Below are 72,089 nucleotides of genomic sequence, written 5' to 3'. Positions count from 1 at the left end.
GCTTACAATGCTATAATTGTCCTTCATTACGTTTGCATTAATTTGGACTATCTGGGATCTGAGATTAAGGTGTGAAATACTTCAGCTTTAATACTATTAGATGAGATATTTGTAACTACATGGTCCAAGAGTGTTTCTGATGTTTCCGTAATTCTTGTGGGCTCATTTATTAGTTCTTATAGATTATGTGATCTTAGAATATTTCGATATCGTTTACTTATTGCATCGGATTTTAAAAGGTTTATATTTATGTCTCCTATTAAAAGTAATCTACTTTGAGTGTGAGTTACCTGATCCAGCATATCTAAATGATCGAGAAATAAGTTTGGTTCAATGCTGGGTGATCTATACGAGACTACTATTTTGATTAACTGTTCTTCTGTTGCCATTTCTATCCCAGCAATTTCTAGACTATTTTGAACACATAGTTTGTCCAAAGAAGTGAGGGTTTCTACACCCTTAATATAATCTTTTACCACCAGTCGCCCCACGTGTTTGCCCTGTTCTATGATAAACAGCATGAAGTTTGTATCCCATAAAATTGCCTAAACTTAAGTTTTCAGCTTTAAGACCATGTTCCGAGACAAGAAATATATCAGGCTTGCATTCATCTAGAAGAATTTCAATCTGGTCAAACTTGTTTCAGATTGTCTGTACGTTATTATGTAATATATTAATACATTTGTTATTTTTTGAGACTTCCATTTCTTTTTTCTTACATCTACTCACAATTTTAGGTACAGAACGATGGTTTAATATAGGCCTACATATTACTGGTCGGTTACGATCAGTCACCAAATTCAGTCTTTTGGAGGGATAGTCTCGACTTTTGATTTTTGACTGGTTAGTTCTAGTTCTACATTATTAAGTATTTCTAAAATATTTTTGCATATGAAGTTCTTCCCTAACCCATTAAGATGAAGACCATGGGAGGTGTGGCACTTTCTTTCCAACTTACTAAGATCTATGAATGTAACATTTCTGTATTGGTTACATATCTTTCGCATTTCTTGATTCGTATGTTCTACCTCTACATTCACACTTGACCTTGAAACCAAATCATGTCGTTTGGGGACACTGAAAACCACTACATGATTCACATGATACAGAAAACACACAAACATTAAAAACACATGCCGTACTTGTTATTTAAAAAAGGTAACGTGTTTTATATTCTGATGGTGCCTATTTATGGATTTACTATTCCTCTTGCGATTGCTGTTTCTTGTAAATGAAATTACAGAGCAGCACAACGTGTTTCGTTTCATCTTCACGAGATGGCAGCTCCGGAACAACTGCACACTGCTGCTACCTATCGGAAATTATCTCAATTTCGTGATGTGTGCCACAACAACAATAACAACAACAACAACAACAACAACAACAAAAAGAATATATATATATATACAACGGAAAGTAGCAAATAAACGTCAAATCTAGCTCAATGGTTCTCATCAAAGATCATGTAAATAAACACTACATCACAACGGACAGCGCTGATAGTCCTTCAGTCATTGTATTCTGGATGAACAAAAAACTTAGCATCCGATTGTGAAACTTATACAGATAGGAACGATAGTAATCTGTAGGGATGTGCGGGACAGAATTTTTTTGGTCTGGGAACAAATGCTACGCGGTTTTTTTATGCTACTTTCTTGAAGATTTTCGTGACGTACATCTGAACAAATTCCGGGGATGTAAGGTCCTTTCGGAACATACCAAAATGTTAACCTTTCTTCCACCTTGAAATGCTTGTTCAGACTAACGAAATTTTAGCGTCTGGACTCACAGCCCAAGATAGAAATTTTATCCGCAATTTCTTTGTCATATTATACAGCTTTGCTGTTGGGTTTATTTTGGTCGGTAAAACAAAGTATATCGGTCATGATATATTTTTTCGTACACTTTTTAAGCTCTTCTTTGATATTATCAAGGAAAATTTGAATGACCTAGACCTATAAGTATTAGTATGACCTTTCTACAAATCTCAAAAAGGCTTCTCAAAGTTTACACAGTTTCGCTACGACCTGAATTCACAATCCCTCTCTCAGCACCCTTGGTTACAACACGAACTCCACTTCTCACCATATTCCCAAGCGATAAATTAAAAAGGATTCAGTTACGTCGTTCAAGCTACGATGAGAAGAGTTTTTCTCCTCCCCTTCTTAAACATCTTACTGAAGCAATGTTCACGCTGTGCCGTTGTTCCTTACGTAACAGTAGGCTATAACTGATTTAAAGGCTTGGAATGATGATGTTTCTCTGTGTGCACGGCAGGTAATCATTTGCGACAATCAGTGGGGTACCAATGAATTCTGCAAGGAGGGAGAATCTGGCCGTAAAGAGGGCAGAAATCATGTTTGACGTGAGTGACATCTGTTTGTGAAGGCACACTGAAATAACAAAAGGTGTTCACATATTCGGTCGTCATTTACCTAGCGCTTGTAGAGTGGAACCATATAAAAAACATTAATCTCTAAACAAACATTTCCTTAGTGAACAAAATCTACAGGTTAGGTGATAACAATTTATAAAATACTAGAATTGATATCATAGCATTCGAGAAGTACTTATATAGTCTAATCAGTGGCGTATGCTGATTCCAAGACCTGAACTAGCTCCTTATGACACGTGCTTCTAGGCTATGGAGGAAGTGAGAAGACTGTGTTCGCCTAAACCCCACGTTAGACATATCCATTTCCAAGTCTTCATGGAAGCCGTTGCCATTCCAACGTCAGCCAGGCTGCAAACTTCTAAGAATTCAGGTTGCCAACTCATAAGAATTCAGGTTGCCAACTTATAAGAATTCAGGTTGCCAACTTATAAGAATTCAGGTTGCCTACTCATAAGAATTCAGGTTGCCAGCTCATAAGAATTCAGGTTGGCAATCCCTAATAATTCAGGTTGCCAACTTCAGAATAGCCATTATTTTTTCAATTAAAATTAATAATTTTTTTCACAGTTTCTAATGTTTGTAATATTTTATCTTCTGTATTTTACTCTCTAGGCTTAAGGCTTAAAATATAGCCTACCTAGCCTATAATAGGCTATACGCTCCTGAGTCTAATTATACCTAGTAGTAGCTTACATGTACAACAGCTCATTATGAGGAGACGTAATAATATTTGTGTCGACATCACAGGAATATGATTGTTCTCCAATCAGTAAAGAAACAAGAACAATATGTAGGGAAACAAATGAGGGAAGGGATCTTCTTCAGGCGAGTCTCATTTAATAAACCCCGGGTTCGAATCCCGGCGTGGTCACGGGTGTTCTTTGTAAGTGTCCCTTCATCAATTTCATCATATCATCAATCACCCTCATCTTCGCGATTAGCCAAAAAGTGGCACAAATGCGAAGTAAAATAAACCAAATCAAATCAATCCATCAATAATTTAATACACTACAAAATACCATTAAAAGGCATATATTCTTGTTTAAGCCCTGCCCCCTTAACACAGTCACCATTTCCTATCTTCCCTTTCGAGTAGAACCCTCAACTCGGGTTGGTAGACAGACTACCTAGGTTTGTCACAAACACCAACAACAAACAATTCAGATAAATCTCTCAGAGATAAAACAAGTGTAACAGGTAAGGGTGACATTTGCACTACGTCATTTCCCGCAATATTCTATCCAATATAATGATTATAAAAGTTTCACATTTTCAGAAAAAACAACTATAAAAAAATAATCATTTTGATGTTTTACATTAGGCAATACGTGGTCCACAAAAAATATTAAAAGCAAGGATTTCTAATTTGTATACATGTTCACAAATGCTTTGATTCGTAACTAATCTCGCCAGATGTCAGGGAAGTATATTGCTAGTTACATTTAAACTAACGAGCAAGTTTCTTATTCACAATCAAAAGCTGTACCGAAGAAATATAAAACATTTAACAATAAATAAACAACGTTAAACACCTAAGTTCTTTATTGAATAAACTTCTGAAATACTTCCTTATAAACTACAATACGTGCAATACAATGGTTAACCAAAATCTACTACACAAAAGTACGATAATAAATTTCAATAAAAACTCCTACGGTGTGGTTCGATTCTAATTATCATTTTATTATACTTGGATATTTAAAATATACACAAAATGCAAATATAATACAATATCTAGATCAAATTATGTAAAACAAAAGTAATTTTTGTGATAGTGCACAACGAAGGCTTTTCGTGATAATCCTTTGGTTTGTTGATAAGTTAGATAATTTCAATACAGTTGATTTTACTGTTTCCTCCTCACTCACATTGAAACCATGTTGTTCTCCCGTGAATTGATCCCAACCCAAAATGGAAAATCTTCTTCTCAAACTCGTTTCCTGCTGTACTCATCTAAGTTGGAAGTGTTTCTTCATGCTGCGTTTACGGTTTGTTCCATTTCTAACTTGAAAGTCTTTCCTCTTCCAGCGTCTACGGTTTGTTCCAATTCTAACTTGAAAGTCCTTCCTCTTCCAGTGTTTACGGTTTGTTCCGATTCTAACTTGGAAGTCCTTCCTCTTCCAGTGTTTACGGTGTGTTCCGATTCTAACTTGAAAGTCCTTTCTCCTCCAGCGTTTACGGTTTGTTCCGATTCTAACTTGGAAGTTCTTCCTCTTCCAGTGTCTAGGGTATGTTCCAATTCTAACTTGGAAGTGCTTCCTCTTCCAGTGTTTACGGTTTGTTCCGATTCTAACTTGGAAGTCCTTTCTCCTCCAGCGTTTACGGTTTGTTCCGATTCTAACTTGGAAGTTCTTCCTCTTCCAACGTTTACGGTGTGTTCCGAATCTAACTTGGAAGTCCTTTCTCCTCCAGCGTTTACGGTGTGTTCCGATTCTAACTTGGAAGTGCTTCCTCTTCCAGCGTTTACGGTTTGTTCCGATTCTAACTTGGAAGTCCTTCCTCTTCCAGCGTTTACGGTTTGTTCCGATTCTAACTTGGAAGTGCTTCCTCTTCCAGTGTTTACGGTGTGTTCCGATTCTAACTTGGAAGTGCTTCCTCTTCCAACGTTTACGGTGTGTTCCGATTCTAACTTGGAAGTCCTTCCTCTTCCAGCGTTTACGGTTTGTTCCGATTCTAACTTGGAAGTGCTTCCTCTTCCAGCGTTTACGGTTTGTTCCGATTCTAACTTGGAAGTCCTTCCTCTTCCAGCGTTTACGGTTTGTTCCGATTCTAACTTGGAAGTTCTTCCTCTTCCAACGTTTACGGTGTGTTCCGATTGTAACTTGGAAGTTCTTCCTCTTCCAACGTTTACGGTGTGTTCCGATTCTAACTTGGAAGTGCTTCCTCTTCCAGCGTTTACGGTTTGTTCCGATTCTAACTTGGAAGTCCTTCCTCCTCCAGCGTTTACGGTTTGTTCCGATTCTAACTTGGAAGTTCTTCCTCTTCCAGCGTTTACGGTTTGTTCCGATTCTAACTTGGAAGTCCTTCCCCTTCCAGCGTTTACGGTGTGTTCCGATTCTAACTTGGAAGTCCTTCCTCTTCCAGCGTTTACGGTTTGTTCCGATTCTAACTTGGAAGTCCTTCCTCTTCCAGCGTTTACGGTTTGTTCCGATTCTAACTTGGAAGTCCTTCCTCTTCCAGCGTTTACGGTGTGTTCCGATTCTAACTTGGAAGTTCTTCCTCTTCCAGCGTTTACGGTGTGTTCCGATTCTAACTTGGAAGTTCTTCCTCTTCCAGCGTTTACGGTGTGTTCCGATTCTAACTTGGAAGTCCTTCCTCTTCCACCGTTTACGGCTTGTTCCGATTCTAACTTGGAAGTTCTTCCTCTTCCAGCGTTTACGGTGTGTTCCGATTCTAACTTGGAAGTTCTTCCTCTTCCAGCGTTTACGGTTTGTTCCGATTCTAACTTGGAAGTCCTTCCTCTTCCAGCGTTTACGGTTTGTTCCGATTCTAACTTGGAAGTTCTTCCTCTTCCAACGTTTACGGTGTGTTCCGATTCTAACTTGGAAGTTCTTCCTCTTCCAGCGTTTACGGTTTGTTCCGATTCTAACTTGGAAGTCCTTCCTCTTCCAGCGTTTACGGTTTGTTCCGATTCTAACTTGGAAGTTCTTCCTCTTCCAACGTTTACGGTGTGTTCCGATTCTAACTTGGAAGTGCTTCCTCTTCCAGTGTTTACGGTTTGTTCCGATTCTAACTTGGAAGTCCTTTCTCCTCCAGCGTTTACGGTTTGATCCGATTCTAACTTGGAAGTTCTTCCTCTTCCAGCGTTTACGGTGTGTTCCGATTCTAACTTGGAAGTTCTTCCTCTTCCAGCGTTTACGGCTTGTTCCGATTCTAACTTGGAAGTTCTTCCTCTTCCAGCGTTTACGGCTTGTTCCGATTCTAACTTGGAAGTTCTTCCTCTTCCAGCGTTTACGGTGTGTTCCGATTCTAACTTGGAAGTCCTTCCTCTTCCAGCGTTTACGGTTTGTTCCGATTCTAACTTGGAAGTTCTTCCTCTTCCAGCGTTTACGGTGTGTTCCGATTCTAACTTGGAAGTTCTTGCTCTTCCAGCGTTTACGGTTTGTTCCGATTCTAACTTGGAAGTCCTTCCTCTTCCAGCGTTTACGGTTTGTTCCGATTCTAACTTGGAAGTCCTTCCTCTTCCAGCGTTTACGGTTTGTTCCGATTCTAACTTGGAAGTTCTTCCTCTTCCAGCGTTTACGGTTTGTTCCGATTCTAACTTGGAAGTCCTTCCTCTTCCAGCGTTTACGGTTTGTTCCGATTCTAACTTGGAAGTTCTTCCTCTTCCAGCGTTTACGGTGTGTTCCGATTCTAACTTGGAAGTTCTTGCTCTTCCAGCGTTTACGGTTTGTTCCGATTCTAACTTGGAAGTCCTTCCTCTTCCAGCGTTTACGGTTTGTTCCGATTCTAACTTGGAAGTCCTTCCTCTTCCAGCGTTTACGGTTTGTTCCGATTCTAACTTGGAAGTTCTTCCTCTTCCAGCGTTTACGGTGTGTTCCGATTCTAACTTGGAAGTCCTTCCTCTTGCAGCGTTTACGGTTTGTTCCGATTCTAACTTGGAAGTTCTTCCTCTTCCAGCGTTTACGGTGTGTTCCGATTCTAACTTGGAAGTTCTTCCTCTTCCAGCGTTTACGGCTTGTTCCGATTCTAACTCGGAAGTTCTTCCTCTTCCAGCGTTTACGGCTTGTTCCGATTCTAACTTGGAAGTTCTTCCTCTTCCAGCGTTTACGGTGTGTTCCGATTCTAACTTGGAAGTCCTTCCTCTTCCAGCGTTTACGGTTTGTTCCGATTCTAACTTGGAAGTTCTTCCTCTTCCAGCGTTTACGGTGTGTTCCGATTCTAACTTGGAAGTTCTTGCTCTTCCAGCGTTTACGGTTTGTTCCGATTCTAACTTGGAAGTCCTTCCTCTTCCAGCGTTTACGGTTTGTTCCGATTCTAACTTGGAAGTCCTTCCTCTTCCAGCGTTTACGGTTTGTTCCGATTCTAACTTGGAAGTTCTTCCTCTTCCAGCGTTTACGGTTTGTTCCGATTCTAACTTGGAAGTCCTTCCTCTTCCAGCGTTTACGGTGTGTTCCGATTCTAACTTGGAAGTCCTTCCTCTTCCAGCGTTTACGGTGTGTTCCGATTCTAACTTGGAAGTTCTTCCTCTTCCAGCGTTTACGGTGTGTTCCGATTCTAACTTGGAAGTTCTTCCTCTTCCAGCGTTTACGGTGTGTTCCGATTCTAACTTGGAAGTCCTTCCTCTTCCAGCGTTTACGGCTTGTTCCGATTCTAACTTGGAAGTTCTTCCTCTTCCAGCGTTTACTGTTTGTTCCGATTCTAACTTGGAAGTTCTTCCTCTTCCAGCGTTTACGGTTTGTTCCGATTCTAACTTGGAAGTTCTTCCTCGTCCAGCGTTTACGGTTTGTTCCGATTCTAACTTGGAAGTTCTTCCTCTTCCAGCGTTTACGGTGTGTTCCGATTCTAACTTGGAAGTTCTTCCTCTTCCAGCGTTTACGGTGTGTTCCGATTCTAACTTGGAAGTTCTTCCTCTTCCAGCGTTTACGGTTTGTTCCGATTCTAACTTGGAAGTTCTTCCTCTTCCAGCGTTTACGGCTTGTTCCGATTCTAACTTGGAAGTTCTTCCTCTTCCAGCGTTTACGGTTTGTTCCGATTCTAACTTGGAAGTTCTTCCTCTTCCAGCGTTTACGGTGTGTTCCGATTCTAACTTGGAAGTTCTTCCTCTTCCAGCGTTTACGGTGTGTTCCGATTCTAACTTGGAAGTTCTTCCTCTTCCAGCGTTTACGGTGTGTTCCGATTCTAACTTGGAAGTTCTTCCTCTTCCAGCGTTTACGGTTTGTTCCGATTCTAACTTGGAAGTTCTTCCTCTTCCAGCGTTTACGGTGTGTTCCGATTCTAACTTGGAAGTTCTTCCTCTTCCAGCGTTTACGGTTTGTTCCGATTCTAACTTGGAAGTTCTTCCTCTTCAAGCGTTTACGGTGTGTTCCGATTCTAACTTGGAAGTTCTTCCTCTTCCAGCGTTTACGGTGTGTTCCGATTCTAACTTGGAAGTTCTTCCTCTTCCAGCGTTTACGGTGTGTTCCGATTCTAACTTGGAAGTTCTTCCTCTTCCAGCGTTTACGGTTTGTTCCGATTCTAACTTGGAAGTTCTTCCTCTTCCAGCGTTTACGGTGTGTTCCGATTCTAACTTGGAAGTTCTTCCTCTTCCAGCGTTTACGGTTTGTTCCGATTCTAACTTGGAAGTTCTTCCTCTTCCAGCGTTTACGGTGTGTTCCGATTCTAACTTGGAAGTTCTTCCTCTTCCAGCGTTTACGGTGTGTTCCGATTCTAACTTGGAAGTTCTTCCTCTTCCAGCGTTTACGGTGTGTTCCGATTCTAACTTGGAAGTTCTTCCTCTTCCAGCGTTTACGGTGTGTTCCGATTCTAACTTGGAAGTTCTTCCTCTTCCAGCGTTTACGGTTTGTTCCGATTCTAACTTGGAAGTTCTTCCTCTTCCAGCGTTTACGGTGTGTTCCGATTCTAACTTGGAAGTTCTTCCTCTTCCAGCGTTTACGGTTTGTTCCGATTCTAACTTGGAAGTTCTTCCTCTTCCAGCGTTTACGGTGTGTTCCGATTCTAACTTGGAAGTTCTTCCTCTTCCAGCGTTTACGGTGTGTTCCGATTCTAACTTGGAAGTTCTTCCTCTTCCAGCGTTTACGGTGTGTTCCGATTCTAACTTGGAAGTTCTTCCTCTTCCAGCGTTTACGGTTTGTTCCGATTCTAACTTGGAAGTTCTTCCTCTTCCAGCGTTTACGGTGTGTTCCGATTCTAACTTGGAAGTTCTTCCTCTTCCAGCGTTTACGGTTTGTTCCGATTCTAACTTGGAAGTTCTTCCTCTTCCAGCGTTTACGGTGTGTTCCGATTCTAACTTGGAAGTTCTTCCTCTTCCAGCGTTTACGGTGTGTTCCGATTCTAACTTGGAAGTTCTTCCTCTTCCAGCGTTTACGGTGTGTTCCGATTCTAACTTGGAAGTTCTTCCTCTTCCAGCGTTTACGGTTTGTTCCGATTCTAACTTGGAAGTTCTTCCTCTTCCAGCGTTTACGGTGTGTTCCGATTCTAACTTGGAAGTTCTTCCTCTTCCAGCGTTTACGGTTTGTTCCGATTCTAACTTGGAAGTTCTTCCTCTTCCAGCGTTTACGGCTTGTTCCGATTCTAACTTGGAAGTTCTTCCTCTTCCAGCGTTTACGGTGTGTTCCGATTCTAACTTGGAAGTTCTTCCTCTTCCAGCGTTTACTGTTTGTTCCGATTCTAACTTGGAAGTTCTTCCTCTTCCAGCGTTTACGGTTTGTTCCGATTCTAACTTGGAAGTTCTTCCTCTTCCAGCGTTTACGGTTTGTTCCGATTCTAACTTGGAAGTTCTTCCTCTTCCAGCGTTTACGGCTTGTTCCGATTCTAACTTGGAAGTTCTTCCTCTTCCAGCGTTTACGGTGTGTTCCGATTCTAACTTGGAAGTTCTTCCTCTTCCAGCGTTTACGGTGTGTTCCGATTCTAACTTGGAAGTTCTTCCTCTTCCAGCGTTTACGGTTTGTTCCGATTCTAACTTGGAAGTTCTTCCTCTTCCAGCGTTTACGGTGTGTTCCGATTCTAACTTGGAAGTTCTTCCTCTTCCAGCGTTTACGGTGTGTTCCGATTCTAACTTGGAAGTTCTTCCTCTTCCAGCGTTTACGGTTTGTTCCGATTCTAACTTGGAAGTTCTTCCTCTTCCAGCGTTTACGGTGTGTTCCGATTCTAACTTGGAAGTTCTTCCTCTTCCAGCGTTTACGGTGTGTTCCGATTCTAACTTGGAAGTTCTTCCTCTTCCAGCGTTTACGGTGTGTTCCGATTCTAACTTGGAAGTTCTTCCTCTTCCAGCGTTTACGGTTTGTTCCGATTCTAACTTGGAAGTTCTTCCTCTTCCAGCGTTTACGGTGTGTTCCGATTCTAACTTGGAAGTTCTTCCTCTTCCAGCGTTTACGGTTTGTTCCGATTCTAACTTGGAAGTTCTTCCTCTTCCAGCGTTTACGGTGTGTTCCGATTCTAACTTGGAAGTTCTTCCTCTTCCAGCGTTTACGGTGTGTTCCGATTCTAACTTGGAAGTTCTTCCTCTTCCAGCGTTTACGGTGTGTTCCGATTCTAACTTGGAAGTTCTTCCTCTTCCAGCGTTTACGGTGTGTTCCGATTCTAACTTGGAAGTTCTTCCTCTTCCAGCGTTTACGGTTTGTTCCGATTCTAACTTGGAAGTTCTTCCTCTTCCAGCGTTTACGGTGTGTTCCGATTCTAACTTGGAAGTTCTTCCTCTTCCAGCGTTTACGGTTTGTTCCGATTCTAACTTGGAAGTTCTTCCTCTTCCAGCGTTTACGGTGTGTTCCGATTCTAACTTGGAAGTTCTTCCTCTTCCAGCGTTTACGGTGTGTTCCGATTCTAACTTGGAAGTTCTTCCTCTTCCAGCGTTTACGGTGTGTTCCGATTCTAACTTGGAAGTTCTTCCTCTTCCAGCGTTTACGGTTTGTTCCGATTCTAACTTGGAAGTTCTTCCTCTTCCAGCGTTTACGGTGTGTTCCGATTCTAACTTGGAAGTTCTTCCTCTTCCAGCGTTTACGGTTTGTTCCGATTCTAACTTGGAAGTTCTTCCTCTTCCAGCGTTTACGGTGTGTTCCGATTCTAACTTGGAAGTTCTTCCTCTTCCAGCGTTTACGGTGTGTTCCGATTCTAACTTGGAAGTTCTTCCTCTTCCAGCGTTTACGGTGTGTTCCGATTCTAACTTGGAAGTTCTTCCTCTTCCAGCGTTTACGGTTTGTTCCGATTCTAACTTGGAAGTTCTTCCTCTTCCAGCGTTTACGGTGTGTTCCGATTCTAACTTGGAAGTTCTTCCTCTTCCAGCGTTTACGGTTTGTTCCGATTCTAACTTGGAAGTTCTTCCTCTTCCAGCGTTTACGGCTTGTTCCGATTCTAACTTGGAAGTTCTTCCTCTTCCAGCGTTTACGGTGTGTTCCGATTCTAACTTGGAAGTTCTTCCTCTTCCAGCGTTTACTGTTTGTTCCGATTCTAACTTGGAAGTTCTTCCTCTTCCAGCGTTTACGGTTTGTTCCGATTCTAACTTGGAAGTTCTTCCTCTTCCAGCGTTTACGGTTTGTTCCGATTCTAACTTGGAAGTTCTTCCTCTTCCAGCGTTTACGGCTTGTTCCGATTCTAACTTGGAAGTTCTTCCTCTTCCAGCGTTTACGGTGTGTTCCGATTCTAACTTGGAAGTTCTTCCTCTTCCAGCGTTTACGGTGTGTTCCGATTCTAACTTGGAAGTTCTTCCTCTTCCAGCGTTTACGGTTTGTTCCGATTCTAACTTGGAAGTTCTTCCTCTTCCAGCGTTTACGGTGTGTTCCGATTCTAACTTGGAAGTTCTTCCTCTTCCAGCGTTTACGGTGTGTTCCGATTCTAACTTGGAAGTTCTTCCTCTTCCAGCGTTTACGGTTTGTTCCGATTCTAACTTGGAAGTTCTTCCTCTTCCAGCGTTTACGGTGTGTTCCGATTCTAACTTGGAAGTTCTTCCTCTTCCAGCGTTTACGGTGTGTTCCGATTCTAACTTGGAAGTTCTTCCTCTTCCAGCGTTTACGGTGTGTTCCGATTCTAACTTGGAAGTTCTTCCTCTTCCAGCGTTTACGGTTTGTTCCGATTCTAACTTGGAAGTTCTTCCTCTTCCAGCGTTTACGGTGTGTTCCGATTCTAACTTGGAAGTTCTTCCTCTTCCAGCGTTTACGGTGTGTTCCGATTCTAACTTGGAAGTTCTTCCTCTTCCAGCGTTTACGGTGTGTTCCGATTCTAACTTGGAAGTTCTTCCTCTTCCAGCGTTTACGGCTTGTTCCGATTCTAACTTGGAAGTTCTTCCTCTTCCAGCGTTTACGGTTTGTTCCGATTCTAACTTGGAAGTTCTTCCTCTTCCAGCGTTTACGGTTTGTTCCGATTCTAACTTGGAAGTCCTTCCTCTTCCAGCGTTTACGGTTTGTTCCGATTCTAACTTGGAAGTTCTTCCTCTTCCAGCGTTTACGGTGTGTTCCGATTCTAACTTGGAAGTTCTTCCTCTTCCAGCGTTTACGGCTTGTTCCGATTCTAACTTGGAAGTTCTTCCTCTTCCAGCGTTTACGGTTTGTTCCGATTCTAACTTGGAAGTCCTTCCTCTTCCAGCGTTTACGGTTTGTTCCGATTCTAACTTGGAAGTCCCTCCTCTTCCAGCGTTTACGGTTTGTTCCGATTCTAACTTGGAAGTTCTTCCTCTTCCAACGTTTACGGCTTGTTCCGATTCTAACTTGGAAGTTCTTCCTCTTCCAGCGTTTACGGTGTGTTCCGATTCTAACTTGGAAGTTCTTCCTCTTCCAGCGTTTACGGTGTGTTCCGATTCTAACTTGGAAGTTCTTCCTCTTCCAGCGTTTACGGCTTGTTCCGATTCTAACTTGGAAGTTCTTCCTCTTCCAGCGTTTACGGTTTGTTCCGATTCTAACTTGGAAGTTCTTCCTCTTCCAGCGTTTACGGTTTGTTCCGATTCTAACTTGGAAGTTCTTCCTCTTCCAGCGTTTACGGTTTGTTCCGATTCTAACTTGGAAGTCCTTCCTCTTCCAGCGTTTACGGTGTGTTCCGATTCTAACTTGGAAGTCCCTCCTCTTCCAGCGTTTACGGTTTGTTCCGATTCTAACTTGGAAGTTCTTCCTCTTCCAGCGTTTACGGTGTGTTCCGATTCTAACTTGGAAGTTCTTCCTCTTCCAGCGTTTACGGTTTGTTCCGATTCTAACTTGGAAGTCCTTCCTCTTCCAGCGTTTACGGTTTGTTCCGATTCTAACTTGGAAGTTCTTCCTCTTCCAGCGTTTACGGTGTGTTCCGATTCTAACTTGGAAGTTCTTCCTCTTCCAGCGTTTACGGCTTGTTCCGATTCTAACTTGGAAGTTCTTCCTCTTCCAGCGTTTACGGTTTGTTCCGATTCTAACTTGGAAGTCCTTCCTCTTCCAGCGTTTACGGTGTGTTCCGATTCTAACTTGGAAGTCCCTCCTCTTCCAGCGTTTACGGTGTGTTCCGATTCTAACTTGGAAGTTCTTCCTCTTCCAGCGTTTACGGCTTGTTCCGATTCTAACTTGGAAGTCCCTCCTCTTCCAGCGTTTACGGTGTGTTCCGATTCTAACTTGGAAGTCCCTCCTCTTCCAGCGTTTACGGTGTGTTCCGATTCTAACTTGGAAGTTCTTCCTCTTCCAGCGTTTACGGTGTGTTCCGATTCTAACTTGGAAGTCCCTCCTCTTCCAGCGTTTACGGTGTGTTCCGATTCTAACTTGGAAGTTCTTCCTCTTCCAGCGTTTACGGTGTGTTCCGATTCTAACTTGGAAGTTCTTCCTCTTCCAGCGTTTACGGCTTGTTCCGATTCTAACTTGGAAGTTCTTCCTCTTCCAGCGTTTACGGTTTGTTCCGATTCTAACTTGGAAGTTCTTCCTCTTCCAGCGTTTACGGTTTGTTCCGATTCTAACTTGGAAGTTCTTCCTCTTCCAGCGTTTACGGTTTGTTCCGATTCTAACTTGGAAGTCCTTCCTCTTCCAGCGTTTACGGTGTGTTCCGATTCTAACTTGGAAGTCCCTCCTCTTCCAGCGTTTACGGTTTGTTCCGATTCTAACTTGGAAGTTCTTCCTCTTCCAGCGTTTACGGTGTGTTCCGATTCTAACTTGGAAGTTCTTCCTCTTCCAGCGTTTACGGTTTGTTCCGATTCTAACTTGGAAGTCCTTCCTCTTCCAGCGTTTACGGTTTGTTCCGATTCTAACTTGGAAGTTCTTCCTCTTCCAGCGTTTACGGTGTGTTCCGATTCTAACTTGGAAGTTCTTCCTCTTCCAGCGTTTACGGCTTGTTCCGATTCTAACTTGGAAGTTCTTCCTCTTCCAGCGTTTACGGTTTGTTCCGATTCTAACTTGGAAGTCCTTCCTCTTCCAGCGTTTACGGTGTGTTCCGATTCTAACTTGGAAGTCCCTCCTCTTCCAGCGTTTACGGTGTGTTCCGATTCTAACTTGGAAGTTCTTCCTCTTCCAGCGTTTACGGCTTGTTCCGATTCTAACTTGGAAGTCCCTCCTCTTCCAGCGTTTACGGTGTGTTCCGATTCTAACTTGGAAGTCCCTCCTCTTCCAGCGTTTACGGTGTGTTCCGATTCTAACTTGGAAGTTCTTCCTCTTCCAGCGTTTACGGTGTGTTCCGATTCTAACTTGGAAGTCCCTCCTCTTCCAGCGTTTACGGTGTGTTCCGATTCTAACTTGGAAGTCCCTCCCCTTCCAGCGTTTACGGTGTGTTCCGATTCTAACTTGGAAGTTCTTCCTCTTCCAGCGTTTACGGTGTGTTCCGATTCTAACTTGGAAGTCCTTCCTCTTCCAGCGTTTACGGTTTGTTCCGATTCTAACTTGGAAGTCCCTCCTCTTCCAGCGTTTACGGTGTGTTCCGATTCTAACTTGGAAGTGCTTCCTCTTCCAGCGTTTACGGTGTGTTCCGATTCTAACTTGGAAGTGCTTCCTCTTCCAGCGTTTACGGTGTGTTCCGATTCTAACTTGGAAGTTCTTCCTCTTCCAGCGTTTACGGTTTGTTCCGATTCTAACTTGGAAGTGCTTCCTCTTCCAGCGTTTACGGTGTGTTCCGATTCTAACTTGGAAGTGCTTCCTCTTCCAGCGTTTACGGTGTGTTCCGATTCTAACTTGGAAGTTCTTCCTCTTCCAGCGTTTACGGTTTGTTCCGATTCTAACTTGGAAGTCCTTCCTCTTCCAGCGTTTACGGTTTGTTCCGATTCTAACTTGGAAGTCCTTCCTTAACAAAATATTAATAAAATATTGATAACCATACTTCTGCATTTTCTCTCACGAATTTTAGTAAATAGTTCACTGTTCTTTATTCATGTGTTTGTAATTTTTTTGGAATGATTATGTTGTTGGGCTACACATTTTTAGTTCTTCTTACAATTAACATTTGTAATAATCTTTTTCTTTCAATTACCGAAATCAGCTTTCTTATGCAAGAATTTGAGATGAATATAACTAAAATAGAACCTTCGAATGCTTTAAATTATCTAGTCCGGACCCAAATACATTGTAAATTTCACTTATAGTGAACACTGAGACTGAAATGTCCATGAAAAATTATCATTGTTAGCTTCATGAGTAGAGTTAAGAACAAACCTTGTATCAACTTCAATAGTCGGTGTTGCCGTTTGTTTTGGTTTTGGTAGCAGGCAGAGTATGTGAAATGGAAAGGCGCTGGGGCGGGAGTTGTGACTCGTGTGTTTGAGGCGAGAGACGTCGTGCTCGTCAGTTTTCCCTCGATAGAGAATAAGCAGGGACTCAGTAAGTGTACAAAATATTAAAAATGGGATGCCAATGTAATCCGAAGTTAAGGTAGATTTAGGTAAGTTAGGTTAGAGCAGGTGTTCCCAAACCTTTTCGTTTCACGGCGCCCTTAGTGTTTCAAAATTTTTCCGCGGCGCCCAAGTCAGAATGTAGGCCTATCTAACACTTGCAACGCTCAGTTAGTGTGGTTAGGTTGCTTGGCTTAATTTAAAAAATAAACACATACTTCAAATTCAGAAACATTTTATATGTACTAAATAAGCACATATTTGGAACAATCATATTCATAACAATCACTGTCATTTCAGCGAAAATATTGGAACATACCGCGGCGCCTCTGTAAGCCATCCACGCAGGGCCGGATTAACCTATGGACAACTGGGGCAATTTGCCCCGGGGACCCCACCAAAAGGAAGTTGTGAAGGGCCTCCACCAAAAAAATCTTTTAAGCAGCTGGCTATGCTTGTTAAAATTACATAAGAAGTTCTATTTAAAAATAAAATAAAAACTTCAATATTGTCATATGTCTACACTCTTCTGGATCCAATTGTTGCACAGCTCTCAGTCGATCTGTTTGTAGATATCTGATGCTCAGTATACTTTACACCATGGATTGATTTGGCTGTGGTGTGGAAATAAGGCACATTTATTCAAACAATCAATTCTCAGATACGATTAAGATAATAAATAATCATAATAAGTACATAACGTTCTTTCGTTAATAACATCGTATTACTAGAACTGCGAGTTCTAAGCAGTAGCAATGTAAAACATCAGGAAGACATCCCAATGGAACTGTCTATGTATTGTCACGTGCCAGTTTCGATGACACAATGAAAGTTGTAAGGAGGAATGGTTTCTCGGAATCGACGAGAGATGGCAGCACGCTATATAAAGAGGAGCAAACGAAATTATAAAAAAACTTAGAGCGGAGAAGAGGGATTATATATATTATAGTAAATTGATAAATATATAAAACAATTTATTACTCCATATAAACCATATACATTGGTATTTGGAGGGTTCAGTACAGTTCATATAAAATAAAAATATATAATTACAAATTTTCTATAATTTACAATCTAGATATTCACTAACACTATAATATTGCTTATTAACTAATAGTTTCTTTAATTTATTTTTGAAACTTGTCATACTTTCTGCTTTTATGTCATTTGGTAAATGGTTGAATATTTTAATTGCCATCTGTTGGGGTCCTTCTTGAACTAATGTTAGCCTGGTGAAGTAAGGCTTTAAGAGCTGCTTATTTCGGGTGTTATATGTGTGTTCTATTGAACTTCGCAGCGCAATATTTTTTCTTGCATATAATGACATTTCATAAATGTACAGAGAAGGGAGGGTTAATATTTTAAATTTCTTAAACAACGTTTTGCACGATTCCCTAGGCTTTATACCTGCTATAATCCTAATGGCTTGCTTTTGTTTTCTAAATGCTTCTAAACTTGCCGGTGAGTTCCCCCAAAATTCTATTGCATAATTTATTAGTGAATGAAACATTGCATAATATACCTGAATTAGTGAATTTGTTTGAAGTGTTTGTTTTAATAACCTCAGTGCAAATATTTTGGAATTTAGTTTCTTAACAAGTATTTTTACGTGGTTTGACCAATTTAGATTTTCATTTATAGTAACTCCTAAAAATTTTGTTTCTCTAACTAATATTACTGGAAGATGGCTATTCTTTACTACATCTTTAATTTTATTGTTTTGTTTTGTGTGAAATAGCACGTAATTTGTTTTCTGTTCATTCATTAGTAATTTATTACTGTCAAACCAAGATTTCATTTCTTCCATTGTTTTTTCAATGTTGGCTTCTAACTCGTTCACATCATTTCCCTTTATTATTGCGCTAGTATCGTCTGCGTACAACAAAATCTTTGTATTATGTATATTAAATGGTAAATCATTTATGTACAAAAGAAAAAGTAGTGGGCCTAATATTGATCCTTGGGGAACTCCATATTTTAATGTCTTTAGAGTGGATTTGTATTTTCTTACGTTTCCTTCTCTTTCGTGGCTAATTTCAACACATTGCATTCTGTTTGATAAGTATGATTTCATAATTTCAAGCGCGTTACCCCTTATCCCATAGTGTTCCATTTTAGAAATTAATATTTTGTGGTTTACTAAATCAAAGGCTTTTGTCAAGTCGTAAAATATTCCGAGAACTAATTTTTTATCGTTTATACCTTGCAAGATGTTTTCGATTAATGTATGTGTTGCACTTGCTGTGCTTTTATTTTCAATAAATCCATGTTGTTCTTTTGATAGTATGTTGTGTTTATTAAGGAACTGTAGAAGGCGACGTTTTAGTAAGTTTTCTAGAATTTTGCTTAGCACAGGTAGTAATGAAATTGGTCTGTAATTTTGAACCATGTTTTTACTTCCATTTTTAAATACTGGGTTGACTTTTGCTATTTTTAGCTTAGTGGGAAAGATACCATTCGCGATACATTCATTAAAGAGATATTCCAAAATGGGTGCTAACAACTCCTTGATTTCTTTTATTACTCTGATTGGAAATTCGTCTCCTACAGCCTTTGAGTCTTTTAAATTACATATCTCCTTCGATATTTCATTTGTTGTGGTTGGTGTTAAAAACATGCTTTCTAGAGTGCGCGGTTTAGAGTTACACAAAAGTTGCAATGGGTTTTTTGCATTATTTATATTTGTTACTAAGTTATCTCCTAATTCAGTGAAGTATTTATTAAATGTTTCACACACTACAAATGGATCGTCTATTTCAATATCATTTGTGCATAATTTTATATTGTTATTTGTTTTTCTCTCTTTCATTACAGTATTTTCATTTACAACGTCCCACATTGCTTTGCTTTTGTTGTTTGAAGACACAATTTTGTTCGCATAATATTTTTGTTTGGCATCTCTTATTTGTTTTTATAGTAATTTATGTAAAATTTATTTACTGATTTATTTATGGGAGTGCGTTGACTTTGACTTATTAGGGATCTTTTTATTTTGCTATATTGTTTTACCTCTCGTGTTATCCATTGTTTTCTCCTTCCAGTTTTGGCTTGTATTTTTCTTTTGGGGAAAGAATTGTCAAAAATATTGTAGAGTGTATTTGTAAAAATTGTGAACTTTTCACCACTGTCTATTTGACTTACATATATTTGGCTCCAAGATTCTACTTCTATCAAAGATTTAAATTTGTACATATTTCTTTGACTATATATTCTATTTTCATGCATAACAGGTTGTTTGGTAACACGTGTAGTTTTTACGTGCATTATTTGGCACGTGTGATCAGAGAGACCGTTCTTAATGTCATATGAGATGTCACCGTGATCGAGATTTGTAAGAACATTGTCAATTGCAGTTTCGGAATTAGATGTTATTCTGGTAGGTTTTTTAATTAAATAGTTAATATTATACGATAAAGTTAGTGTCAACAAACGGTTTCGCTCAGGGCAGTCTTTTAGAAAATCAACATTGAAATCTCCACAAACTAATACTTTTTTCTTATGAATATTTGGTATGTTATTTAGTACATTTTCAAGACGTTCAAGAAATATTTCTAAAGACCCTAGTTGGCTTCGGTAGACCGAAAGTATGACAAGGTTCAAATTATCTATTGTAACAGCAGCACATTCAAAATTTAATTCCGAGGACTCGTTACACAGTTTGTTAGTTAGTCTAGCATGTGGCAGAAAAAATTTTTTTACTAAAATTAGAGAACCACCTCGTTGGTATGTCACTCTACAAAAACCGCTAATTATTTTATAATTACTAATTTTCAAAAGTTTTATATTTTCACTGTTGAGCCAATGTTCTGTTAAGCATATTACATCTGGTTCCGGGTCGATCGTGTTGATCAATACTTCGAGTTCTGCTATTTTGGGAGTTAAGCTTTGTATGTTGTGCATTAGAATGGTAAAAATATCACTCTGGGTGCTTACCTCCTGTCCCCTTGGGGTCACCGATCTCCCGCTCCCCCTCTCTCACTTGGAGTTCAAATACTATAATAGAAGTAAATATAATGATGTATATAGTAATTTGAAAGAATTAAGAATATAGCCGCATATGAAACGTTTAGGAAAGTCATTAAGTGAGCTAATGAATTCAGAAATGTATCTCAATTTCTTTTTGATTCTCTGACGAGGAGAACATCGTCAGCTTTTGCATTTGTCCGTTCCCCGGTGGCGCTGTGGTCAATTAGACGCCCCGAAGCACTTTACGGTTGCGCTTCTTTTTAGTCGAACTGGGCCATTGGCAGCGCTTGTTATTAGCGATCCTGGTTATTCCCCTTTGGTCGTTACATAGGAGGTGGCGCTATTGTCAGTTTAGTCGACCCTACTCTCTCTATAAGTATAGCTTGTATAGTTTGCTAAAGAAACGGGGAAAGGAAAGAAAACATATATAAGGCGTAAAGAAAAAGGAAGCGACACGACGCAACTAGATTTCTTGTATATAGAAGAAATAATAAAAGAAGAAGAAGCCTATTCTATAATCAAATAATAAAAGAAGAAGAAGCCTTTTCTATAATCAAAGAAGAAAAGAAGAAGAAGTCTTTTCAATAATAAAAGAAGAAAAGAAGAAGAAGCCTTTTCAATAATAAAAGAAGAAAGGAAAAAGAAGCCTTTTCCATAATTAAAGAAGAAAAGAAGAAGAAGCCTTTTCCATAATTACGAAAAGAAAGAAGAAGAAGATTTCCTTTCAAGAAGAATGTAACCGACGTAGATTTTCGATTATATACATATATATGTATATTTCAATGTCGCCATATATTTTCTCTGTATTTTGTATAGTTCTCAGAATATAGATCCGCATTTAACTATATCCTCTTGGCTATAAAATGCTTTCTTATTTGGAATTCTCAAACAAAGAACCTATCCCCCTGAGATTAAGATATATCTGTAGCCGTGGTAAATAACATTTAAGTACGTACCCACAAGGGGCGTAGCAGTATGGACCCGTTCCGCAGTACATTTCCCAATGTCGAAATTCTCTTTAGAATGTATGGTAACAGTTTCATACATCGGAGACACATTTCTTCGATTTTACACAAGAAACTACTTACGGAAATGAGTTTCTCCAAGGTTTACAACGTTCGTCGAGGTATTTTCTTTCATCGTGGAATATATTTGACCGGGAAATCATGTATTTTTCAAGAGAAATATCTCACCGACGCACAATTGCCATTGCTTTCATTTGCTTGCCCTACGTCAACCGGATGCTGCATACGTTTGATGACGTAAGCCCCTGTCAGTGTTTCAAACCCCCTTTTTTTACTATGCTTGCCTAACGTAACCAAACCTAACCTAACCTTATCGGAAATGGTTCGTGGGGCTATCCGTGAATGGTTCGTGGGGCTATCCGTGAATGGTTCGTGGGGCTATCGGTCAGCTACCATGCATTATGGTTCGTGGGGCTATCCGTGAATGGTTCGTGGGGCTATCCGTGAATGGTTCGTGGGGCTATCCGTGTATGGTTCGTGGGGCTATCCGTCAGCTACCCGTGCATAATGTACAATTTCCACCGGTGACGAACACGATAGTAGGTAGCTATTTTTCGGTGAAGAAGGTTGAAACAATGCATACCCACAACGTGAGTCAAGATGTGCCGGAAGCGAAGAAAGGAATAATAAAAAAAAAGCACTCAGAATGTGAAAAATTGCGTTTGTTTTCGTGTAAAAAGCATAATGCCACCTTGAACTATGTTCCGCAATACACAATTGTTAAGTACAAACCATGCGAAACACAAAATATGCGATTTTAATGTGTCTCCGATCTATGAAACTGGTACCGAATGTATTTGGTCTTAATGATAACAAACTGCAGCGGAAAAAGATCTTTCTCAAAAATGAAATTAGTGAAAAACAGGCTTCGTGCTGCAATGGGACAGGATCGATTATCCAATATTTGTTTATTAAGCACTGAACATGAACTTCTTCGTGAATTGGACTTCGATGATATAGTAGATGAATTTTCGGCGAAAAAGGCAAGAAAAGTGTGTCTACTATAAGTGTTAAGCTTTTGAGAATTTTCTTGAAGAAAGTGTAGTTACTACAATTTCCACAATGAACCTGTCGGTAATTGTCCAGTAGATGGACCGTACATATGTAGTGACATATTTACTCTTAATTGTAAATAATATCATTTATAATAAATTATGTACGTAAATACAGTCTACTGCTAAGTTCTCTGTTTCCGTCTGAACCCCCTTAGTATTTACTATATATTGTAGTTACGGTGTTCACTCTTCATAATATACTGAGACATTTAGACGCAGAATTTTACTGCTGCTATAGCGCTACAATTTTCGTCCTATAACTTCATTTTACTGCACTATTCTCCTTGCAAACCTATCTGCGATATGTTCGATTTTGAATGACTACCGATCCTAAAATCAGGTCTACCATTTCAACTGCTGAAAATTGATGGTTAACATATTGAGCTAATAAAGCTCCTTGTAAAAAATAATAAAAAAAATGGGGGCCCCCACAAAACATTTTGCCCAGGGGCCTCCACAAACTTTGATACGGCCCTGCAGCCACGGCGCCCACTTTGGAAACCACGGTATTAGGGTGTAGTCTATTTGTATATGGGGATGTACTGTACGTACACCGTATACCCTCTGGTTGGCCGTACTCATTCTACTTTTGTTTCGTTTGCATTAAAGTAATTGGGGCACAATCCCAGTGAGCTTAGAGATTTGAGAATTCTAATTATCGAGCAAGTCTGATGCTAAAGTCTCAACAATGTTTTGTTTCCCTTTTCTACAACAATTGGCGGCAAACTATAATGGCTCTAAATCGTTCAACGCGACAATTGAGGTATGTTGTATGTATCACAGTTTTAAACACCTAGAGAACTAAAAGAAGTAAGAAATGTTGCTTTTTCTATTCGTTTCCTCGGTTTCTTACGTAGTATTTTTTAACTTTTAGAACAATTAGCAATATTATTAAAGTTATTAAAAGTATATAGATCACAAAAGCAATATTAACAAGGAAATAAAATAAAATAACATGCTATAGTCGAATGCGCTAGCTTCGTTAACGACCGGCTGGCTTTGGAGTCCACGGAGCACACCCACCAGCTGCAACAATCACATTCAACGCACAGTGTTGCCACACATCTACTCTACGCTACCTTGTCCCTCCGTGCACAAGCACCTTCCCACGGTCTCCACATTGAAGTTGCAAAGTACGGCAACAGCGTATCCGCAGTCATGTGACTGAGACTCCACGTGGAGTAGACGAGCAGAATGACAGCTGCGCCCATTGGCTGAAGGTTGAGTGTGATTGGACGAAAACAACTTGCCCGCTGTTTAATCCCACCCACGTTCGTGGTGGCGGCTTCCTTCAGTTCTTGGACGTTAACGAAATAAACGCGTGGACTATAAGCGTTTCACATTCTTTATTTTAAAAATGCCTTCTCTATTGTAATATGACTATTTTATGGCTGTGTGTGATTCCAATGTATTCAAAAAATCTACTTCAATTCAATTAAACGGTGTGTGTGTGTGTGTGTGTGTATAATATTTAATATTTAATTTAAGATGCGAAATTTACATTTGCCATTTCACATACTCAGACTCGAAATACATGTGCAAACACGTCACAAATGTTACGGGATATACTAATCTACGAAAAATTCTTAATTGTATAAAAATTTCAAACCCAAATTTACCTAAACAACTTTAATCTTTCGTCTGTCGGATAGATTGTTCTGGAAAGGACACTATTAAAGTAAATGGATTGAGAAAATTATGTTTTGTTTTCCATGCAGCTGTGTTTTCCTTCCTCGATACAAATAAAAGCTAAACTGTGAAAAACGTGCCTCAGGGCATTTATAAATATGTATAAATTCAATGGGATTTGGATTAATAATTTTTCACGTCTACGGATAAAAATTCACGTAGAATTCACGCATAATTCCCGGAGCCAATAGTTCACGCAGAATTCACGGAATTCAAGGAATTCCCGGTGAGTAGCCACCCTGAAAGGGTTCATTATAAGCGTAGTTGGTCGTATTTTATTATAAAAAGTTGTAATATTGTACAATAAGAACATTTGATTTTGTTTTCTGTCACTCTACCACCCTCACTGAAGACCAGGCAAATAAATGAAATACGAGTACTTTACTTAACCAGCAAGATTTGACGTGCTGATAAAACAACTAACATATAAAATATGCAAGACAAAACAACTTATTGGTTAAAAATAAAAGCATGTATATATTTTCTATGAGCCTAAAATAATTTAGAACAACATTGTCAGTACATTGAAAAATACACCACAACTAATCAGTGAAATCTAAATTGTATTGCTACATGTATAAACTCAAATCACATATGCATAATTACAAGCGAAGAGCGTTTAGTTTAATATGTTAATGATAATGCATTTGTTGAATTTAATTGTGTTCTACTCTTCATTATTTTGATTTGTTTAAAGTTTAATAATATATTTACTAATTACTAATTTTCAGAAACTAGTTCTTGTACACGGTTTGAAACAAAGTTTTAAATCATCCATTAATAAGCATGGGCGTCCGGAAGGGGGGGTCAAGGGGGGTCATGGCTCCCCCTGGAAAAAGAAAGTAAACCAAAAATTATATATTTCACACATATAATTTCATTTCAGCCACAATCATATGTGTTAATTATTGCATGAATATGACAAATTCAAATTTAAGCTATGTTTCTTGAGGGAATAACACTATTATTGGGGAAAATGTGCCGTGTTTGCACCTGGAAAAAAATACCATCTTTGCCCCTCCCTGGAAAAAATCCTGCGGACGTCCATGTTAATAAGGTGACTTTTAGAACGCTGTTATTGGGCAGTTGTCTGTTATATTCCTAATAATTAATAAATTACACTAGCCAACAAATTTTAACTTTTGTTCTGTACAAATCACGCCGATGGGTATCCTGAAACAATTCCAACCCACTTAGTCCAAAAACAAGGTCAAAAAATGTTCCACGTCACATTTTTGTCTGCGTGGTGTTCCAAATATAACACTGACACATAGATGTGATGCTTATTGTGACATTTTCTGCACATGGAATTTTTTCTTCAAACAAAATGCTGTGCTGAACACAAAATTCAGTACATAAAAGTTAATTGCATCAAGATTGTCAGTTTACCTTGTACAGGGTGATTAAAAAGTCTAAATAACAATATAAATGAAATTGTAAAAGTACATATATTTTTCACTCCTCACAATATTTGGAGAAGAACATATTAAGGAATAATGTAGTTTATAGCCGAAAAATAAGCAGATGTTGCCTCATTTTAGTTTTTCCTCGAACAGGGTGCTCTAAAACTCACAGTAGCAAATTGAATGAAAATTTCAATTACACTTCAAGTTGAAAATTGCACAATAGCTTTCAGGCTATTGTTCTTGCTACTACAAATGCAGTTAGTCTCAGTAATTTTGAGGAAGCTTGAATAGCATTATGTAAATGACTAATAGATATGTAGCTACAAATAATAAAAAAGTCATCATCGGAAGACTCTGAAGTACACTTGACTGGTGATGCTGTCATCTCTTCATCAAGCACATCCTTCATTGATGCACTTGGAACAGCTATAGTGTCGTCATGTGTCACAGGCCTCATGGCAGGTGAACAAATCAGGTACACAATTTTCCTTATTCTGAAATTCCCAGACATACCAGCCGTATAAAAAACAGTCAGTATAGTGGTTGGTTTGTTCTTGCCGAATTGGGGTCTCCCCGATGTTGCAGTTGTAGCATGGTCGCCTTGTAATCAAGGGGTCCCGGGTTCGATACCCGGTGGAGGCACATAGTGGTTCGGATTCCACTTTAAACTGTAGGTCCAGTCCCAATTAGCCTTGCTGTGCATAAAGTGGTCTTGAAACGCGAAATCAATCAATCTTGCCAAATTGTAGGTACGGCAAATGTCACACGTTTCTTTACCATGCAACCACTTTGATAAATTGACTTTACATGACTTACAGAATATGTGGGATCGCCAGTCTTACTCCTGAGTGCTAACCCCACAATCAAAGTATAGGTTCTATAATGTTCTCACTGTTTATCCAATAACTCATTTTTGTGACTGAAAAAATTATTCACACACATGACAACAACTGCCACGCCAATTTTTACAACTTCGAATCCTCGACTTTATCATGCTTGTCGCAGAGGAAATAACTCAATCAGAGGAAGAAAACTAGCAGCCTATATATATATATATATTGTAATCAATAAAATATAAACATAATTAATTATTAATACTTACTGTTAGTATGAAATTTTTAAAAAAGGAAAGGTATTTACGAATCAGTTTGTTCGGACCGGACCACGCTCTTTCAAATGTTGAGAACCACTAACCTAGAGTTTAAAGTGGAATTCGAACCACTTGTGCTTTCAGTGGGTATCGAACCTGGGATCCCTTGATTACAATGCGACGCTGTTACCACTACGCCATCGGAGTAGCCCTTCTTTTCTGGAATGACAGTGCCGTCATCCGTGACGGGGTGTTTATCACAGCGTGCTACGACGGCATGGGTTCAGGTTCGCATCCCGGCATGGCATGGCATGGATGTTTGTGAGTGTCCATTCATCAATTTCACCATATCATCATTCATCCCCATCTTCTCAATTAGCCAAAACTGGCATAATGGCGACGTAGTATGACCAAATTAGTCACTTAATGTAGTGTCGGTAGAGGCATAGACTTATAGAGGATAGTGAAGGCGGCTGTACCATTGCCCCAAGTTGGTGTCGACACTGCATCGACGTTACAAATCAAATATTCTGACTTTGAATCACTCTATACAACAATTAAATATTCATGTTATCATTCGACTCTACTCAACACATTGATACTAACCTTGGAGTAGCAAATCCTTAATTTTCTTTGTCCATATCCTTTTGTTTCTTGTTGCTATACATTATATGCAGCATGAATTATGTTGTATTGTTACTTGTATCTTTTTCTATGTCCATTAAAGGCAGTAATGGAAACTAGGGCAACAAAAGTTAAAGCATTGTTGAGAGAAAGGAATTAAATTATTGAGCAATTCCAGAGGTGACACTTTAAAAGTAGTTTTATTTACATTTTTTTTCCTTGTATGTAACTCATGAAACACAAGTAGCAGTCTTTCTTCTTGCATAGCAAAATGCCTTCAAATGTATTCTGCCAGCACTATATTGAAAAAAAAAATTACAAAGTAACAGATTGGTACAATTGGCAACCTATGAATCTGAATTTTCTGAAACAAAATTAGTGGAATAGCAGTACTTCACGAGTAATTGTTTACAGACAAATTTTACAGTTTAGAAACATGTATTGTACGATTCATTCGCAACCGAAAGATGTTCTTTAAAATAATGTACAGCCCGTTGCTCTTCACTGATATATAATCTTGACCATCAAGGTTGACATTTTTCTGGAGTTGCTTACAGCGTTCAGTCCTATATGCTTTATGATTATCCTGTTGCTTCATATCTTGTTATTCTCGGGTCTCCACATAAATAAATCCAGGCATTCTTTTCCAGTTCACAATATGGTCAATATGCATGTATGAAGATTAAGCAACATGGCCTCCCTGAAAGCATAGTGTATAGATCGTCGACTTGTAATAAAAGGGGTCCCTGGTTCGAATCACATTGTGGCTTGGATCGCGCATTAAACATGTAGGTCCAGTCCCGATTAGCTTACCTGCGCATAAAGAGGACCAAAAACTAAAAATTAAACAATACTCGTACAAGTCTTGTTGTTTTAAGTCCAGTTCATAGGCTGATCTGGACGAAACCTACGGTTCAAATGTATGGTTCGCCTCCTCCGGGAATCAAACCAAGGAGTATTTGATTACACCGTTATCCACTACGCTATCGGAGTGGGAAAACTAGCACAAGTATAAAATTACAAACAGGAGTAAACATTGATTGATTTCATGTTTTAAGTCCTCTTTATGCACAGTAAGGCTAATTGGGATTGGACCTACAGTTTAAAGTGGGATCCGAAGCACTATGCGCCTCCACCGGGAATCGAACTCGGAACCACTTGATTACAAGGCGTCGACGCTACCACTACGCCATCGTGGAGGCTGAAGGAGTAAAGACAATGTCAAAATACATTGTAATTTCATCATTAAATCTTTTCTTAGGCGACGGTGACGTCATCTGTCAATAGGGATCTAAGTAAGTATTAGAGTTAGGAAGTAAAGGGTGGGGGGTATCCCCTAAAGCAGTTGCCACCATGTTAAACCGAAGGAGCATATCCCCAGCTAACTCCAAGGCTCGACCAAACATCTCCATCTAACGTTTTCAACTTCAGGCACTGACTGTAGCTTAAATGATCAAGAATTTTCTTCAGGAATAAGTCAAAGTAATTAGTTTTGCACTGTTCGATTTTCTCTGTGATTACGAGCTTCCTGCAAATTGTACACTCTTTGCCAAGTAATAATATCGCTTTATGATAGTCTACTTTAAAATTTAGGCGGACGATAGAATTTCGAAGTATTTTACAAAGGCTGCAACAATTGTCTGCATTATTTCAATAATATATAGAATAAAGTACTTTCCTCAACAATGACACAGATATATACACGGGAAACAGCAAATGAATTACTTTGAAAATATTTGAGGGTCTTACTGTTGTATTTCCCAATTAATTTAAAATAACGAAGATAAAATCAATCTTCAAGAAAGAAAATAAGAATCATGTACAAAACTATAGTCCAATCTCAAGTCTCCCAGTGTTCAAAGATACTTGAACATGTTATGTACAACCGTATAATAGGGTTTATGGGGGGAAGGGGTACTAGCAGAAGCACAATTTGGGTTTAGGAAAAGAAAAACAATAAATAGTGCATTGTACTCATTTTTATGAAGAAAAAATACAAAGTCAGGGAAGAAAAATAATATGTTTACGGTACATTCCTAGATGTAACAAATGCGTTTGAAATGGTTAATCATAATATTCTAAAAACAAAACTAAACGATATGGGAATAAGAGGTTCCAGTTCCAGTCATATTTAGAAAGAAGAAATCAATATGTAGAAGTAAGTTCAGAAAAGTCCAAATTAGAACTCATAACGTAGGGAGTACCCTATGGATCAATATTGGGACCGATTCTCTTCTTCATTTACATAAATACTGTACTAGACTATCTAAAACCAACATATATAGTTCTATATGCAGATGACACAAATATTTTATTACATGTCTGTAATACGCAGAACCGATGAAGCAATGAAAAGGTTGACCGACTGGATGAATCACGATCAGTTTTATATTAATGAAACAAAAGACTTTCCAAGTAAATTTTAATCCTAACAGAACTTCAGAAGAGAATCTAGTTGTTCCATGCAATGTGAAACAAATAGAAGAAAATCAATCATTTGCCCTAGAAATGTATTCTCTGGAAGAAATTCCAGAGAATACATTTCTAGGACTACTGATTGATGCGAATCTCTCATGGGACAAATATATTTATACGCACATTATCCGAAAAGTTGGGCTCATATTGTTACATGTTCTAATTCTAAGGAATATCCTTACAAATGATATCATGAAAACTTTGTATACCATGCAATTATTAAATCAAGAATAACATACGGGATACCATTCTTAGGCCTATCATTAAACTATTTTCAACAGTGGCGTAGCAACATATCGCGAGGCCCCCATCCGTTCTTTAAATTTGAAATCTCGCTGTGAATCGATACAAAACCTTCAGGGATACATCAGCAATTTATCATATTTAAATAATATTATTAAATTATTGACGATTATTACATTAAATAATTTCACTCACTCTAAAAATGTCTTTCTCTGTTTTCCGGGAGTTGAAATCTGAAGCTCTACGACAGTTCCGTACACAGGGGAGGGGCCATGGGGGCCACGCTCACTCAAACTACACAACATTATAATGTGAAGATATAAAAACCTACGAAAATAACATTGACGATTTCTCAGATTTGTGCAATAATTTCGATTTCGTCCTTGCATATATGAATGGGTTGTTTGGGGAGAGAGGCAGGCTTCATCTGCTTCGTGGCGTTTTCATTTCAACCCATTATCATCACACTGTGGAAAACAGGCTGAATGAAGCTAGTAATGGACATTACTTTTGCTGTTGGTTTTACGTACACTTAACACTAGCTGCAATAGTACCAAAACACTGGCTAACTTAGCTAATACTCCAACATCATTTCGCCTACCACCGTGACGGAGTGGTTAGCACAGCGCGCTACGACGTCATGGGTCCCGGGTTTGAATCCCAGGCTGGGGTGGGAGTTATTTCTGTGTTCGTTTATCAATTTAATCATATCATCACTCATCCTCATAGTCGTGTTTAGCCAAAAGTGTCAGAAATTCGACCTAGAACAATCAATCGAACGGCAGCATTTTGGATCTTCCCTTTGTTCCACATTTTTGGATCTCCCCCCGCAAAAAAAAAAAAATTAAATGCCTCACACTTGCTTCGTGACAGTTCGAGATGCTTTATTAGTAACTTACTAAAATCGGTAGTGCAAGGTCAAGAGAAAGAAGAAAATACAAGACAAAGTGTATGTTATTCATGAAGATATTAAATAGGTAAAATCGTCCAAGGATATTATCGGGAATTTTTACGTAATTGTTTCACACGAGAAACACGACTCTTCCATATAATTTTCTTACTTCTATTCATTACATTTCTCGCATTAAACCCTATAGTACGCAAGGCCTCTTGCTACGCCAGTGATTTTCAAACTCCCTAAAAAAATTGCCAGGAAAATAATGCAAGAAGCACCTATTAAACAAATCTTTAAATATCTTCATACATTACCAGTGCTCATAAATTTTAGTCTCATTCATACACGAGCATGCTCACTTATTTAACCAAATTGCAATATTTTTTAACTGTTATTTCCATTCCTTAACGTTCTTGCAAAAGTTTTATATTCTTCCATTTTTGTATCAAATATTACGGATGTTATAAACGAATACACCCGCAGATGAAGTAATAAAACCATAAACTTTTGTTGAGCATTCGACCTGCCCTCTATATTTCAATGAGACATCGCCATTTCCTAACACTTTCCTTATGCCTTGCCACATAAGCCCACACACTCTTCGCTAAGACTTTTATTGCCTCCCAAAAGAGTAAACAGAATAGAACTATGCTCCTTTTTTATTATTTTACTGCAAGAAGTGCACACAGACAGTGGGAAGGGGGGAGGAGAAAGAAACTGCTCTTATAACATCACACACGCCTATTTCGTCGCAATATACATGTTCAGTGTTGCCAGTTGCGCAATTAAAAAAATCATTTTATTTATTTTGCATGGGCGTTCTGTTCTAGATTAACACCGTTTTGCAAAAGAGGTCAAAGGATCATTTAACTCCATTTAAAATTTTAACGCAACAAATGAAAAGCGATTAACAAACAAGAAAAATGGAATCGAAATTAGACATATTGTCTCAGCCATTTCTAAACAAATAGTTTTACCAGCTTGCATAATGACATACATTTTAAAAATGCAACTAAACTTCGAAATCAGACGATGAAATTCAGTGACACGTCCACAAATAAAGAATAGACAGGCAAAGAGGGGGGTGGGTATATTTTCATATTTGGTATATACCTAAATGTCATACAAAAATACGTATACGTATGTATGGTTTAAAAGAGCATATTTTTATCTGTAGTCCGGTCGCGCCATCTCCCGGTTCTCATTCACAGAGCAGAATGGTTAATTTGACAAAATCCTGTTTCCCTGATGGCTGCTTCGGGAAGGAGTGTTGGAAAGGTTGCCGCTTCTTGCCCAAACAGGGGGGCAGCGGTCGGCCTGATTGGCTGTTCGAGCGCAACTTTCTTCGTAGGTAAAGGCGGCAACAGCGGGTGACTGCCATAAAGGTGGTCCAAGGGGCCGGTTGTTATCCTGGCCGAGGTATAGTTTTAATAATTCACCTCTGATTTTGTCTTAAATATACAAATATCTACTTTGTACTTGTTTTAAAGATTTTTTTTAAAAAAATGGGTGTTAATCAAATTTAACTTGCTTCATACGTGTTACTATACATTTCTACCTTTTATATATAAAATTTCTAGATCTAGTTGGTAACCTCAGTACTTGCAGTTTAAATTAGCATAATCTCAGTAAAAGCAGATCACCGCTGACGCGAGAGTTACTTTTTGTCGTAAATTAGGAGTTCACCCACTGATCTTGTCATAAATTAGAGTTCGCCCACTGATCTTGTCATAAATCAGGAGCTCACCTACTGATCTTGCCATAAATTAGAGTTCGTCCACTGATCTTGTCATAAATCAGGAGCTCACCTACTGATCTTGCCATAAATTAGAGTTCGCCCACTGATCTTGTCATAAATCAGGAGCTCACCTACTGATCTTGCCATAAATTAGGAGTTCACCCACTGATCTTGCCATAAATCAGGAGCTCACCTACTGATCTTGCCATAAATTAGAGTTCGGCCACTGATCTTGTCATAAATCAGGAGTTCACCAACTGATTTAGTCATAAATTAGGAGTCCACAAACAGATCTTTTCTTAGCTGATGACGACAAACATCAACTTTGTATTCTCAGCAGTGATTATGCCTCCGACACTTTTTAACTAAAAATTAAGTCGGATATAATGTCAAAAGCTTGGAGAATGATGTGAAGTTGTAAAAAAGTCTACATGATGCCCATGTTGGGGATGCATGGATAAATCACTGTAAAAACCCGATATCTTTCACTTCGAGAATAGAATCTAGGTATTCCGTGTGGCACTCAGAACTATTGGACTCCTCCTAAGTTAATTTGATCATGTTTCATCTTCGTCGCCGCGATTAGCTCAAAAAACGACGCAAAACAAATAAAATACAGGTACGAACTAGGGATGGCCGCAAAATCCGGATAACGGATATTCGGATAATTATCCGATATCCGCTTCGAATGCAACGGATGGTACAGATTTGACGAAGGATTTATAGAAAATTCGTACAGTAAAATACGAACATGTGGAATAAAAGAGTATGTGAATAGCCCGTAAAACAGATAAACGATAAAACTGTCCGGATAATGCACACGTTCAGATATCCGGATATAGCAGTGGCGTACACTGAGACCAAGATCTGGGCTATCTCACAATGTCACGTGGTCCCAGGCTATGAATAGAAATAAATTTACCAACTCCTAAGAAATCAGGTTACCAACTCATAAGAAATCAAGTTGCCAATTCGTAAGAAATCAGGTTGCCAACTCATAAGAAATCAGGTTGCCAACTCATAAGAAATCAGGTTGCCAACTCATAAGAAATCAAGTTGCTAATTCATAAGAAATCAGGTTGCCAACTCATAAGAAATCAAGTTGCCAATTCATAAGAAATCAGGTTGCCAACTCATGAAATCAAGTTGCCAATTCGTAAGAAATCAGGTTGCCAACTCATAAGAAATCAGGTTGCGAACTCACAAGAAATCAAGTTACTAATTCATAAGAAATCAGGTTGCCAACTCATAAGAAATCAAGTTGCCAATTCGTAAGAAATCAGGTTGCCAACTCATAAGAAATCAGGTTGCCAACTCATAAGAAATCAAGTTGCCAATTCATAAGAAATCAGGTTGCCAACTCATAAGCAATCAAGTTGCCAATTCATAAGAAATCAGGTTGCCAACTCATAGGAAATCAGGTTGCCAACTCATAAGAAATCAAGCTGCCAATTCATAAGAAATCAGGTTGCCAACTCATAGGAAATCAGGTTGCCAACTCATAAGAAATCAAGTTGCCAATTCATAAGAAATCAGGTTGCCAACTCATAAGCAATCAAGTTGCCAATTCATAAGAAATCAGGTTGCCAACTCATAGGAAATCAGGTTGCCAACTCATAAGAAATCAAGTTGCCAATTCGTAAGAAATCAGGTTGCCAACTCATAAGAAATCAAGTTGCCAATTCGTAAGAAATCAGGTTGCCAACTCATAGGAAATCAGGTTGCCAACTCATAAGAAATCAAGTAGCCAATTCGTAAGAAATCAGGTTGCCAACTCATAGGAAATCAGGTTGCCAACTCATAAGAAATCAAGTTGCCAATTCATAAGAAATCAGGTTGCCAACTCATAAGCAATCAAGTTGCCAATTCGTAAGAAATCAGGTTGCCAACTCATAGGAAATCAGGTTGCCAACTCATAAGAAATCAAGTTGCCAATTCATAAGAAATCAGGTTGCCAACTCATAAGAAATCAAGTTGCCAATTCGTAAGAAATCAGGTTGCCAACTCATAGGAAATCAGGTTGCCAACTCATAAGAAATCAGGTTGCCAACTCACAAGAAATCAAGTTGCCAATTCATAAGAAATCAGGTTGCCAACTCATGAAATCAAGTTGCCAATTCGTAAGAAATCAGGTTGCCAACTCATAAGAAATCAGGTTGCGAACTCACAAGAAATCAAGTTACTAATTCATAAGAAATCAGGTTGCCAACTCATAAGAAATCAAGTTGCCAATTCGTAAGAAATCAGGTTGCCAACTCATAAGAAATCAGGTTGCCAACTCATAAGAAATCAAGTTGCCAATTCATAAGAAATCAGGTTGCCAACTCATAAGCAATCAAGTTGCCAATTCATAAGAAATCAGGTTGCCAACTCATAGGAAATCAGGTTGCCAACTCATAAGAAATCAAGCTGCCAATTCATAAGAAATCAGGTTGCCAACTCATAGGAAATCAGGTTACCAACTCATAAGAAATCAAGTTGCCAATTCATAAGAAATCAGGTTGCCAACTCATAAGCAATCAAGTTGCCAATTCATAAGAAATCAGGTTGCCAACTCATAGGAAATCAGGTTGCCAACTCATAAGAAATCAAGTTGCCAATTCGTAAGAAATCAGGTTGCCAACTCATAAGAAATCAAGTTGCCAATTCGTAAGAAATCAGGTTGCCAACTCATAGGAAATCAGGTTGCCAACTCATAAGAAATCAAGTAGCCAATTCGTAAGAAATCAGGTTGCCAACTCATAGGAAATCAGGTTGCCAACTCATAAGAAATCAAGTTGCCAATTCATAAGAAATCAGGTTGCCAACTCATAAGCAATCAAGTTGCCAATTCGTAAGAAATCAGGTTGCCAACTCATAGGAAATCAGGTTGCCAACTCATAAGAAATCAAGTTGCCAATTCATAAGAAATCAGGTTGCCAACTCATAAGAAATCAAGTTGCCAATTCGTAAGAAATCAGGTTGCCAACTCATAGGAAATCAGGTTGCCAACTCATAAGAAATCAGGTTGCCAACTCACAAGAAATCAAGTTGCCAATTCATAAGAAATCAGGTTGCCAACTCCAGAATCAGCATCATCATCTCACTGATATGAATAATGTTATTTACATTTTCTGATTGATTTTTCTCCTGTATTTTATTCTCTAGACTTCAGGCTTCGCAGATAGCCTAGAAAATCTAGAATATACGCTCCTGGGGTATAGGATATCTTGATAATTCGAATTTATAAAATATGGATAATCCGAAGAAATAGGATATCCAGATAATTCCGATATCAGAATATCCGATATCCTGATAAAATTTTATCCCGATTTGGCCATCCCTAGTACAAACTGGCATAGTAAGTCATTTTTGCCATTTGCAAATAAATACTATGCACCTGGCAACCATGCGAGCAGGCTATAGTTGGTTCGCATACTTCGGCGATGTTCGGCTCAATTCGTGTGATATTGCACAGTGGTTGGGTGGAGAAGCTAGGAGCAGCAAGGCCGTGGGTGGGAGACTTCTGCTAAAATTTCAGCGTTTTTGTGGCCCAGCAAATGTCAAGAGCAACGACCAAACAAGACACGAGTGTGTGAAAAGCAGAAAGGAACGATCATGAGTCTTCAAGACTGTACCGAAAGGATCCGTTGTTAGTGTTTCGTCTAAAGCGTGCAAGTGTCATTTTTTTTCATCGGGGCATCGTAAGGAACGGGCTGAAGTTTCGGTAAGTGGTTCCAGAGCATGCGTGCGACTGCAATGATTATAATCTGAAGGTGTATGAGAGAATTTGCGTTACTTCAACATGGATGAAAAGTTAATAATATCTTCTACGGCAATTTAAGGGAACAATTCTTGAGTTTCCTATTATTGTTAGAGTTCGCTTATAGGCAGGGGCGGCCCCAGGGGGGGGGGGGGTGCGAAGTGATGCTTGCGTACCCCTTAGTTTTGTTCCGCACCCCATCTTCAAAAACTATATTCAACCGAAAACAATCACTCTTACAGTGTCATATTGTCATGTCGTCTATTGAGTGCCGAATGTTAGGTACTGAAGTGAGACCGCTGTTATTGTATACAACAGGCAAGCATTCATCCTATTCTGAAAGAGAAGGCGAATTTAATTCCCTCTACTGGCGCGCAGTCTATGTAAAGATCAGCGGCCGTTTTCTTTATTTCCTCAGCATTGTTGTTGAGAATTGTTTCTTAAGGTGGTTTATGATAATTACCTAGACCTCGATGTGAGTTGTTTATGATTTTTTCATTGTTGAAAAACAGTTTTAATTTCCGTCTACTAGTTCCTTTTTTCTCCAAAACGTACTGGGACAAAAATTTCAGTTGCTTTCAAGATTTCATCAGGTCGTGCTGGAAAAATCATTTAACGCCGTCACGGGAAGTTTTCTTGTTAATACATCCTATTTGTTCTACATAACGTGTCTAGTAAATGTATTATTTCATACTTTTTCAACGACTGTTGCGAAGAGGCCCGAAGTTCGCGAATAAATGTTACAGTTCGTTGTTGGGTATAGAATAATGCGTCAGAAGTAATACCTATTAACGAATACGAAGTTGTGCTTTTCGCGTTTTGTCCTTACATCGCAACATCTGGGGCAGACGGAAGGTAGTATGTAGGTACGTTGCATGGGTGTTTCATTTTCCTTTTTTTTTTAATATCGCACGCCCTAAATTTCATTCCACACCCGCTCAACACCCCTAGATAATTAATACTGGCGCCGCCGCTGCTTATAGGCCTATATACTGCATTGTTATGTATTTGTTGAGTTGCCATGATCCGATCGTAGGACCCATACCAAGATCTAATTCACAAAGTGGGTGTTCTCTGAATTTCTCCCAGAACGTTGTTGCATGAAGTGGCTCTGTAATCAATGTGCACCTGGGAGCAACCCTGATGCTGGTGACATCACTTCTACTATTGCCGAGGTCGAGAATACGTGCAGTCCGGCCTCCACCACCTCCCTATGCAGTGACGGCGATTGGGGGGGGGGGACACCAGAGCCTCCGAAATTTGTCGAGACGAAACCGAAAACGAAACACACCTCTGTGAAATCGAGACGAGAACGAGACTCTCGATGTCGTTTGAGACACGACTTCTTCGAAGTAATCTTTTTGCTTTGGGGGGGGTGGGGGATGCCCACTCAGTGGCGTATTTGTGATTTCATTTCGCAAGGTGGTTTTTTGGGGGGCTTGCAAATTTGTATATGTTACCCAGACCTGTACCAAGATTTTTTTTAAGAAGGGGCCAGGACAATTTACTTTCTGTTGGTAGAAACGTTTCAGTTTGGGTTTTTGTTTTGGGTCCACTTTATGCACAGTAAGGCTAATCGGGACTGTACCTACAGTTTAAAGTGGGATCCGAACGACTACGTGCCTCCACCGGGTCTTGGTAGACAAGGCTTAGCATTAAGAGGACATAGTGCAGTGGAAAAAAGTGGTAGGGTAACTGCTCCCTCATGTCCCTCCTACTGCTGGTAGCCTTGCATCAATTGTTATTATATAAAACTAAAAGTACCCCATATCGCAGACTGCAGACTTCTGGAGCCTGCCTCGCTACACAACAAACACATTCATTTATGGAAGGACAAAATTGGAATTTTTACAAGTTTGAAACATTGTCGATATTATTTTCGTAGCTTTTTGTAGGTTCACATTTAAATATTCTATGGTTCAAAGAGGGGGACATGGCCCCAGTTACATGTAACTTAGAAACACTATATTTGCATTTTAAGAAAACCCAAAATCATACACCAAGTTCAAAACCTACTTACAAGTTTCTTGTGAACACTTTAATATGTGTATGTAAAATATCAACACTATGGCTGATGCCATGAAAATCTAAGTGGACAATAGTCTGAAAATAGTCTCGGCTCGTTGAGGTTGTTCAGTTGCAGAATGCTGTCCTTCTTAATCCACAAGGCAGGGAAATCTTTGATGACTGGACCATTAATGGACATGAATGATTCTTGAATTGTGTTTGTTAGGTACTTAAGAAATGGTATAATATATGATCTGAATCTAATTTTTTTTAGGGAGATAAAACATACTTTTTTCTGGGGAAAACATTTTTATGGGGGAAAATCCCCGGCATCCCCCCCCCCCCACGTTAATTCGCATACTGGAATATTTCATATATTTTACTTATGGTAATTATAAAGCCAATCCATTAGTGACAATTGCTGTGTGGTTGCATATATTCAGGATAAAATATGAACGTCAGTATTGAAAAGATCTGTCTAACAGAGAAACCAAAAAAAGGTGTTTCCTTGAGGACGCACCTATATATACTGGGAACGTTTATGCGGTGATAGACATATATGCTTTGTATTTAGAGACACCAGACAAGACTAAGACTTGCCTTATGAGAATGAGGCAGACATTTGAACTCGAGACCTAACCGAGAGTCGACAAAGTTTCCTTCCGATGCCATTCCTAGCTATTCCGCTGAATCATCCAATTCGCAGCTATTTTCAATTTATCCTGTCCCACCCGCCTGCTCTTATCAGTCAGCAAAGATAAGGTCCATTGCGTCTCTCCAACAATGGATTGGGTGTTCATGTAGTGAGTTATCTAAATGACGTCATTGCTGATGGCACCGATGCAAGTAATTGGAAAATGCATGGCCGATGGGGATCGTGGTAGTCACGGATGTAGAATAAACGAAAATGAGGGAAACCCGTATCTCTGTAATTTTGTTCTGCCTGTTCATTGTATACCGCTTACCGCTATATTCATTGAAGAGTTAGGAAGGCGATCTCTTATATACAGATGTGAAAGAGAGGGATGATATACACTTGTCTGTAACTTGTTTTTCACTTCATTAATAAAGTTTGTAAACATTTGTTTTAAGTCTACTTTGCACTCACAAGGAGACTTGGGAAATTGAGTTTGAGACAGGACTTCGTGTAGTGGTAGGGTACCCTATAGTTACTGATATGCCAAGGTACTAGCGCGAACTAGACAGCCATTTCCGAGAAAATGCGCTGTAAAGTCTCGAAGTACTATTACATACGCGCCTCATTAGGCAAAGCTATTATTATCCGACTGCCAAGTGGCAAGGTGGTCAAGTGGTAGCATGTCAGTTTCACGTGCCGAAGGTTATGGGTTCGATTGCCCCTACTTTTTTATTATTAACTCGACCAAATATTTATTGCGAAAAAATCATTTGTATTAGCTGTGCGAAGTATTTTATTTTCTATTCTTTTACGATAATTACCACTCTGGATCGTGTACAAAAATGTAAATAAAAGCATTGCTTGTGAATAGTATTCTTGTGTTTTGTTTTTAAACATTTTCTCAAAATAAGAAAGAAAAAAACGTATACTTTTCGCTATACATAATATTTTGTCAAAAATAACCTGTGGATAATTTCCCAAACCGTGCCTTCTCCTTGTCGCACAGACTGATCAGGACTACACCTACAGTTTAAAATGGGATCTGACTGAACCATCGATCAGCGTGCCTCCAGCGGGTATCAAAGAACAAAAAATAAAACATTGATTTGTACACTATGACATTTATGACACTTAAAGAGCTAATTAGGAATACATTACCAAACAACATTTACTGAAGAAACTTGCATAAATCATATAGTACTCTATTCTTTGGTTGTGTTAATTTTAATATGAACTCTCGAAATATGTACGTACAGTGCAATTCAGTTTGACAAATATTAATAGTTAAATGCGAACAAAGTCTAATCTGGATTGGCTCTACTGTTTAAAGTTGCATCCGAACCGCTGAGAATACGAATTGAATCCACGATGGTTGTATACAGGTGAATCCACCAGTCAGTGGACAATTGGTTGATGAGATGCCACCTTGAAACGTTAGAAAGGAAATTAAGCACTACATGTAATCTTCGGTACAGAGGATCTTAATAACAAGAGTAAGTGTTATATCGATAATGAAAGGTCTAAATATATGCAATGTTTAGCATACCTTGAAAGGAAGACGTCGGAGTTGTATTCGAACATTCCGTTTAGCGGCGCTAGTGATTTGGTATCTGTGATTTCATCTGCTAACATGTGTATAAATAATGTCCCTCTGATTTATCTTTGTTCAACTGAAACACGTATTTTCTTAATTCAAATTATATGACGCTCAAAATGTAGGACATTTATGATCTTTTCAAATTCCTTCCCCCGGCATCCATGTGGGAGTTGTTAGCACAGCGCGCTACGATGCCAGGGGTCTCAGGTTCGAATCCAGAGGCGCAACCACGAATTTTTGTCTGGGGGGCAAATACCAGGATAAACGTACCAATAATAATAATAATATTTTGATAATAATATTTTTATAATAATAATAGAATGTTAATAACATTATTTTTTGTTATTATTGATTTGCTTTATTTTACTTCGCTTATTGAGCCACTTTTGGCTAGTTTGCAAAGATGGGAATGAGTAATCAGATGAAATTGATGAATGCACACTCACAAACATGCATGCCCAAGCCGGAATTCGAACCCGGGGCCAACATTATTATTATTAGTAGTAGTAGTAGTAGTAGTACCTATCAAAGACGTTATTACCCTCGTAAATTATGCAAAAGGAGGTAGAAGTTGGTGCTAAAGCATTTGTGTTCGAACAAACGATTTGAATTATATTTTCAACACGTTCAATTTCACATTAGTAATGGAAAATAAGCACACAAACTATTTTTGAAAGACAAAAAATGCTTGATAAATGAATTCCAAATATAATTCTTTTTTAAATTAACATGTATAACTTTCACATATATGTAACGTGGAGCGTATTGAAAATTTATTTAATACATATTATATACAACATATATTATTTAAATACATTACACAACCAATTCATCCATCTCACAATAAACCAACAGCAAAAATTACAAAAATTGTCTCTAAAATGTGCACGCTCCCTTTCCTCAAAACAATTGTTCATGCATTTAAAACAAAATCATTTTAGACAAGTCTTATTTGTCTGTCTGGTAATTTACAATGCATTACAGAGAACAATTGTGAGCGAAGCGAGCAAGAAAATTTGTGAATCAAAATTTTTTGCAGGTTGAAATCAATATTGATTTAATAGGGTGCAAATAATTTCACGGGACGCCAATGCATTCTCTCTTTTACAACTTTTGTGCCTCCTTGATGGGGTAGTGGTAACATTGTATCCTTGTGATCAAGGGGTCCCGGGTTCGATATCCAGTGGGGGCACATGGCACAGTGGTCGGATCCCACTTTAAACTGTAGGTCCAGTTCCGATTAGCCTTTCTGTGCGTAAATTGGACTTAAAACCACAAACCAATCAATCAATTTCGCAACTTTTCATTTAGATCGTTCGGCGCCCAGGGCAGACTGCCGCCGTCCCCTAACTACAGTCCTAAACTTGATAAGACTAAGAAAAGCAGGCACTGCGATCGAAGCGAGCAAGAAAATTTTACGAAAAGTATTTTCATTTGCATAAAATTTGAAGTTGTGGGCGGTAATTGCCCCCTGCAGGCACACTTGGCCGTCAATGTTTGCCCCCCCTGAACTCATTTCCATCCAAGGTTGGGCCTGCCCCCCCTGTGGTTGCTCCACTGTTCGAATCCCGGCCCTGGACATGGGTTTTCTTTGTGAATGTCCTTCATCAGCTTCATTATATTATCACTCATTCTCATTTTCGCGATTAATCAAAAGTGAGAGGAATGCGAAGTAAAATTAACCAAATCAATCAAATTTCTCTCGAACACCATACATATAGGACATGTCTAGAAACCCTAGCTCTGAGCCTCTGACCAAGAACAAACTAGACCCCAGCTTGATAGCTAGTATATGTAAACTTCGAATATGAGATGTCAACTACAGCCATCCACCAAATCTTTCCTAACAAGCCAATCATGTTTAATCTCATAATTCATCAAGTAAACAAACATATTCTCTTTAACCACGCTATTTGCAATGCATTAGCCACAACAAATTTCTAATTCGATGCAGAAACTAATCATCGATTTAATTTCATGTCCATTACTGCATATTTGTATCGACTAAGTATGATGATTCGTTTAATCGACCGACCTGCCACCTCACGGAGGGTTCTAAATGGGGACTTTCACGGCTAGCTACAGCCACGAGTTCAGTTCTGACTCAGTGTTAGAAGAAGACAGAAACAACAAATTCCAGTTTAATGCGAGGCGTTACATTGCTGATTATGTCAGCAGCAGCTTACAAAAATTCGAGACAAGTCATGTTCAAAACGTAGATTTTGGAATATTCATTGTGACGGTATAAATCTGAGCATTACCATTCGAGATGATGGATGAGGTCAATGCGATTACTGAAGCAGTGTTCTCAACCGTGAAGGGCAGCTCGAAAGCAACATAAGTGTGTATATTTATCTCAATTTTCTAATAATGTCGGTCTATCAAAAGCTATTTATCTTAACAGCGGCTGCGTGCAGAGCTATCCGTTTGAAAGAATACACACGGCCTCCCGTGGGAGTCACCGAGAGACAATCTAGGCTCGCTTCCAACCAACCAAGCTTCCTGAATCGACGTCACAGGCAATGTGCCGTCTGCGCTCGATGGTTTTAGAATCCGGGTAGGAGCAACAAGGGGAAATTTATGCTGAAAGGGGAATCAAGAGGATCCACTCACGTACCAAGCAGCTTCTTTTTTTTTCAAAGCGATTTACTGCTGGATGTTTCCTCGTCGTGAATATAAAAGCGAGCTCTCTTTTAGTTACGCCGCTGTGGCTTGGGGCAGAGCGTTCTGACGCTGGAACTCAAAAGATCACGACAGGTGGCTTTGTTTAATGCTCAAGTTTGTCGAAACTTTACGCAGTAACAACACAGAAAAATAAATGGAAGAGGGCGGACAGAGTGGAAGCTGGGAACACACAAATACAACATGCAAAAAATTATTCAATGATGTTTATATTCAGGATTTTTCTCGGGGGGGTTGGGGGTAAGACTTCATATCTTGTTTTTCGGGCATTGTTGTTATTTTTATTATTACTATTATTGTAAAGTAAAAAAGTTCCTCGTGCATATAGCACCGTGCCATGAAGACACATATAGAGGAGTGTGGGGATAGGGGCCCACACATTCTCGATGACGGCCATTTTGGAGGTGATGTGATCAGCACTACGTTCCGGCCGCCTACAAAGTGATACGTAGAGCCATCTATGGAGAAATTCCAGTACTTCTTTAGCTTGTTCGCGTATAGTAAAATATTTTCATTCCACGCATACACTGATCATGGAATGACTACAGAAAATACACTTAAATGTGTTTCGCTTTGAATAATTTTGAGTACATACATTCAAGGAAGAGAGTTCTTTAATTAATCTCCCGCTGGGACTTTAATGAACACGTCACTGCTTCTTAAACGGTGGAATCGTTCCTCTTCTGTTTCGTCCTTCGAAGCGACGGGGCGTTTCGTCTTATTCTATTGTATTGCCTTAATTAATAAACCCTGGAATGATTTTCTACATAATGAGCGATCGTGTTTGCTTTTGTTCGCAGATAAAGTTCCTCGAAAGGGAACCTTTAAGGTGTTTAATTACCTGCTAATTAGATATCAAGCTGGTTCTCTTGGGCCGGAAATCCAAAGTTAAGGCTTGGCTGGGAGTTTTCTAGTCAATGATAATGAGGGTGTGCCTCGAGAAAGTCACTATCACGTTTTCGCCTCATCACTGTTTGAGACCGTTGCTTCTAAAGACACGCCACGGTGTGCTACTTTCCTGCGGCCAATTAAAAGTGGCCTATAATTGGTAATTAGGATGTATAAAATTGAAAACTTAATTTGCGATTATTCATCTAAAGCTGTACTCGATGTTAGGGGCGGGGGTCGCTGGGATGAAGGAAATTTGAGTGAAACATCTCCCCAGTAGATTAATTTGCATAAGCATCCCCCTTACAGTGGCGTCGCTAGGCCCTTTTGTAGGGGGCTTCAGCCCCACCAATCCCTCGATAAGCCCCCCCCCCCAATTTTTAGCTATTATTACATACAGTATTTCGAGAGAACATATTTGAACAATTGTTAATGCAGGAACATACCTCTAGATACATATTCTTGGAAAGACTCGTTTCGTTGTGACATAGTTTTTTTTTTAAACCACGATCTCACATCTGACAAGTCATGTCTTTAGCTGGCAACAGTGCAAACGATCGCCGTCATTTGTTCTATTTTCACAACGGTTGCTACGCGAGGAAACGGGTTAGTGGTGCGTTTTGTGTTAGAAGGAGTTTGTGATATTGTGTGTTTGTTATCAAAGCTTTTTGTGACATTTACTGTTGTTCGTACAACAATGAACAAATTTATTATTCGAAGTAAGCGCCTGAAATCGGAAATCGGAAAAGGAAGAGTGTCATGAATTGTGTGTGGATTGTGTTATTGATAATTTTGCAAGAAATTCGAACCGCAGAGTACAGCTGATACATAAAGACATAGTTCATCAGCATTAGAAAAACAGGACAAGAATATCGATCGGTTTTCGTAAAAATTAATGCAGTAAGTCTATGTTAGTTTTAATTCCTTATGCTTGTTATATATTATTGTCTTATTAATCACTCTGCTATTTTCAAACATTAAAAATATTTACAATAGTAGTAAGTCACGTATCTTGTTGCAGCCCCCCCCCCAAAGCAAATGGCCTAGCGACGCCACTGCCCCCTTACCTGCTTCATTGCCTCCGTGTTGAACAGTACAGTAGCATGCATAAGTAGTCCTCGGCAAATTGTCCATGACTAATTTCATTCGTTTTTCTCATGCATCCTATTTGCTATTCTAAGGATTGTAATTTTTGTACGTACTATGGTACAGAAGCTATGAGAAGCTTCTTTCGCATTTTGTTTTAATTGTTGAAGTTATAATTGCGTAAGACAAGAGGAATAAACATGGTGATGGACCGTTTGCTTGGTAATACTTATGCATCCCACTGTACCTAGGAATTTTGACTTCGAACACTAATCTGAAGTATTTTACACATTTTTACCCTGATATGGGTTCGAACCAGGCAGAGTGGACTTGAGGGCTTATTGAAAGGAGGGTCCAGACCTCCAGGAAGACTTACCAAGCCCACAACTAAATAAGCAAGATACTTGTTTACTATCTTATAATATGAATTGATTTGTTTCGGCAGAACTTAAGTAAAGGTAAGAAATAGATTCTGATTATAATAAACAGTGTGACAAACATTTAATTCATATCTTACTTTAAAATCCGAAATTATGCGATGACGAAAGCAATGTTATATTTGTTCTATTTTACTTTGCTTTTCTGTCACTCTTGGCTAATCGCAAAAATGAGGACGTCACAACATAAGCTCCACAGAGGATTATACTGACCAGGCGCCAGAGCCTCGTTGCAGTTACCGTGGTGTCCTACATGGAAGTGACGTTATCTTTTGGCTGTCTTCAGAAAAGATCATCCTTTATACCCACACGAAAGCCACGTTAAATATCAAAATTACCGTATTTGCCAACGTCCCTTTTTTTGGACACATTTCTTAGGAAAAAGGTTATATCACTTAATATTATAATTAACGTATAGTATTTCAAATACAAAGTATTTGATAAGTTACCTAATCTAAGTAGGAAAGAATACATATTAATCTTCTTTGCCACGCACCGCAAATAAATTGTTTAGCTAAGAACAGAGAAAATTTCCAGAAATGGAGGTAATCAAAAACTGAGTATCGGCGTATAAGACTCACCCTGTTTTTCAGACCTGTTTTTAAAGGAAAAAGTGCGTCTTATACGCCGGCAAATACGGTATTTGATTTACTTACATTTACATTCCCTGCCCCCTTAGTTCCAACACTTGTATGTAATAAAAGTAAGATGATGTTCTTTCAGCACTCATTAAGAGAAACTATTGGGATAGAAGAAAACACTTACAAATGTTTGGTTTGCATAGACCGAAGGAATGTACAGATAGACCTAGGCCTACTAAATAAGTGGACGTATGTCTCAGTATAAACCAGAAACTCGACTTTTATTATAGAGTGCAGCACAGGAAAGAAATCTTGGTGAGAACGTTAAGTCTCATAAAAGTTAGATGAAACTCAAGGTGAGGGAATTGTAAACATAAAGTTCTACACGCAAAAGGCAAGACAAGGAAGTTTGTCGAAGCAAAACGTAAAATGATAAAAACTTCCCGCCAGGCGCCGCCGGTAGATGCTTCTATATATCATACGGAGTGACGTAATCAAGTTGTTTCGCATCGTTTTCCTCGCGTCGTTGGAATGTTATCTGGTTAGAATCAAGCCTCTTTGTAAAGTGCAGCTTACTTGCTGTGGAATGTAGGGTACTGTTGGGAAAGAAATTTAACGACATTTTTTTTCACACGGTGTTTGCTGAAAATTTGTTAATTGACAGTTCAAGAGCTGCCAGGTAGCAAGCGTAGACTCACCCCCTTTTACAACAATATTCTGTCCCAGGTACCTCTGGAGCAAGGCCTCGCATAGCTGTAGAGAAGGACGAGCGGGGGGGGGGGGTAGAGAGCGAAGAAGTACACACTGCTGCAAAGGCTGGTAACTAGTCGCTTTCCCCTCCACGCAATCCCATTCCCTCCCACGTGTCCATTGGTGGAGCCGTCTCGCGCCACCACTTGCGCAGAGACTTGCTATCGTTACCTTGCTCCAGAGATAACTGAGACAGAGTAGATATGACAGTTTGTTTCCTTATACAGCCAGCCATATTTCTGAAGGATTCAAATTAACCAATATTATTTGATTACATTTAAGTCGTATGTAATATTCTACAGTGAATTTGATTTTTAATTCTTGTTAGTGAGGGTGGAGAGGTTTTTTTATTCAAAATGACAAAAAGTGAAAAGCACTGTATCAATATTATACAAATATCACACCATTACTAAATTTGTTGCCCCTTGAGAGTCAATTTCATTTATGCAGCATTGTTGCAGAGGCGCCAATTTCATATTAATATTGGGAGGGTGGGGGAACACTATTCTTGTGAGGATATTTTGGGGAGCAGAAAATGCCTTGGGGGCCTATGAAAGGATGCTTATAAAGGATTTCCCTAAACAGTTTGTTATAATTTTGTTTTAGTATCGGTATATAATTTATTTGTGGGACGATTTTGTAGACATAGGTTTTCTATGTTATGTTGTTTACTCCAACACTAACCGCCCCCACAAAATATATATTAAAACATCAAACTATGAGCATAATGTATGAACTAGAGAAGTTCCTCCTGATCACTTGAGAGATGGTACTGAGAGTTTCGTTTAAAGGATGACTATAAACGGGCCGAAACGAGTCGAGACTAAAGCTAATATCATACAGAGCGCTACGCACACTATATACGCTATGCGAAGCAAGAATATCTGCCTTTACTGACAATGTGACGTACCCAAATTGAAATTCTAGGTCTATTCCCTATTAGCCATCTGAGCACAGTGGACTTCAAACAATCTCGGACTTTGTCGTTCTAGACTTTGGTAAATGAAACTGTAAATTACACGAAATCTACGTCTAAATTAAAATTTATTTAATATGTAACTTATTCAAACATACCATGGGTTATTCATCTTTAATATTTACAGATGTTACAACTTACAATTCATTATTGTATTAACGGAAGATTTATTGTTGCTTTACATGTCTCGGGGGAGGAGGGATCGCCACATCCGCCCCTTTAATATGCATATGATTATACGCTCGGGCAATATTTTGATAAGTATTTTATTACATTTTTACATCTATTATTTCGATAATCCAGTGGAGATCGAGACGTTTCGCCACATTCAAGGTACGTATATTGTCTCATTTTAGCACACATGGAATTTTTGGGCCGAGGACATTTCTGTGGGGAGGGGGGCTCAAGCCAAATTGCACGCTCTTTAAGCACGACACTGGCATTAAGTAAAGTCAATGCAAAGCAAGAAATTACATTCGAAGACCGTATCAAGTTACAACGCCGTTCTTTCTCTCAGACAGCGGCAGCATAGGAAAATTCCGCTTCGTTCTATTCGGCAATAAAACTGTGAAACCTATAGTTCGTAATCTAAGCACGAAATTTTATTATGGTGTTCGGAAGTACTTGGTCCGTGGTACACCAGATGTCATCAGTGTAGCACCTGTGCCTAATAGACTCACGAAATCCACAGAGTACGGATATATGTTCATATTCGTGCAGTACGACACGCTTGCGAACCTGTGGCGAATATCAAACGCGACGAGGCCTTGGACAGTTCGTTGACAGGCACGCATGGTTTGAGAGATGGAAGGGAGATGGTTGTATGAGGTTAAAAAAAGAGGGATGCTTTGTACCAGGGTTGCAAACAGATTGACAATTTCCCTACGTGTAGTGTTTTCTTTCATCATTTTTGATAGACGTAAGACGAAACACAATGCTTTAAATTTCGTAAGAGGGGAAAATGACCGTAAGGGGGAGTCACGTCTTGATTTTAGGAAGGCTGTTCCAAAGAAGAGTACAGTCCCTACCAACATTTCTTGGAATCACCACGATATGTTTTTTCTTTCTTTCAATAAGTTTTCTTCTGTGAAGCACAAATGGAAAAAAAATACTTTTACAAATCTGACAGGTAATTTATTTTGCAAATTTGCGATATCCAAATGTATAGTTAGTAGACACTAAGTAGTTCAGGCTAGGGAGCACTTGTTATGAGTTGAAAATGCTGTTACAGAAGCATTAAGTGGGTTGTTACGAATTAGTGAATTCCAATATTTTTTATTCAAGGTCCTGTATTTTATACAAAATGTCTTGAAGATGTGATTATATTTTATACTATCTGATTTTCATCAGAATATATTCGCACGGAGACACATTCAAGGGATATGGGGTAGGTCCTCACATATTCTCGATCTCGGCCATTTTGGAGGTGATATGATCAGCACCACACTCCAGCCACGTTGTCCCCATTGATATGAGACTGGGTATGCCTCAGAGCCGCTTTATGCGGGGCGTTAGAAAGTCAACATTTACTTTTACTGTTGAACGTCTTATCGACAATTATCTGTTATATACGACTGTGCTATTTAGATGGGCGTATGGATAGGTTCATTTTGTACGGCAATGTGGACGCCGTTTATGTGAATCCTCGGACATGAGCGAAGAAATATATTAATGTATGTATATATATATATATATATATATATATATATATATATATATATATATATATACATAAACAAGAGAAACATATGCGATATGTTCCTCAATGCCGATACTTTTTTTTAATGATATGCTTTGGCGATTCTATATCTTAAAACTTTATGCTGTGCAAATTAATTCTCATGGTTGGTGTCATGGTATTTCCTTTTATATATGTATTTTATCCAATTAAGATTTTCCTGGGATAATTCAATATATGTTAAATGCATATATAGGGAATTAATTACATAAAACAGTTAAACATTATAATATTCTTCTTCTTCGCAAAATGAAGGTCCACCATGTGACGTCATCTAATCGTGTGCGTTGAATATTCCGGACGGACTCGCATTATATACAGGGTGTCCCAAAAATGTATACACACTTTAAAAATCAAGCGTCCATTGCATTTTGAAGCACTGGCATTGGTAGAGATACATTCAAAGAAGAGCCCATGCAGATGATTCAGATGGGAGAATGAGGTTTTGTGAGTGGTACTTGGCAAAATGTGTCAAAGAGTTGGATCGGACGAAGGGGTTCAGAGGTGTTCTACCCTCCGCGTTCACCATACCTCACGCCGCTAGATCTTTTGAATGGAGATACATAAAGGATAAACGTTTACGGTACAAAATAGGCAAGAGTCGACGAATTGAAGGTAGCCATTGAACTAGAAGACGCCCAAATACCGAAATGATTCTTGACGTTTGCGATTCCATTGCTTCGCATTTCCAGCAGTGCCTGGACCAAAACGGTCATCAGTTTGAAAACAGGCGTTAAGAAGAAAAAGTTATTCATATCTGTAGATTATTTTAAAGTTTGAAAAATAACTGTATCTTAATAAACATTGAAGTTATATCATTCAAAGTGTATACATTTTATTGGGACACCCTACACAGTTCACCTCTCAAGATAGATGGTGTTTAGATTATGTGCAAATGTTCATTCCTCTCATATTTCCATCAACGAATTTTCTGTACGGCAAGGGACAATTAGAAAGATCAGTTTTGCCACCACCATAACGCGTTCGAATTATTTCCATCAGCGCCTTCAAGTGGTCTAGCGCATATTTACAAGGTCTTTGATCCGAATGCCGAAACGATTATTCAGCTAGATATTGTATGTTAATAACCTCTTCCTTGTGTCGTGTCTCGAATGAGTCTACGCATTTGTCAGTTTTTTCTCCTTCCTGCGATGCCTGGCAACACTTCCAGCAGTCTGCTCGTGATTAATGTGAACGCGGGGAGACCTCGACGTCAGATTCTTCATGAATGCCATCTAGATTTAAAATAACACAACCGCAAAATAAAACAACTGCTGTATCTGCTCCTTGTCGTCTACTAGCGTTCCTCTTTGGAAGTTAATAACTGGAAATTCATTTCTCACGCTGAAGCAATGATAATTTTCGTATTTTTCTCTCATTTTAATGTACGATTAATTCAAATGTTGAGAAATTAGAACATTAGTTCTTTAACGGGAAGTAAATTTATTGTGAATGTTGGAATTTTAAAAAGTGAAGAAAGGGCGAAGAATTGAGAACTTTATCTTGTCACTCTTCACATTTCCAGATTTCATTTAAAGTGATACGATTTGCCCAAAAGTCAGTTATTTGAAACAATGCTCATTCCTCTTTTTCTTAGTACGCTTACTTAACTACTGTTATCATACGCCCCCCCCCTTTTCTTTAAGGAAAGATGGGTCAAAAGATGAGGGTGTATAAACCCATCACCACACCAGAGCACGCCACTGATAGTAGCAACAAGTATCTTCAGGCACATTTGAAACAGTCAGCGTATATTTGAGTGGCAAGACTATTACATTTGCAATTGCAGAGATTTCCATTCAGAACTCCAAAATTTGCAACTCCGATATGCTCCAACCAAAGATACTAATCGGAATGTGTCAAATGGATATTTCATTGCTTACGTAGCCTATTCTTAATCCGATTGTTCGATCATGTTACTTTGTATTGCAACAAATTTGCACATTGCAGGTATATGCCACCAATTTTTGTTTGCATCTGCAAAGGTTCTGATGGGTTGATTTTTATACAGCGTTTTCTGCTTAGAGGGATCGAGAAATAATTGATAACTTGAAGTGTAAATAATGGTTTATTAACCCTACCTTGATCCTTGATGTAGAAACTCTCCGGGGTTAGGAAAATGCAACTCTATGTGTGCGCTTCGAGTTGCCCTGCAGACACCTAAACGCCCATATTCTTGCCTTCGCGTGGCGTGTCTGTTTCTCTACTGAATAGTGCCAGGCTTGTTCCCGCATTACAGATTGGCGCGCATTCATTATTGGGCTATAAACTCGGAGATGTTCTGTATCTTGTAAAATGAAAATCTTAACAATACATTTCCTGTTTTGAAAGGGTGAGCATATATTTCTCGATCCCTCTAAGCGGAAAACGCTGTAGTATGGGAACATCAGCACATAGGCTATTTTTACCTTTCACGCAATACGGGGATAAGCTCCTTCACTAAAACAAAACCGCAAGAAGAAAATAAAATAGGTCTGTTAACAACTTCCTTACTCGATATTTAAAACTATTTCATCCATTCATTACATAACAAGAACTGAAACTATAGTGTATCTGAGGGTAAAATCTCCTTACCTAGGTTACATAGGGATGGACGATATCGGAAATTTGATATCGCGATATATCGTCAAGCAAATATCGTCACAGACGATATGATACGATATTTTTGCGTATCTTGATATCGGCGACATATCGTCTCCACGAGATATATCGCCAAATATCGTTGATTGATTGATTGGGTTGGTGTTTTAAGTCACTTTATGCACAGTAAGGCTAATCGGGACTGGACCTACAGTTTAAAGTTGGTCTAGTTGATATCACCTGGACGATATTTTGTCCAACACTATAGTTACAAGCTGAGGCTTTAAAGGAGCACTCAACACACAGGACAAACACAGCCCCCACAGGATTAAACTGGCCGTGGGTCCAGGCGCAGGACCTCGTTGGCCTGCAAGAAGCAGTTCCCGGGATGTACTACGTTGAAGTGAGGCTCACTTTTTTGGTGCCTTAACAGAAGGTTGCCCCTTAGACCCCGAAAATAATCAACAGGCTAAATTACATTAATTTGATTCGAAAATAACACGAATATGGTATTTTTCGGTTTCCCAAATTGTAGCTTTATTGTTTTACAGGATTTAAATAAATACCTAGCCGACCATTGGCGAATTTATCGACGATGCACACAGCACAGTTTCGAAGATATCACATTAACAATGAATCTATTGTTGATATTATATTATAATCTTACTACTGGGTCATTCCATGTCAAATCATCCAGAATTTTGTGAAAATGTCACCCACCATCTCCGATTTTGATGAAATTCGGTATGCTTATAGAACTTTTGATGCTGATTACAAAAATGACAACTTTTTTAAAATTGGTCAAGGGGTTCAGAAGTTACGCGCTTTTTAAGATCTCCGTGTACGCCACATCCGGCTCCACTTTGAATGACACGCATTAGGTTATAAATTATAGTATCTTCCCTCGGGTTTGCCTTAGAAACTTCAAGTTTCTTTTCTTTTGTTCAGAATGGTATAAGCTTTCATTTAAATAACGTTTCAGATGAATGCATCAATAAACATGTATTTTTATATATAGTTTTATGTATTTTTTTAGAAAAATAAATGACTAACTTCAAGAGCGAATTTCATGCAATGCCCCCCCTTCAATTTCCCCCCAATTTTATACGTAGGTAGCTCAGAGTGTGTACTAATGCCTGATGAAAAAATTGCGATGGGCGGTTCAGAGACAGGGTGATAAAAAAATAATTTGCATAAAATGACATTAAAAGTAAATCTTATTAAAAATGCTTATGTATTTAGCACAACGCCTGAAGTACAATATGTTTCAAGTTACAATATTCAAAATTTATGTTCACTAAGCATAGGCGTAACCTGGCGGGGGCAAAGGGAAGCACTTGCCCCCTCCAAAATTTATGAGTTAAATATATTTTGTGATCCTCCTGGCACTTGAGGAACAAACGAATAAAGAGTAATAATTGTGATTTTTCAAATGTATTTATCAAATAATCCTGGACACTATTTTTATGCGATGGAAAACTTTGCGATTATCTCAACCCGAAGAAAGTTTCCAAGTGACCCATTAAGATAGTACCTAAAAATTGTACTCTATGCATTGCCAAAATTTCATGTACTATAAATTGTGCCGTTCACAATTTAGATGGATATTTTGACCATTTCTAACACACTAAAGTATTTGACTTATCACTAAATACATATGTCCATCCATTTGTGTTGTTAATGTCCCCTGGACACAGCATACTTTTTGGCCAGTAGTGGGAAGTTGATGGACAAAGTGGATGCAAGAATTTAATAGCTGCATCGCCATTTTCACGTGGATTTTTGAAGCAATCCTACAAACAAGTTTGAGTCACGCACACACATGCTACTACATAACTGTTCACTGTTGGAATTCGAAAGCCACTTCTTCACAAAAGTCAAACCATACAGTTGTACAAAACATATCACATCAGCACTCACTATTTTGGCTCTGACTGTTAAACAACTAGTGTTTCGAAGTAACTAGTTACAAAGTTACAAGTACAGTTACTTTTTATTTAGGAATTCTAACTGTAATTAGCTACTTTTAAAAGTAAGTACCTGTAACGTTAACAACGGTAACAGAGTTACTTTTTGCAGTAGGGAAATAGCTAAATTGGACAATTCTGTTCCAGACTATAAAAATAATATATGTACCTTCTCCGGATGCTACGTGAAAGGATTTACTTGGAATTGCTGGCAAGGAAGCTATACTTTGTTGCATGCTAAATTTAGAATATCCACGCTTTACTGTAATTAATTTCTAATCATATGTGAAAACTCCATTGTTTTGGTAGACTGCTGCGTTCGTTTGGAATGTTGTTGTCCAGCTAGAAAAAAAGTCATTGTCGAGTGAGTGGATCTTTGGATATTGTTGAACTTGGAATGGAGGAGAAAGAAATAGGTGCAAGTGGAATCAATGACACCATATTCAAAATACCGTGGTCGGCATACAAATGATTTTTAATTATAATCGTTCAAGCAAAGTTGACTGTGTTTTCCATCATTTATTAGCAGTAATAATGTAAATATATGAATACATATTATGTACTAGAAACATAAGTAAAACATGGAAGTCTTCTTGATCATTGATTTTGTGTAACGTTTACACAAATCAATGATCATTAACAGTACGTTACTGTTACAGTAACTGTAAAAGAAACTCAGTTACTTTCAAAGTACCAGTAACAATAACTGAGTAACTTTTTTAATGATTGACTGTAACTCAGTTACTTGTAAAAAGTAACTTACGGAACCTGTAAGTTCAAAATAGTGCATACTTCCTGGTACTGTTGTAGTACTTTGCAATCGCTGATGACACATTGTACTGTGGGTTGTTGTCATTTCACCCTAGATGATTACTAAGAAATTTATGCCTTGAATACTATTTCTACATAATTGCCGTACTTGTTGCTTTATACTATAGAAGTCTTTACAAGTATTTTTACTGTTGCAACCATCCCGTCAGAGGGATATTTTCTGTGGTATTTGGCGAAAAAGATCCATTTGAAAAAACTTCAATCAGCACAAATGTGTAGTATTAATTCTTACTTCATATTACGTATCCCCATGAAGAGTAGCCAAAAAAGAACTTCCATATTGAGATAAAATGCACAAAAAAGAATGTTCTCGAAGATAAATTTGCTAAACTTGGGAATGTTAATAATAATTATATATATAATTATATAATATATAAAATTTAAAAAAATGAAGACTGTTGAAACTAACTTAGATACAGTGGAACCTCAATTTTACGTTATCCAGGAGACCAAGATGAAAAAACTCAATACTCGGGAAAATATAAAATCTTGGAAAATTTCTAACCAGACCATCAAGATTGAATGAAAAATGAAGGAAAATGTAAAATCGAGGAACTTAAATAGGGGTTCCACTGTAATTATTACTTGCAAATTTTAAATTAATCTATAAATTTGGGAGAGGGCAAGAGCTTCCCTTTGCCCCCGCCAGGTTACGCCTATGCTTAGTGAACATAAATTTTGAATATTGTAACTTGAAACATATTGTACTTCAGGCTTTGTGCTAAATACATAAGCATTTTTAATAAGATTTACTTTTAATGTCATTTTATGCAAATTATTTTTTTATCACCCTGTCTCTGAACCGCCCATCGCAATTTTTTCATCAGGCATTAGTACACACTCTGAGCTACCTACGTATAAAATTGGGGGGAAATTGAAGGGGGGGCATTGCATGAAATTCGCTCTTGAAGTTAGTCATTTATTTTTCTAAAAAAATACATAAAACTATATATAAAAATACATGTTTACTGATGCATTCATCTGAAACGTTATTTAAATGAAAGCTTATACCATTCTGAACAAAAGAAAAGAAACTTGAAGTTTCTAAGGCAAACCCGAGGGAAGATACTATAATTTATAACCTAATGCGTGTCATTCAAAGTGGAGCCGGATGTGGCGTACACGGAGATCTTAAAAAGCGCGTAACTTCTGAACCCCTTGACCAATTTTAAAAAAATTGTCATTTTTGTAATCAGCATCAAAAGTTCTATAAGCATACCGAATTTCATCAAAATCGGGGATGGTGGGTGACATGGCCTGGATGAATTGGCGTGGAATGACCCTACTACAGACAGATGGATCAATCGAAATAACTAATGTCGGGATACACTAGCATTTCGTAGGTATTCAGCCGGTAGATAATTTTAGATCTTCATATCTCTAGTTTGCGAGAAATCGACACGTCCCTTTGACCAATTGTTGTCTCTCAGGCCAAACAGATGAGCCAATAGAGTAAACTTAAGTTACGTTCGAAATTTCGCCTTTAGAGCTCTGACGTCAGCTCGATTGCCGAACACGACTTTAGATCTCGCCACCAAAGTCTTGGTTCGAGTTCCGGCCTGCGCATGGAAATTCTTTGGGAGTGTCCTTTCATCAAATCCATAACAATTAGCTAAAAAGTGGAAGAGAATGAGAAAAATACAAATGTTCGGGAACTTACTTTCTTAAAAGGAACTGAGTTAAAATTACTTGTTACTTTCTGCTGGAAATGCTCTTGCAAACAAATTACTCTAGCTCTTTTCAGTTCTTACGGCGGGCGCTCTAGAAGCTTGCAGGGGATGTGGGGAGCGGGGAAGCGACCAAACCATCACGATAAGAAACGTAGCGGCCAGTAGAACGAGTTTCACGTAGTACTTTTTCCGGCCGCGTCGTGTCTCTCGGCGCCACTGCTGTTGTCTGGTTGGTCTGTTGCGTAATCCCCGCTCCTCACTTCCCCTGCCATCTTCTAGAGCGCCCGCCGTAAGAACTGAAAAGAGCTATCACAATCAATGACTGACAATTTTATATTTGTCAACAAGCCTGGACATAATCGATTGTGTCATAATTTATTTATTAATATTTAACATAGAAGGGTACATATTAATTAATGTAAGTTACCGGCAATAAAAATGGGAAACTTTGATCCTGAAATACTTGTTTCATTGCAAGGCGTTGTGTGTTTTGCCTAACTAAGCGGCGCTGGCAGAACTAGCAATTGAAATTTTGATATTTAAATTCACTTATCGCCGTAGAGATAGGCAACACACATAACGCCTTGCAAGGAAGCGAGTATTCCATTTATGTTGTCGGTGTCTGTACAAGGTTTAAACAAATCAGAAAGGTATTTACGAGAAAAATTGTTGGAATCAGAGCATAGACAAAAAAGGAATTTACCAGGCTGCGGTTTCATGAAAGTTGAGAGCCAACTAGAGACAGGGCCAAGAACGAGATTAGCACTTCGAACAGGGTTGTTAAAGGTCCAGGAATTTTAAATAAATTCAATTCCGGTCCAGGAGAGAAAATCGGCAAGCGTAAATGGGTTCTGGACCGTAAAGAACCTTTTTATGGTTAAAGTATTTCAATTCGGTCCAGGAACCTTTTTTTCTGGATCAATTTAAATAAGGTCCAGGAAGCTTTTTCCGGATCAATTTAAGTACGGTCCAGGAACCTTTTTTCAATGAAACAATACGCAACTTGGACCGAATTTAAATTGTGCGAGAGATAGGTTCCGGTCCTGCAGTGGAACCCAGCAGAACCCATTAGAATTTATGGGTTCATCGACCTTTAACAACCCTGACTTCGAGACCGAGAACAATAGCTCCTTCCACACGAGACAAATCGAGATTCTGCCAAATCTCACCTCAATACCACCCCTACACCGTTACAACATGCAGTTGTATGGATAGCGGAAGATCGTAATGGCATGCCAAGGAATTCCATAATAAAGGATATTCCCCTGAGAGGTGATATGCTTTATTTTTTTTATCAGTCATATAATTTGCCATGTAGGGGATGGATTTGACTCCACCAACCTTCTCTGAGGTACGCCACTACAAGAGGGCTAATCTACAGAACGAATCAACTCATAACTCTCTCTCCTTTTCAGGTATAGTGTGGTTTCCCTACCCAAGAAAAGAGTTTTAGGATGAAGAAAACTATGCTACCAGAAGAAGAACCCATCACTAGGTAGCCAAAACAAAAAAATCTATAATGTGGCGAAAATTCTTACTTCTATGGTGCATGCTGGATGTTAGTTTAGGTAAGAGCTGTTCTCCGACATATAACTGTTGTCTTTATGTAAATATCTCTTGGTTGTTTTCAACTACTTCATTTGGTGCACATACTATTATGTATTTTGCATAAAACAAATCAGACTTTACTTGTTGAAGTTTATAATAACTGTTCTCCATGTCACTACTCCTATATAGTAGTATAATCTAGGCTGAGGATAGATAGGCACTAAAAATGCCCCAAATACGCAAAGGTGGCACAAAAAAATACAAAATAGGCATTAAAATTGATGGACATCAATAGATTTTTCATCATTTTTATGTATGAAACATTCAAAAAGTGGTTAGCTTTGAAATAGGTACTTGTGTGTGAAATAGGTAACAGACACCAAAAAAACTGATGTATTATTTTCAGAAATGACCTGAAATGAATTTGAACTCAATAGCCTACATTTCCTGGATGGGGAACAAAGACGGCATTTTAAGATGCACAGTGGGTTCTTTTCACTAAATATCACCAACATATGCTGCATCCTTCATACATAACTTTGCGAATGAGGGGGTTAGCATTTTCCTCTTTCCTTTAATGGACATGTAGGTTGATGTGATGCAACCTTATTATAATAGTTGTTGCTGATGCATTTTCCATCAAATACAGTGCACTCTGATTGGCTATTACCAACAGATGCACAAATTATGCACCATGCGATAGCACAAAGTGATAAAATTGATGGACATGTTCAAAACTAAGAAAATATACCGCGTGAGGCACCTAAAAGTACCACCTGAAATAGCGAAGAAACCAGAAACAGTAGCGATGTGAGGTTTGCGGGAAACAATAATATCAAATGGGGCTCGTAAATCGGAGGTATGGGGTGGGTCGAAAAATATCGACAAATGGGGCATCTGGAGCAAAGTCATATTTTTTTAAATAGAACGATATACAATAACATGCATAATATAAAAGAGCACACGCAGAGAAACACAACGCCGTTGGTCTCATGCATCTACTGCACATAGGAACGAAGATATGGCCATGTGAAAATATGTAAACAAACTAACAAGTGGCCCACTTGACCGTCAGTACCACGGCATGTACAGTGGGATCCATGAGTATTATCGTGCAAATTGTCCATGACTATTTTCATTAAAATTTATCTTACATCCTATATGTTTTTAAGCGATGGATTTTTATGTATGATGTTGCAGAAGTTGTCAACAGCTTGTTTTGAATTTTCTTTTAATTCTTGAAGCTCTTATTAGGTCAAATAAAGTGCGTGAACATAGTGATGGACAATTTGCAGGGTAATACTCATGGATCCCACTGTACAAGTATGAGATGTCGGAAGCCATTGGACAAGATGAAGACAGAACGTATTAAAGGAAGAAAAAATACAGTAGACATCGTCAGCACCATGTATTTGACAGTGTTACAGCATAATGAAAATGACCATGACAGTATGTCGAAGAACCACTGCGTAAGAAGCGAAAACCTGTCAAAGTGTGTGTTCAAAGTGGTGGCCGTCAGCTGCGATACAGGCAACGAGGCGCCCACGCAAAGATCGTTGCACAGAATGTAGCATCTCGTAGGGAATGTCCCTACAGGCCACAGTAATGCGGTGTTGCATATCCTCTGGAGTTGTTGGCACATCCCGGTAGACAATGTCCTTCAGCTTTCCCCACAGGAAAAAGTATAACGGTGACAAATCTGGGGAACGAGCCGGCCATTTGACAGGCCCTCCACGTCCAATCCAACGATTTGGAAATGTATTTTCCACACATGCTGTAGCGCGTCTTGCACTGTGAGCTGGGCACCCGTCATGTTGGTACCACATTTCCCTCCTTGTCTGAAGTGGTATGTCCTCCAATAGTACAGGCAGTTCATGTTGTAAAAACTGTATGTATCGGTCAGCATTCAGTATCCCTTGTATAAAAAAAAGGCCAATGAGATGTTCACCCACTATACCACACCACACGTTCACACTCCATGGGCGCTGGCGTTCCACTTGGCGAAGCCAATGTGGATTTGTCACCGACCAATAGTGCATGTTCCTTAGGTTGACATTTCCATGATTGGTAAAAGTTGCCTCGTCAGTGAAGAGGATAAGTGACAAATCGGGTGTGTCGTGTCGTAACATCCATGTGCAAAACCGAACACGGTCCACAAAATCATTCCCGTGAAGTTCCTGATGGAGGGAGATATGATATGGGTGAAACTTGTGTGTGTGTAGAATGCGCAATACACTTCGCTGACTCATCCCAGCATCCCTGGCAATTTCACGGGAGCTAACGTGCGGATTCACAGCAACAGCGGCGAGAACATTTGTTGCACCTGCCTCACCTGTAGTTGGCTTGTTCCGCACACGTGCTCGTGGTGTTAAACTTCCGGTATCTCTTCATTTAATAAATAACTAACCAAACAGACGTCGAGATGGCTGTAGTCTGTCCGGATATCTCTCTGCGTACACACGGTAGGCTTCTGATGCATTTTTTCGGCATTCCCCATAAATCTGGATCATGTCCGCTTTTTCTATGTTTGTGAACACCATAATCTTCGCTCTTACCACTACGACTGCTTGCTATGAACTAACACGATCTCGTGGACCTGCTATCAAAACTTGCTCTGCGTAAAGGCAGTTCTGTCAGGCACCTGAGAAGTCTTACATGTCGTGGTACTGACGGTCAAGTGGGCCACTTGTTAGTTTGTTTACATATTTTCACATGGCCATATCTTCGTTCCTATGTGCAGTAGATGCATGAGACCAACGGCGTTGTGTTTCTCTGCGTGTGCTCTTTTATATTATGCATGTTATTGTATATCGTTCTATTTAAAAAAATATGACTTTGCTCCAGATGCCCCATTTGTCGATATTTTTCGACCCACCCCATACCTCCGATTTACGAGCCCCATTTGATATTATTGTTTCCCGCAAACCTCAAATCGCTATTGTTTCTGGTTTCTTCGCTATTTCAGGTGGTACTTTTAGGGTGCCTCACGCGGTATACAGGGTGTCATTTTAATGGCGCCCACGGACCGCGGAAACGTATAGAGGACATCAAAGCAAACAACTTTTCTCAGAAACATTTTTCTCGTTGGTGCGTCATTTCGGCGCTACAGTCGTTCAAAAAAGCCCGTTTTTCCGCCTGAATGCTGGCAACCACACACAACATTTGATTGCATTTGTGACGTCATATCCCGTCGTGAAGCGATGCGTTCCAGGGTTGCCAGGAACACACATACTCCGCGAAAAATGACATAGCTACAATCAGCCACATTATGTACCGTAACACAAAACTAGAAAACACGTTCTGTAACCTAACAGGAGGTAAACAAACGATACGAAAAATAGTAGAAAGAAAATAGAATTCAAGTGGAAGTGGTCATATCGAATTTTGTCTCAGCTTACATGTCAAATAATTATTTGCAAATCTCGTTACCAAGTTGGCATCTACAATTTAGTCTATCCACCTTTTTTATCTGATACTAGTTGTCTGTGACACACTGAACAGATGACAAAATAGAAATGAAAGAACTCAAAATTCCAAAGGTAAGCAACAGATAATATAATGTACATTCAGAGCATTATGAGGCAAGTGGCAAAAATGATTGAAAATACAGGGATATAAGTAGTAGTAATACAAACTCTAAGACGACTGTGTGTTTATCTATTCACCGGATACACATGTAATAGTTTGCAAATGTGAACAGGGCAGTACATTCGGTACTGATTCATCATTAGATCGTTACTGTGGTTATACTTGTTTTAGCCGTAATGTAACAACGTGAACCTCGAATACTTCCGTTATCAGCACAAAAGTACCACAAGGCATCTGGACACAAACCTGTAGATGTCAACCTTGCAACGAGATTTGCAAACATTTGACATGTAGTTGGGCGTAAACAGCCACGTGTAAGCTGCAAGTCAAATAAAATGTATTGTTGTTGATATTTGAGATGTACGCTGAGACAAAATCCGACATTAACATTTAATTTTGAATACGTTTTTTACCATTTCTCATATCGTTGGTTCACTTCCCCCTTCCCCTGAGATGACTGCTGATCTTCTGGCTGGTAGGCTATGATGTTCCGTCTGCTGAACGCGTTTCTCGCTTCGTTTTACAGCTAATAATGTGGTTGGTAGTTTGTCATTTTTTACAAAATTTGTGTTCCTTGCAACCCTGCCGTGCGCTATTTCGCCGCAGGATATGACGTCACAGGTACGATCAAATGTTGTGTTGGGTTGCCAGCATACAGGCGGCAAAACGGTCTTTTTTGAACGGCTGTAGCGTCGAATCGACGCACCAACAAGAAAAATGTTACCGGGAAAAGTTGTTTGTTTTGATGTCCTCTATATGAATCTGTGATCCGTGGGCGCCATTAAAATGACACCCTGTATATTCAACTGATTTTTCATCATTTTCTGATTTTAGGCATTCAAAGAGGCAGTTATCTTTCAAATAGGTCCTTATGACAAAAATAGTCAAAAACAGGCAACACATTATGAAACACGTGCATTCCTCTAATAGCATGATACAATTTTTAAACTTTTTCTGACCAAGGAACTGAAAAAGAAGAGCATCTTAGGGCATATCCTTAGTCTACAACTTCTTGCTTCGGTCCACTAATCCCCACCACCCATGAGTGTCTGCATCCGGAATAGGAGTGGAATTCAGCCTAAAATGTTTCATTCCAGGCACAGTCATTTACATTAATATTATTACAGGGGACTGATAATTTCAAGCAAGTCTACTATGTGGTTGTCCCAGAAATTCAATAACTTCAAACTGAATCAGTGTTTTTGAGGAGGCAGTAACTACTGTTTTTTGGGGGTGGGAGGTGGAGTCTTGCTTGTTCCCAGGGTTTTATCCAGTATATTCCATTTGCGGAATTGTAAGTTTGTTTGAGGGACTAAATGGGTAAATTTTCATGCCAAAATGACCATAAATTTGTCTTTACTTTAGGGCAAAATTGAAGGGGGTGATGGGGGAGTGTGAATAAAATCAGTAGTTGCCCCTCCCTGGGGAAAAATGTGTGTGACGTCCATGCTAGTTCCATGCTGTAACTCCCACTGAATCTTGTTTCAACATACTAATCCCCACCTTCCTATTGCTTTCATATCCTTAAAACATTATTCGAAATAGTAGCATGTGAAGACTGGAAAAGTTTATCGATATATATGTAGAGTCAGAAATATGGCTACATTTGATCGCATCGTGTGACAACAGCATTCTGGCTATGGGAAGTGAGATAGTGCAGTTGGAAAGTCTATTCTTCAAATTGAAGAACAATATACAACACCATCCAGACTTATTTTATTGCCTCAAACTTCTCACCATTTACATCCAAGCATAATTTGCAACCCTTTGGAAACTCACTTATATCTTTAGGATACATGACCACTGGAGTGGGACGAATTTCTTCTTCAATTGCTTCTCTCAGCGTGACTGTATCGTGGTTTCTGGGCATTAAACTTTTTACTTCAAGTAGCCCAACAGCCATTAGTCAGGCTGTGAAATGTGGGAAACAGGCTGACCATTCTGTAGGTTTTCTCCTTCCCAACCAACCGCTTTGGGCAATTCGCGATACAAAATTTCCCTCGCCATAGTGAGGAGGTGAACCTTCCTGATGGAATAAGCAATAAGCAAAGTTCATGTTCATCAGTTTGCATCAGTGCCATCACGAGGGATTTCACAGTAACCATCTGCATCAACAGTCTCCTCCAAGATTCGCATTCCTAACAATCCTTCCCAAAAGCTTTTTTTTTTCTAATTAAGTATTGGAAACATATGCAATAATGATGTTAAGCAATTCCAAACAATAACAACGTTACTTTTGTACTAATCAATATTCACAATTTCTTTCCAGTTACAGGACTACAATGTGTTCAGTGTCTATCTGAAAGCTCAGCTAGCTGCATCGATAAACCCCCTCCACCGAAAACATGCGACTATGAGGCTAGATTCTGCATCATCGTCAGAGAATCCTTTCTTAATGGTGAGTATAAAAGACAGCAGTGTAACTGAATTAACAGTAACGAAGTTAAAGTTACCTTGCTCATCATGTATGTCTGTTACAGTAACCCATCTTGAAATGTAATTTAGTTATACACAGTGGCGTGGCGTGGATTTTTAAAAGTGTTACCGGTTATCAGTAGGACATTTAAGGGAGACTTGGGCGCCTTCCCAGCTCATGCCCCCTCCCCCTCAATGTCTTCCAAGTAGTTCATATAATATTAATCTGATACGTATGCAATTCAATACTAGATTTTGGTAAAGTTATTAATCAGGAAAAAAAATGTTGACATAAGGACTAAAGTGAAATCGCAAACATTGGTTGTTGACACAATAATACGTAATTTGATACTTACAGAAACATCGAAGGCTAGCCTACTTATAGAGCAGATCAATCCGATTTTGAAAATAGTTATATGATGCTGGGATCCCGGGTTCGAAACCTAGCTTGGGCATGGGCGTTTGTGATGTCTATTCATCAATTTAATCATATCATCACTCATTCCCATCTTCGCAAATTAGCCAAAAGTGGCACAAGCGAAGCAAAATCAATCAAATCAAATCAAAAAACTTCTATGATGCTGTCATAAAGAGAAGTTTTTCACTTGAATTTGAATTTTTGGGTGCGTCATGGTCATGGTCCATGGTCCATGGTCCACATCTGAATTCGACACTTTTTTTTTTTCACCTGAAAATAGAGTACTACATGGCTAACAAAAGAGTTTCGACAACTGCACACATCCACATAACCACGGATAGTCGTTATACCACGAAACATTGAAATGTCGGTCATATCCAGCAGACGACTTGGTTTTTAAATCGTTCAAAATAGGCTTTGGCCTCCCTTTCGCCACAATTTCGATTTTTTCTGCAAAATAACGAACCGAAAGATTGCTTCAAAATATCTTCTATCGCACGATTACACACACTGTCCAGATAGGATGAACCCGCCACCTCGGAACTCGGAGAAAGCTTCATTAATTAATTGACAATGCCCGAAAACAACATAAAGACGAAAGACACCACTCACAAAACTCCCACTGCACAGTCCCTCCCACAAACCGTTGCTTACTTTTGTAACACGTGGAGCACCCTCCTTGCCCCCTCCCCTCTCAGCATCGGCCCTTCCCCAATATTTCCTTCGGAACCTGCAAGAAGTCCAGTTCTAGTAATGTTGCCATCTTAGTTCTTTTGAAACCAGATTTGCCCAAATCGCGAAACTTTTCGTTTCAAATAAGACGTATGTAGAGTAGATGTAGTCTTCATCTGTTTCCTAACTACTCCCACTCCCATGTTTCGCTAAATCCACTGAAATCTCATTTCTGACACCACTACTATTTCGTATATTTTACGTCCTTTGCTACCTTTAAGGCTTTCGCTTTATAGGATAATCGTGACGAAGAGGATGCATGGTGAATTATTGAAATAAAATTATCATTTCTTTGTGTATGTAATTATTAATTTTTATAATTATGTAAGTAAAATAATAACAACGAACATTGAAAAAACAATTTCTTGCTGAGGATTCGAACCTGCGACACCTGACACTTCAGAGCGTGCTAAGATAACAATCTGGAAATTATGCTTGTAAGTATTGTTTTCACCCAAAAACAGTTCTACCACCTCAAAAACATTGCTTCAATCCGAAATTATTGCATTCCTGCGACAACGTATGTCAATCTCAATCAGTATTATCAACAATTATCACAAATTCCTGTAACCGAAATAATATTATATGTGTGAAATATAGAATTTTAGGTTGACATTTTTAGGACAGCGGACCCCTTGACCATACCCATCCCTCTCCTCTCCTCGCCCATGATGTCGAAGAAGGACAAAGAAAACTTTCATAATCGCTGATATTTAGTGTAAATACAAAATATCACTTGGTAGTTTGCTTTTGCCCCAGTGTGATTTGATTTTTTTAAATTTTGATTTGGCGATTTAAGTCCACTTCATGAACAGTAATGCTAATCGGGACAGTTTAAAGTTGGATCCGAACCACTTGTGCCTCCACCGGGTATCGAACCCGGAATCCCTTGATTATAAGGCGGCGACGCTACCACTGCGCCATCGTTCCCCAGTGTGACTGGACACCTTCAGAGTAAGATAGACCCGATTAGGCGACTTAGCTCTTTTCTGTCAATTGAATATGGCAACACTGGTATGTTTCCGGTAAGGGTCACCGGCAACTGCGCCGGCTAAACAGACATACCATAAACCCTCCTCCTCCCCCCGCGGTCAGTCTTTGCCGCAACGCAAAGTCTTCCTTGCGTGGGCTCAGGGTCCTTTCCTCATGTTGCCTGTGGAGGGTACCGGATCAGTCCTCCTCTTCGCTTTTGCCGGTGTCAGAAAAAATGTCAGTCTGCAATGTTTACTTTACGACAATATTACCAGTTTATGTACGTAATAATATTTTAAGACGGGTTCTTCAATTCTTTATATTTTGGTGTTACCTGCGGTAACAGCGGCTACATGCACGCCACGCCTCTGGTTATACACGTAGTTGTAATTGCTTTAAAAAAGTATGTGGAAATAACTATTACAGTTTCTTTATTTTAGGTAAGCTATAACTTGTACAACGTAATGCATGTATGCAAATGGGTTGGTAATTTTTTTTCCCTATTGACACATATGTGACCATGTAAAATTACAATTAATGTTCATTAAATTATAATAATATAGAGGGAGAGAAAATTCAAAGTAAACCCTTATCCTTAAAAATTATGTCACAAAACATTTTGCTCATGACAAATTATACATAAGTTTTAAGTTTGATTGATTTTTTATATCATGGGCAGATCAGCACATAGGTTATTTCTTCCTGGCACATAATGCAGGGATGCACCCCTTAACTAGAAGAAAAATGAGGAGCAGTCTCCACACAAGCTAGCTAGATTTATGTCGAATCTGAATCCCACCCTTGATTCTCTGAATTGTAAGAGAAATTGTAGTAACAGTGTATATTAATATTTAGGCCTAACTATAATTGTAACACAGAATCTTGGCATTTTTAAAATTGTTCATAATTTATTTTATTAGGTAGGTGCGATTAATTTTGCCTCCCCTCAAAAAATTCATATGACAGTGCATATTAAAACTCCCTTTCTGCAACCTCTGCTAGTACGTGCATACACATGGTAAGTACGAGATGTTAACAAACAGTAGAAACTAAATTGTGCATGTGCTCTTTCATCTTGCAAAACAGAAATCAGTTCATTTCTTCATTAATAGCAACAATCACATAATTAATATTGGGGCCCTTAGGATGCTAATGTCACCTTGTACTGAAGGAGTCCCAGGTTTGATATACAATGGAGGCACACAGTTGTTCAGATGCCACTCTAAACTGCAGATTTAGTCCAAATTAGCCTATCTGTGCAGTAGTGGCTGCTGCCTGTTTGCACACTCGCACATGCACACCCAAATAAATGTGCTATGTAATTAATTTTTATTATATTTATTCATTGAATGCAATTTCTTCAAAACATCAAATGTTCCCGGGCCACATCACCTTTCATTTTCTTCCTTACCTCAGTTTTTCTATCTGAGTAACCTGCATCGAATTTGCATAAACACAATTGGGAAGTGCAGACAGGTGCGTACCGAAGTGGCGCAGTGTTCGACGGCGGGTAGAGGAAACACCAAGGCTCTTCTTATGGCTTAGATCAGTGGGCTCTCGGACTCACTTCGCACCAAGAATTGAGACATAATACCTACGGTAGGGTGTATCGAAAAAAACTTTTTTTCAAAATGTTAAGGTGGCTAGTGGGGAAAAGTGGCCATTTGTGACCAAAAACACGTCTGATTTTTTTCAGATTTTTTGGAGGTCGTTTAGGTGGCGCCCATTGACCTTGAAGTTTTGATAGTGATTTGGTTATGCAACACGCACAACAATTTCACAAAAATGTCATTATTTGGCTATTTCATGTGTTTTTTTCTGCATTATGGTCATTTCTTGTTTTGTTTATGGCAAATATGTTACATTCGTGCCTTAGGGGTGGTTTCCTATGCTGTTTACGTATGCTTTTGGTCAAAAATTGTCAATTTGAGGCTAACTCCATTTTTTCTATTGATGGTTTCCAATTGGTTTCGACTGTGTTTTATTCGAAGGTTTTCCGATATAAAAGACTAAATAAAATATTTTGGCTTTCTAATTGCTAACAGTTCCTCAATTACTGTCCAGCGCTTCGCTTATTTTCATAGCTTATTATGCTTTGAAAATAACCCAGAGCTCACCACGAGGAGGTGGCTGGACTGCGAGCTCCACCCACCCAAATGATGTTGGCAAACATAATTTTACTAAGGGGCAGGCCAAGATTTTCTTCTAGTTTTCTCCTTGAACTTTATAGTCACTTTTTGTTCGAAATGTCGGCATATGTTCTCTAGATTCCAATTTCGCTTTGATGTAGCCATCACGTGCGCTGGCGCCGAAAACGGAAGAAGCAGCCTCTGTGATAATTTTCACAAGTCGCTCCACTCCTTGTGTGTGGCAGGGGAAGTCTTGAATTTCCGCTATATTTTTGTTTTTATTGTAGTCATCTACTTCTTCATTTGTAATATTATTGGCCAACGTAGGCTCGTGGAGGGAGCATGAAGCTCAATCAACCATGTCATAGTATTGGTCTGCATTAAAATTGATGGTTGGTAAAACAAAAGTGCGAATTATTTTGCCTTTCTTTCAATCCTCTTGCTTTCTTACTTCTTTGCCAACCAAAACTTCTTATTTCTGGGATTTTGTCGGTTATTAAAGCCAGCAGGAGATTTTCAGGATGGGCCAAGAATGCGTTTTGTTGAATGACCCTATTAATCAGATCTCTCAAGTGGTGTGGGAGAAATCGGGACAAGTGGATCAAATTCCAGAGGTGTCGGGCTCCGTCAGTTATCCATGGTTCCTTCTTGATCCCAAACCACACCGGTGGGTACACCTTCATTATGTAGTATGTGGAATTTGATCTACAGAGGCTGCTTCTTCCGTTTTCGGCGCCAGCGCACGTGATGGCTACATCAAAGCGACATTGGAATCTAGAGAACATATGCCGACATTTCGAACAAAAAGTGACTATAAAGTTCAAGGAGAAAACTAGAAGAAAATCTTGGCCTGCCCCTTAGTAAAATTATGTTTGCCAACATCATTTGGGTGGGTGGAGCTCGCAGTCCAGCCACCTCCTCGTGGTGAGCTCTGGGTTATTTTCAAAGCATAATAAGCTATGAAAATAAGCGAAGCGCTGGACAGTAATTGAGGAACTGTTAGCAATTAGAAAGCCAAAATATTTTATTTAGTCTTTTATATCGGAAAACCTTCGAATAAAACACAGTCGAAACCAATTGGAAACCATCAATAGAAAAAATGGAGTTTTTAGCCTCAAATTGACAATTTTTGACCAAAAGCATACGTAATCAGCATAGGAAACTACCCCTAAGGCACGAATGTAACATATTTGCCATAAACAAAACAATAAATGACCATAATGCAGAAAAAAACACATGAAATAGCCAAATAATGACATTTTTGTGAAATTGTTGTGCGTGTTGCATAACCAAATCACTATCAAAACTTCAAGGTCAATGGGCGCCACCTAAACGACCTCCAAAAAATCTGAAAAAAATCAGACGTGTTTTTGGTCACAAATGGCCACTTTTCCGCACTAGCCATCTTAACATTTCGAAAAAAAGTTTTTTTTGATACACCATAACCTACAGGCATGCACTGTTCCCTTTTTGTCATGTAGTGTTGCAATCTTTCCATTCTTGTGACAGAGTCAAGAAAAAACCCAGCTATCATTGCAAATTGAGGGATTTTTTTTCAGCAAGGGAAAGTTCGATCTCTCTCTCACCTCACGCAGTTTCGAGCATAGCATCGAAATCTGAATTAGGGTAAGGAGGGAAAGGAAGAGGGTGTGGCGTGTAGTGACGACTGTATTCAACAATGCAAGGCCAGATGCGATGACTGAAATACGTTGATGCAGGTGTTGGAAAAAATAGTTTTAAAAAAATGTCAGCGGTTTGAATTAAAAACATTCACAATGTCGTAGGAATTTGTGCCACTTAGTATTTTGAAGTTCAATAAAAATTTTAAATAAACAGAGTTTAATCTTGTATTTTTGTCACAGAACAGTCAATGCAATTTGTTATTCAGTGCATATGAGAATCTGTAACTTATACTATGTGTCACAGATTTGACATAATTTTGCAAAGGTGCTGGCAAAAACTAGTTGCATTTGATTAGGGTTTCGAGGATCATCATGGCAATGACTAAATTGAATAAGTACATTAAAAATGGTAATTAACTTTGAGGTGTTCAAAATGGCTGCCGTTAGCGGCCAGACACATACCACAACGGCGAATGGTTGCATGAACAACGTTGGTTAATGTGTCCGCGGGGATTTCTGCACATGCTGCTGAAATTTCTTCACGAAGGGCCTCCAGCGTAGGAGGTTTCCTGCGATACACAACATCCTTCAAGGTCCCCCAAAGGTAAAAGTCCAGTGGTGTTAAATGTGGTGAATGTGGTGGGAACTCAAATGCACCTCTTCGTCCTATCCAGTGTCCCGACAGATTCTCGTCTAGGAAAGCCTGCACGCCTCGGTGGTAGAACAACTCACTGTTTCCATAAAGTTCACGTGTAGCTGGCAAAATTCATGTGCGTAACATTTCCAGATACCTGGCGCCAGTAACTGTACCTTCAAAGAAGAAGGGTCCTATTAAACCCCTAGAAGACAGTTCACACCAGACAGTCACCCACGGAAGATTGACTGCCTTGTCGACATGAACGTGAGGATTTTCTGGTGCCCAGTAAACACAATTATGACGACTCACTGTACCGTTTAGTTTGAATTGGGTCTCATCAGACTACACAATCTTAGTCACAAACTCTTCATCCTCACCTGCCATACGCTGAAACCATTCACAGAACTCCATGCACGATCAGGATCATCCTCATTTAATGCGTGCATTAAACTTGGTACGTACACATTCCACTTGGCTGCTTTCAGAATGTGTCGTACACTTGCACTGCTAACCCCTGTCTCACGAGCACATTGTGTAGCAGACTTCTGAGACAACGTTGCAAAGTTTTCTAAGACCATAGCCGAAGAAGCAGGACTTGTAGCTGTACGAGGTCTTCCTGATTTTCCCTTGTGCACATCACAAATGGTAGCATATGTCTCAAACTTATCACAAAGCCATTTAATTGTCAATCGTATTGGAGGTTGTGTTGCAAACTCACACCCCTAAGCATGTTGAACTTCAGAGACATTTTCAAACTTGAACCACCACTTTAAAATTAGCTTCCATTCCTCAAACGTCAGGTGTGCAGTGGCCATCTTGATTCACTATCATACGCCACGTGTTAGTCAAGAGAGCCATACGAATACAGACATCTGTTGAGAAAACATCATACTACATGTTCCTCAGATAATTCAATGCAACTCTAAAAACAATATGCAGATACCATCAGTTAAAGCGTGTATATGTTTTTTGACAGACTCTGTATTTTAAGAACACCTTACGCTTACCAAAAAATATGTTAATCACAATAATCCTAGCACTAGTTTAAATATATAACATTTTTTTATGAATTGCAATTTAATTTATTGTTCTTTCATTTATCTTTCAGACACCCTGGTCAGTTTAATTCGCACCTGCAGCCCAGTAGAAAAGGACTACGAATGCCACGAGAACTACATAATGAAAGGGGAGAAGGTGAAGACATGCATCGAGTCGTGTAGTGGCGATGGTTGCAATGGAGCACAAAAAGCCAGCAAAGCACCAGCAATGAAGTGCAGTGCATTTCTTTCACTGATAGCCTGGTGCCTGACCAGGAACTTCCTGCTCTATGACTCAGTTCTGTGAGACATGCGATAAGACATCGAGGAAGTGAAATGATCGAAAATCATCTATGAACATGTACATTTGAAATAATTTACGTATGTAGTGCAAGTTCTTGCATAAGGAAGAGAAAAGTGTAAAGCTTTATCAAATTTTGCCCTAGCCAGAAAATGAAATAAATTACTGCAACTTATTAATTTATTTATTATTAATTACTATGATAGTTAACAAGACACTGTCCTTTTACATGCACAATGTTCTAGTCACACTTTACTACACATAGAAATTTAGAAAATATGTAGTATAAATGCTATACTACAGTGTAATACAAAAAATATTATGGGGCATTCTATGTGAAAGTAGGCTCGAACCTCAATTTTTAAAATTAAATGCAATGCTGTAACTTTATCCTTGTGAGTGAACAATCGAAACTTGTCATTTGCATTAAAAATTGAAGTACTATACAAATTAAGTTAGAAGGTAGAGTGTATTTTACATATTGTTCGTTAATTTTAACTTTTTGATTT

At 39.0% G+C, this 72,089-nt stretch overlaps 1 protein-coding gene across 1 annotated transcript; it reads left to right on the top strand.

The window, feature by feature from the left end:
- Window positions 1–35,463: 35,463 nt before the first annotated feature.
- Window positions 35,464–71,774, top strand: LOC146000045 (uncharacterized). Its single transcript, XM_083137368.1, has 4 exons — window positions 35,464–35,718; window positions 57,597–57,749; window positions 63,587–63,715; window positions 71,351–71,774. The coding sequence occupies exons 2-4, from the start codon at window positions 57,701–57,703 to the stop codon at window positions 71,584–71,586; spliced, it is 414 nt and encodes a 137-aa protein (XP_082993494.1). The 5' UTR covers window positions 35,464–35,718; window positions 57,597–57,700; the 3' UTR covers window positions 71,587–71,774.
- The last annotated feature ends 315 nt before the right edge of the window (window positions 71,775–72,089 follow it).

Source organism: Lepisma saccharinum, chromosome 16, assembly GCF_977018435.1.
Source record: "Lepisma saccharinum chromosome 16, izLepSacc3.1, whole genome shotgun sequence".
NCBI lineage: Eukaryota > Metazoa > Arthropoda > Insecta > Zygentoma > Lepismatidae > Lepisma > Lepisma saccharinum.
This window is presented reverse-complemented; position numbering and strand designations above follow the sequence as displayed.

Coding starts and splice junctions, on each gene's coding strand:
- LOC146000045 (XM_083137368.1), top strand. CDS start 57,701: ATGTGGCGAAAATTCTTACTTCTATGGTGCATGCTGGATGTTAGTTTA. Junction 57,750..63,586: donor CATGCTGGATGTTAGTTTAG/GTAAGAGCTGTT, acceptor ATTTCTTTCCAG/TTACAGGACTACAATGTGTT. Junction 63,716..71,350: donor CAGAGAATCCTTTCTTAATG/GTGAGTATAAAA, acceptor TTTATCTTTCAG/ACACCCTGGTCAGTTTAATT.